Source organism: Lampetra fluviatilis, chromosome 28 (genome assembly GCF_964198595.1).
Source record: "Lampetra fluviatilis chromosome 28, kcLamFluv1.1, whole genome shotgun sequence".
Taxonomy (NCBI): Eukaryota; Metazoa; Chordata; class Hyperoartia; order Petromyzontiformes; family Petromyzontidae; genus Lampetra; species Lampetra fluviatilis.
This window is the reverse complement of record NC_136302.1, coordinates 11,071,116-11,143,204: the sequence shown is the minus strand read 5'-3', so window position 1 is coordinate 11,143,204 and position 72,089 is coordinate 11,071,116. Positions and strand designations below refer to the sequence as shown.

The 72,089-nt window shown below is 47.8% G+C and overlaps 2 protein-coding genes across 4 annotated transcripts in view; one reads left to right on the top strand and one right to left on the bottom strand.

The window, feature by feature from the left end:
• Positions 1 to 13,041, top strand: part of LOC144942771 (myeloid leukemia factor 2-like) — a 23,234-nt gene extending 10,193 nt beyond the window's left edge. The window contains exons 4-8 of one of the 3 annotated variants that reach the window (XM_078869679.1): positions 1,154 to 1,243; positions 2,114 to 2,242; positions 4,291 to 4,450; positions 5,641 to 5,786; positions 6,827 to 13,041. In XM_078869679.1, coding sequence (XP_078725805.1) covers positions 1,154 to 1,243; positions 2,114 to 2,242; positions 4,291 to 4,450; positions 5,641 to 5,786; positions 6,827 to 6,994 — 693 coding nt within the window. In that variant the 3' untranslated portion in view covers positions 6,995 to 13,041. Of the gene's footprint in view, positions 1 to 1,153; positions 1,244 to 2,095; positions 2,243 to 4,290; positions 4,451 to 5,640; positions 5,795 to 6,826 lie in introns of all 3 variants that reach the window. The other 2 variants (XM_078869678.1, XM_078869680.1) reach the window with 2 other exon arrangements.
• Positions 13,042 to 18,325: 5,284 nt separating this feature from the next.
• LOC144942773 (putative G-protein coupled receptor 162) lies at positions 18,326 to 59,484 on the bottom strand. Its single transcript, XM_078869684.1, has 5 exons — positions 58,937 to 59,484; positions 48,935 to 49,934; positions 27,912 to 28,101; positions 21,139 to 21,299; positions 18,326 to 19,865 (listed from the first exon to the last, which is right to left on the bottom strand). Exons 2-5 carry the CDS (start codon positions 49,733 to 49,735, stop codon positions 19,152 to 19,154), a joined length of 1,866 nt encoding a protein of 621 aa, XP_078725810.1. The 5' UTR covers positions 49,736 to 49,934; positions 58,937 to 59,484; the 3' UTR covers positions 18,326 to 19,151.
• Between the last annotated feature and the right edge of the window lie 12,605 nt (positions 59,485 to 72,089).

The window sequence follows — 72,089 nt, the reverse complement described above, 5'->3', positions numbered from 1 at the left end:
TCTCCTTCCAGAGGCGAATCTCTAGTGCGAGAGTTCCTAATGTAAATATCATCGCCTCGTGACATGGTGCTAATAAACGCAATTGGAATGTTAAGCGCGGAAAAAAAAAATACCAACTAAAAATATTCGAGGGTAAAAAAACCTCCCACGTAATCCTAAAAATAAGAAATCCTGCTGCGGAGGATCAGCCGTGCTCGCGAGACACGTGACGTGGGAGTGCCGAGGCTGGCCGAGGTGCCGTGAAGGAAGAATTAGTCGCTCCAAAAATAGCTCCCGCGAATGCTGATCGCATGTTGTCTAGCCAAAGTATGACTTAACACCAACGTTGGTCCCCTGAGCCGCCCCTGACACCTGTACTGCATGAGGGTTTTACATTTATTAGAAATCATGGAAATGCAGGCAACTCTTGGTTATCCGCAGTGGAATAGGGAAGGATCGCCCGGATATGAGAACAATGCAAACACGGATAATGCAAAACAAATACGTGGGGCAAAATTCTGTATTTATTACTTAACTACATAAGTTTAGGGGTGAAGATTTAAATTGTGTTTTTTTATTGCTTCTTAAAGTAATCCTTTTACTTGCCGACGTGTTTGAAGTCACGAGTGGCAGCTAGTAATTGAACCAGCGCGTGTGTAAATGACAAAAAAAATTCCGCACGCACGCACGCTTATATCGTAAACTCGAATGATACTCCGGTAAATAATCCAGAATTGGCTCTGGCTTAAAAAAGGTAATTGCTAACCAACATAACAAATACTCTTGTAGATTGGTACATGTAATTTTGAATGGCCATCATTGTGTGCTCCAGTGATGCTGTAAAGTGCGGTGCTTGCTGGTAGCCGGCACTACAATTGTGGCACTTAGCACAATGCATGTTGTGCTTAGTTCCTTCGGTTGTGTAACATGGACTCGGAGGAAAAATCTATTTTTTCCATTGTCAGCAGACAAAATATACTGGCGCTACTGTGAATTTGCGCTGCTATTGATGAATAAATTGCAACAATTGAACTTGTTTATTTGGGAGCTTCTTCATCCTTGAAGTGAAAATAAGACATGGCCGTCACGTGTGGGTGTCGCTCGCTGAGTTTTTTTTTGCCATGCTCCGTGTCGTCGCTCCTCCCTGTCTCTTCCTTCCGGTCGCCGTGTGCAGTCGGGTGTCATGATGAATCCGTTCCAGATGATGGACAGCATGATCAGCAACATGCACAGCATGATGTCGTCTGATATGCACGGAAATTATGTGAGTACCGGGTGAACACGCACTGCCGACTTCAGAGTCGCTTGTGCATCAGCAGTTGTTTTCAGCTTGTTCAATTGAAATGTTTTTTTTATGCGTTTAAACTAAGGTTGAAAGCATTACAGCGTTATGCATTAATTAACTCTGTAGATTGGATAACTTTCTAGAAACCCAAAAAAATTGAAAGCGTTGCTAAAAACTTGGCGGTAAAATACCAGCGTTAGATATGTCAGCCTTTTCGGCCAGTGCGTTGACATGACACACCCATTGTACATGCCTCGCTTCCCTATAATGTACTGCATTTTCACGAGGTCCATGCCTCATGCGTGGTATACGCATCATCTCGTTGTGCGGCTCGAAATGTAACGTTATCAGTGCCAATTTAAATATTACAGAGGACAAACGCAAGTTATAAATCGTGAAGAGAGTCCATGCGTATGCATGATTTAAAAAATTATTGTTCGAACAAGTGGCGGTCAACCGTAGATTTGGTTGAATAGTTTGTATTCTTACCTCCTGGTTTCTGGCATGGGGATTCTCGATGCAGTTTCAGGCGAAATGTTGTGTTTAAGTGCTTCATTTAGTTGCGAGAATTGTTCTTCGATTTACCAGTGAGCCGAGAAAACAATAATTGGCGCATAAAATACTTGTACGCACGACATTTTGTTTTGTTGGTCTGTCAGGTGGTGAAGGGTTACACGATAACAATTTGGCCAGATCATTACGTGGCCATTCCGAAAAATCTATTATGAATCTGTTTTCTAATTGTTTTTATATATATATATATATTTTTATGTCGGAGCGACGGCAAGCCCAGGGTGATTTTCAAGCGCCGCAGAGTTGATGCAGGCACAGTGCACGTTGTGTCCCCAGGAGACAATCAGCCCCAACCCGAACGGGCACTCCTTCTCGTCCACCACCGTCATGTCCTACAGCAACATGGGTGACGGGCCTCCCCGTGTTTACCAGGCGAGCAGCCAGACCCACCAAGTGCCCGGGGGGGTGAGTGTTGCACCGAATCGCACCGCCATGAGTCGCACCGCATCATGTGCCCCGCACGGCGGAAGCGGCACGCTCCACATCCTGCACGTCAAGGCGCGCGCTGTCAAAAGCCGTGCCAAATCCCGCGGCGGGATTCGCGCATCAACAAATATCCTTCACCTGGATAATGCACGCAACACAGACTCGGGATGCCTGGTTAAACTAAATAAATAGGAACACACGGCAGAGATAATACACAACACACCACAAATACGGAACACACCACGGGAAATTCCCTGCAGTGGAGGTACATGCCACAGTGAAGGTAAACACAACAGTGAATCCACACATCACGGATTATATGCAACCACGAAACACACCGTGACGTATATACACACCATTAGAACGCCACCAGATATACCATAGACACGGCATACATGAAAAAAGGAGTCTTGAGTTTTGAGGATTTCATGGAGGAGAAAAAGGGTATAAATTTTATGTAAGATCACACATCACAGCAAATACGCACAACATGGATAATACACGCAGAACACCTCATCACAATAAGAGCCTTGAGACTCGGTGAGGCTTTGTGGATGAATGAAGGGATTAGTATTATAAATACACTTACACCACAACAAATTGACAGCGTGGATAATGCACACTCGTGCACACGGTGGTCATGGAATAGACTTGTAAATATATGCATCACGACATTACTCACAGTATGCATAAAATACACACCAGAGTCAAAACGCAGTGCACAAAATATCCACGCTGTGGAGAATACACCACTACACACAGCATATGCATACACTATTTAAATACACAGAGCAGAAAAAACACACGTAATCAATTACACATACCACAACAATTAAAACACACTGTAGCAAACAAAAAACACCAAATGCACTCTCCAGAAAACACACAAACAAACACTTCATGGAATACACATACTACAGCAAATGCACACAACACACACTTGCGCTTTCACAGTCACTTCGTGCGCCGACCCCTTGGTTGCGGCTCTGCGATCTGCCATTAACTTGCTAATCTCTCTTTAACACCTGGCAGCCCTTTGATTGGTGGAAAACCAACCACCGTCGGGTTCGGCTGCCCACCACTTACATTATCATTGGCTGCTGACATTTGGGCTACGCCCATTTCAAACCCTTATAAACAGTTTGCCTTGGAAGCTAACCCCCCTTTTCTTGAAGACGACCGCTTGTGTTGCGATCGAAACTTCGTTTTTTAAAATTATTTTCTTTGAACCTATCTACGTGACTTTACCGAAAGACCCAAGAATATGAATGCCTGCAGTCAGGAAAGCTTTAAGTCAAGATACAACACACACTGTTGCAAATTCACAACATTTACACTCCACAGCAAACATGTACACACTTCGGCAAATTCACACACTACAGTGAAATACGAAATAAACACATAGCAAAAACATGCACCACTCAATTAACACGCAGTACACAATTATCATTCAGTGACATCCTACTACTCCGACACATGCCATCCGACGACCAAACGAGGAGACATGCCACAAAAGTATTGCTTAATGGGATCAATCCCTGATAAAAAAATCATCACAGGCAAATGTGGGTATGAAGCTTTGGCAGATTGCTCTTACTCAGTTTAACAAAAAAATCATATTTTTGTGATCTAACCCTATAGAGAGACCGGTCTCCACCATAGGAATCGCCAGCTCAGTGCCGCTAATGGAGGGTACCTGATGCCCGTTGGAGTGTAGAGATATGTTAATTCTTTAGAAAACTTAAAGCTATGAACAACTGTTGCTTTGTAAAATCGGTTAAGATGTGGCTTTTTCTACATGTCGGTTGGACTCCGGGGTTTAAACTGTGTTAGAGCATTGAGCAGGTACCACTGGTACTCAATATGAATTTTGGGGGAAAAAAACTAAATGAGAACCCACGGTTGCCCGCAAACCATGAGTGGGGTAATAAACGGCAGTTGGGCCATCGTCAGCTTGAGTCGAGGGTGGCGGTGAGCGATGCCGAGCTTGATGGTGGGGCGGGGTCCGCGGTGTCCGGCGTGAGCAGGTGCGAGAGGTGCGGCGGTCGGTGCGCGACTCGGAGAGCGGCCTTGAGAAGATGTCCATCGGCCACCACATTGGCGAGCGCGCCCACATCATTGAGCGCTCGCGCAACCATCGCACGGGCAACCGCGAGGAGAACCAGGACTTCATCAACCTGGAGGAGAGTGAGTAAAACTAAACTACGCAATTTGTTTTATCTCACCAGGTGAGACCCACTGAGGCTATATAGGTCTTTCTGAAGTGACCTGGTCACAAATGATAGCCCAAAAAAGTAGCTTATCATGTGGATATTTATAGCAATCAAATACTCTGAACGCACATTGAATTTGAATGTGGAGTGTCAAGGCCGTAGCCTATAAATTATCTGCAACCCTGTTGTAAACAAGTTTATCGCTGTCACTAAAGTATCTATGGTGACGCACACCCATTTTGTCGTTATAATTTGACAGAGTGCAAACTTAGTTTTGTTTACAAGTCATGTTATTTTAAGCTCAGGGACTTTGGAAGCCTTTGGCCAAGATGCTCACTCTGGTATCTGAGTTCTCGCCACTGGGTCTGGATGTCACAAACCCGACACCAGCCCCACTTACAGCCCCACTTACCAGCTGCTAAGCCTGGCCTGGCATGTTTGCACTATGCCCTTCATCTAGCGCTTCGGAGGCAAGAGTTGACAGATCATGGCAGATTTTGTAAAACTATCAAACCTGCTGGGCTGTGAAGGTAGCTGAGTAATGGCGATTCCAGCTAATTTTTCCTGTGACTCAACTCAGTGTTCTCTCTTCGAGTGTGGGTTTTCCCTGGGTATTTTGGGTTTCCTCCCACAAGCGAAACCCCTCCTCGAAAGGCAGGTGCCTCCTGATACATTGTCTTGAAACTTGAAGCTCTTCTGGACAAATGAATCGCCTAAATCTTACGGCCCTTTTGTCAGTTGACTGCTTCATGAGGGAGCCCTTGCCATACCAGGCATGAGTGTTATCTGACCATAACAATAATTAAAGCGATTTGTCAATCGACTGCTATATGAAGATTATTTGACCATACTTCACGCTGGTCAGTGTGGGTTGGTCAAGGTGGACCCAGGACCGGTTCAGATACCATTTGCTGCTATTGTTAGACCGGCAATCAGATTGATGTCACCAGTTTCACCGTGTGTGCAAACTACTGTGCCACTGCTCCACCAATTTGACCATTCTCCACCGCTTAAAATACGATTTGTTTCCCTCAGCCTGGCCGATCATTTTTCAGAAATTAATGCTCCAGATGTGGTGCCGTGAGGGCTGCTGGTTTGAAGTTGGCGCCAATTTATCCCATGCCCTAACCCTGGCTCCTCCCTCTGCCCCCCCCCCCCCTCTAGCTGAAGCACCGGCGTTTGACGCAGAGTTCCGCTCCCGCACCTCCCAGTACGCGGGTGGCGGAGGTGGGGACCGTCGCATTGACTACCGTCGCCGTGCCGACCGCACCCCTGCCATCATGCCGGCCGGGGCTAACAGTGAGGTGCCGGTGAGGAGGTACGACTGGTGAGGGCGGGGGGGGGGCGGTGGTGGCTGGGGTGGCCGGGGTGGGGGCTCACGCTTCCTCCTCCTCCTCATCCCCGCACCCCCCACCCCCGCTCCCTCCCTCGCCGTCGCCTCGGAGACGGAGCCGCGCACGATGCTGTATGGTACGTGGACAGAGCGGGTACTCGCCGTACTGCGGTACACTGCACCGCACAATGTTATGCAGTAAGGTCTCGAGAGTATGCGGGGGTTAGGTTCCGTCTACCCCCGCGTAAGCGCGAATTCACGTAAGCTGGGATTCGCCTTTACGTGTGTGGTATATAGCATGCGTATAAATGTACAGAAATGTACAGTACTGAAACAGTAAATGATTCACTAATCATCAGTAGCATCCAGGTCAGATAGAACACTAGATATTTTTTTGGACTCGTTTCTTGCGCGGGCGATACAATTATACGACCTCAAATCCATGTTCGTATGATGGCGGGGCGGAGCAAAAGTACGTGTCAGTGATTCGGGGTCGGTCGCGTATGAGTGGGTCCGCGTACTCTGAGACCTTACTGTACTGCACTGTGTTATACCACGCCTCGCTGCGGTACACCGAATAAGCACTGCAGTGCGGTATACTGCAGTGAACTGCACTGTGCTCCACATTGCATGGTCACTACACTGCACTGCTTTACACTGCTACACTACACTGCATCACACTGCTCCATGGCACTGCACTAGAGTACACCGCATTGCGCTGCGCTTTGATAAAACTCGCTGGACTGCGACACACCACTGCACTATTCCACACGATACCGCACTGTGCTGCATACCACTGCATTACGCTACTGAACGTTTCACTGCACTACACAGTGCTGCACTGCAGAATGTCATACCACACTGCACCCACAGTACACTACACTAGATGAACAAACCCATACTGCCCTTCACAACGCACCACACGGGTGCACTCCACTACACTGGACCACGCTGAACTGTCACTCGTTGCCTAGTTCTGAGGTTTCGCGTGTGCGTGTGTTTATTTTCTCTTTTCAGGGGTGTAAGTCACGTGTAGGCCTGGTCTCCAGTGAAAGTGTGACCTCTCAGCCCAGCTACGACCTCGCCTCACCTGACCTCCTCCCCCCCACCCTCACCCCACCCGACCCTGTGTGGGACGATGACGGTCGTTTGTGTTCACGAGCTCCGGAAACAAAAATGTCATAACATGTTACGCCAGCACAACGAAGGGGAAAGATCCAGCCCCATAGTGTCCGGGAGAGGGCGGGGAGGGGGTGGGGGGGGCTCGACAGGGCCCCCCCCACCGCACCGCCCCCCCCTCCTTCTAAATTCATACTCAAGTCTAAAAATATTGGTACAATATTTAACACCAATTGTGGTTTTCTTCAAAGTTTCTACACACGGGGCGAGAGCTAGGGCAGAATGCACGATAGGCAAGAGAAGATCATATCGTTGTTACCCTTGTTTAGCGTTTTCACGTTTTCTGAAAGTTTAATGTTCACCGTGTTATTCCCCCCTCCTGAGTTTTTGTATATCGCCTTCCACCCCACTATTTAAACAAGTCGCGCGGCAGGGGCTGGAGCGATCTTCGCGGGTGGTACAGCAGCCCTGGGGGGACATGTCGACCGTCCGTCCCTTTCTGTTCATCTTATTTTTGTTCTTTCTCCCCTCCCTCACTTGACCGTCTCTTTTTACCGTCACTCTCCTCCTTCCGTTGTTTGTTGTTTTTCGTCCACCGACGCCGCGGCTTAGACGGACGGCGGTTTTCCACGTGGTCGCCCGGCGTTGACGACGGGAGACCAGGAGGAGGGGGGGGCGGTCTGTGTGGGCTGCATGGGGGGCGGCGTACATCTTCCCGTGCGGCTCCGGGCCGCCACCTCGTGGTTTCACGTCGCTTTCGCACGGGGGGCTGCGGGGGATAGATTTGGGTCGTTAACGAATGAATATCGTTCAAGGTCATATAGACCTCGGAACACTTTGCCATGCGCTACACCTGCATTTGCGTCCAGAAGCGAGTTTCTCCGTTAAAGCAAAATGTGAAGCCGGATGTGGTGTGATGCTCACGCATGCTGTAAGTTCGTATGATAGGAAGGGCCTGATTGTCCACCGTTGATGAGGATCACCCTTTGTGGTGCTACTCATGAGGGCTATTTGACCATACTGCCCCACGCTGGTCATTCTGGACTGGTGACAGGACGGTATAGCACACACAACAGTGGCTGCATTGCCATCTGCTGCCCCAATGCCTATAACACCTGTTGTTATATGCATGGCGGTCACCCATCCACGCACTGTCGAGATTCAATGCTGCTTAGCTTGTGATTTGATCCGTAGGTTAGGAGCTGCAATTGCAGTGGGGGATGGTGCATTAAGAAGGGAAGAGCTCATTACTCCAATCCGATCAGCAAAATTGGTCGTGCAGGAATGCGAGGAATTGTACCTTGTGACTGCTAACAGCCACGACTCGAGATTGCAAATGGGTCAAGGATTCGGGACATCACGCCTGGCTGCTGCCTTTAGGCGTGGATCTGGTTCCTTGGTGATTGTGTAATGCAATTTCCTTGAACGAAGATGCTATATGAAACAAATTATTATGTGTTCTAGAATAAATAAAAGTTTTCAACTGCTAGAAATGAGCCTTGTGACGATTCACCAAATTGTAATTTAAAATCTCTTCCAATTGCAGCGCTCGCACCAATGTGTGCATGTGAGAATACATGATTTTCGATTCGTGCATACGTCATAGGATTTTTTTCCTTAAATTGTAATGGTTACGGTTCAAAACGAGATGGTACAAAACGCAAATGAGAATAATATCGCGTATCGAATTGTGACCTTCAATCTTAACTGGAACATCAAATTGAAGGGCAGCGGGGAGGTGGGTTGGTTGAATTGGCACTTGCCTATAAATAACACATTTTCATTGCAGGTGGCAAACGTGCTTCTGTACACAAATGCAGCTGACATGGCCAGCTTAGTGTTCTGCGGTCTTCATAAGGGTTGGGGAACACCCTTAACAGAGTTCTCTCTTAAAGGCCACGATCCCACTAGGGCAGTTGTCGTTGGCAACATGCTGCAGGCGTTTTCTCTTTTAAAAATGTAGTTGCCCAAAATGTGAACTTAACCTGGTCGCAGCTCCTATTAGTTGGCAAATCGAGATGGCAACTTCCAAAAAGGTGATTAGACGAGAGGTCACGTGACTTGCCTGAAGTCAAGCTAATGTCTTCGTTTGAGAGATGGTGGCTTCACGTTGACTGGGATCTGGATAGATGAAAGAAGAGAGCCTTGTGATTGCTTTTCCTTTTCATCAAAGCGTATTAACACAAGCGCCTTGGACTAATGTGCGATATAAATCTATGTAAGATAAGATGTATGCATCGACCAAGTGACTGATAAGAATGGATCGCATCAAGAATTGTCACTTCAATTGCCATAGTTGCTCATTCTTCAAGAGTTGCTGGTGACGGTTGCCGGCGTAGATTTATTCAAAACTGCCCCCGTGGATCATGGCCTTAAGGGGTCTCTGTTAATTCTTGCCAGAGATTCCTGTTTTAAATTCTGTCCCCGTGAGGCCCTGTCGGTGGTTAAGTGGCATTGGGAATGGCTTTACAGTTTTGTTTTTGTGAAGCCATTCTTCTTGGGGTTACAAGGCATAGCGCAGCCGTCGCTTATTTAACTTGTTATGGAAACTAACATAGTAATATCCTCCCTTAAGCAACTACGATTTCCCAGGTCTCCTTTTTGAAACGCAGATGGCTTGCGCCTGGTTTAATAAAGGACGATGAATCGAATCGGACTTGTCACTGTCCCTCTGCTGCAGTCTGTACCAATCACACACTTTTGTTTGGTGTACTGAATTTACAAAACAATAACTTGCCAACAAAGCACATTGTTGTATAGCGTCTAATTAACGAGGCTCTGTGAAAACTCTGTATAATGAAGTACTGAGCAAGTCAGTACAGTAATTCAAAATGTCAAAATTACTGGAAAAATGTTTGACCGAGGAATCGAAAAGACATTTTATGCAGGGCACTTCTCTGGAATGAAATGTTTTCTGTTGATGAATTCTTCCGAGCCATTGTATATTCATCTCATTTGCTAAAACGGGGTTAATTAAAATGTAACGACCCATAAAACTCGGTCTAGAAAGTAATATTTTGTTGAGAGAATACTCTGCATTTACTCAAACGACTAATTGAGGTGTACCCTGAAGCGACTTGGGTAACCCACAAAAACTCATGGTCCATTTGATAGAGGTTTGTAGAAAGTAGGGATGCAACAAGAATTTCCAAAATTGGGTTTTCATTTAATCAAGCTATTGTATCGGGTTGTATCTGCTGTACCTCCTTGATTGTGTAACCAGTTTTCACAGAGCCTCTGGCATTTGTTGAGCAGATGGTGCTGAATAGTAATTCATTGTAATGGTACAAGAGCCATCCATGAAAACAAGGGGTGCAAAAACAACAAGGAAGGGGCCCGGTCATGAGATGCCATACGTAATACAGGGTTTTCAGTTTAGATATTCACGGTGGAGTTTGTTGGCTGGCAGTGTGTTCAGGTGGGGAGCCGGTTAGTTCCAGGCTGCAGAGGAGCAGGAGTGACCTGCTTTATGTGGGTGCTCCGTGCCATCTACCCATGCTGTGTTGATGGGGAACGGAGCCACCCCACCCCACCCTGTCGGGGTTTTGGAATGAGCAGTAGGGTCGTGAGCAATCTGTTAACTGGGTGAAAATGTGACCCTGGTGGCCAATGCTGTGCTCGCCTCAAGAAAACTCCACAGCCAATGCCTCTGCTGTGTTCTTGTTTAAGAGTTTGTAACCGTGCACGTGACCTGCACCCGGAAGTCTCCCGTGTGTTGGTGAGACGTGTCGATTTTGCAGATTTATCAATTCAAATGGATGTGCTAATTTAAAAATCAAACAGCATATGTCAATTTTGAAGTCCGTAAAAAAAATATTTGCTCGGTTCTATGAAAGTGTCCAATTGAAGTTTAATGTCTACTTTAAGAGATACATTCCTTTATAAAATGTTCAAATATGCATGACATTTTGCAGTGGGAGAGGAGAGTGGAAGTTGTGTAGAATCCTGGTCGATGTGTTCACCCTCTAAGTGTAAAACAAGGGATTGAGCTCACATTTTGTATATTAAAGAAAAACTGTTCCCCTAGTAATCTGTAGTTAACACCATCTGTATGTAATTAAAATATGTAGCCAAAAGGATATGTAATTCATCCATCAGCCTATGCACCTTCTGAACCTTACAAATTAAAGAACACAAACGAGGTGATTCAAAGCCATTGGTCAAGATATTGACGATGTTTTGGCTAAATCCGCTTTCGCAACATCATTTGTTCCAAGGTAAATTTACATCGATTTTGACTTCGTTGAGGTTCATTGGAAATGTTTGACCGGTTGCCAATAGGCCGATGGATAACTTTGTTCCCCTTCTGTCCTTTAAACTGACTTCGTCCACGGTGTGGTTTGTGTTCACCCGGGATAATGATCTTCCATCAGCAACCATTCGGTCGCGCAAGGTGGCGCTGTGACAGCTTACCATCATTCACTTGGCCAGGTAAAAAAAACTTTGCCCGGGTCCAATGTTGCCAACTTAGCGATTTTGTTGCTAGATCTCGTCGCCCCTCTTTGGGTTGCCCTGCCAACAACTTGCTGTTCAAAGTAGCTAGCAACAACTCTGGCGACCTTCGCTGCATCGTAAATGGTACGGATTTAGGAACGATTCAATTTGTGTTTTAATGATTCTGTATCAAATTCTCTATCAGTTTACCGTTCAGTCTTTTGTAAATTGACTCGTGACACTTGGCAACTTTACACGGTCTATGGAGCAACTTCTTTGCGGCCTATTTGGCGACTTTCCGCTTTGAGGAGTTGGCAAGATTGGGGCTCGGGTGATTTACTCCCGAGTCTCAAGACTTCAGGAGCGTCCTGCCCTGGGGTTCTTGACAAATTTGTTTTATTAAAACTGGCACTTACAAAAGGCAAAGTTCACATTTAAATTCATTGTACATTTAGTCGATAGTTTGATACTTTGTTCAATACAGGGCCTATATTAGCAATATAACAACAACAGGATAACCCCCCTCCCTCCCAATTAACCTTTTGAAAATGTAAACCTCTCTGTGAAGTTGTAGATTATAGACGTTATAGACCATAGAATGTTGAATAATCTTCTTTCGTTTTCGGTTTTAACTTTGTTCACGAGTCATTTTGAATTGTAGTGTCCATGCGTAGTAGAGTGACATACTGTATGTAATGTTTGACAAGGCGCATTAAGGGTAATATTAAGAGGTGAGAATGTTGTAATCAGTGGTGGGGAACCTTTTACAAAGGGCCGAATACCTTTTAGTGGGCAACATACATTAGTTCACGCTAAAACTTGATGGACTAAACATATTTGCTATGAAGAACGTCCATTGCCCAAAACATCACCTATGATGTATATGTTTAATTCGAAGGCAGCGTTATTGACCAATTGTTAGTTTTTCTTGTTAATTGTGCTTTTCCATCACTGCCAACGCAGCAGAAACATCACCGACATGTTTTTAAATTAGGCTACGGCTGGATTGGCCTTGTTCTTACAACTGCTTTAAAGACGGCCAGTGTTTCTGAGCGTGATAAAATTGGAAGCCCAGTTCAGTCAGGTTGGAACATTCCCTCCCAGTGCCCAATGAGTGCAGCAGAGAAGCTGATGGAATATCGTTTTGCGGGCTGTTTGGAAGTTGGTAGCCCTGGTGTAAGCTACGCGTTTTAGGAAGTGAAGCCACGGGTCGTATCTGGCCCCGCTGGGCCCATGGGTTCCCCACTCCTGCCAGAAGTCATTTGCTGTATGTTGCGCGGAAATGTTAACAATAAAACCAAACGTTGATTACGATATGAAACAAGCCACTTGTCACTGGTATAATAAACTGTCGGCAGCAACCTGAGGCCACCCGTCACAAATTAGCACAGGGGGTGGGCTGGCAATCAGCCCCCTTGAGTCGTTGATGGAATTTCCACATTCCCTGTGGCCGGGAGTCGGTTTATCCACAGGACAGCTGTTGTTAATATTCGTGTATAAATGCTAATATTGTAGTGTCAAATATATAGTGCTGTCTAGTTATAACGTACCACGAACTCTTTTCGGGTTTTGCATAAAAAAGAGAGTGATTAGCAAATTTGATACGAAATAAATGAAACCTAAACGACAGTTAGGGCGTTTGTTGGCGTTGTATAATTTTTATTCCAATACAACCTTGCGTGGACTCTCTGTGCCTCGTCATTGTTATTGTTTGTGCTGTTCAATTGTTTATCCCAACTTTGTAAACCAGGGTCAATCGTAAGGCACAGAACATACGTACAAAAAGGTACACTCACAACACTACCTTTCTTTGTACGGCTGATGTAGATGCAGAGCAAGAACTACAATTTCACATTCAGATGGTCAAGACAGATTTCCGTGTCAGGAGCAGCGAAGTGTATCGCTGTGATGTCTTCGTTATTTGCGGGTCGGGCATTGTGTCATTATAGCCGCTAGAGGGAGCACTAGAGTAGAGGGCATTTGGGCGAAGGGGTCTTAACGTTATAGCCTGTCCGAGATTGACCCGAAAATACGTGAATTGGCATGTGTCCGCGTCTTATGGATTGATTTGTAACACGATTTGCTACCAGTATTGTGTTGTGCAGTGTTCTGACAGACGCAGGCTGATTTACAAATGTATGTCTAGCTGTGGAATAATATGGATACAAAACGACCTGTACGTGTCCAAAAGAGGTGGCTATAGGCCCCAAGGAAAATTTCACCACCTAAAAAATCATTACAGGCATATAATGCTGCCTGTTAACTCAAGCCAGCCCCACGAAAGATGGCGTTAAACGTTCAGCACTCAAGACGTCCCCACGTAAGATGGTCGTCAAATGTTCAACACGCTTAAGACAATCAAGGTTTTTTTGGGTTAGATCGCGTAAATATATAAATGTGTCGTTAAACCCGCCACCACCCGACACAGCCAACTAGTAAGGTTTGTCACGTAAACAGAACATGCCGATTCGTTACGAGTACAGCACATCGGTGTGATGGAGAGTAAATCCACAATATTTACAATCGGAGTACGATGTTTCGCCAGTACATTACAACAAGCTTCATCAGGCAACAGCTAGATTTGTGAAGAAATCCTCCTGTTTCGCTCCTGAAATAGAGGGGTAGATGTGACGTCGTCACTTGTAAGCCCACTCACGTGCGAAGTCCAGAGAGAGGAGGGGGGGTTAATGAATGTATATACATTACAATGCGTAGTCATTACCTGTTGGGATAGTCATATGGTAACCAACGTACATGATGCATGCAAATTGTTCCTGCACATCAGCAGCAAAATCAAACGAGCAGACAATTCGTCTGACTCGCATGTGCACTTGTTCTTCCACACAATAACTTATTCGAAGTCTTTTTTTTTTTACACATTCCATCAGCCAAACGGGCAATAATTGCATAATTTCGGCAGCATTTGTTTAACAACAACAACAAAACTCTGGTTCCGATTATTAAGTGGGGCTCATCAGCGAAGTCTCGCGTGAATATTTGTATTATATAAATAATTTTGTATTACTTTATTATTTCCCTTCTACGTGACTTTACCGAAAGAACCAAGAATATAGTGACGAATTGTCAAGTTCAGTTTACGTGACAACCCTTGCTCGTTGGCTGTGTCGGGTAGTGGCGGGTTTGAACGACACATTTCTATATTTACACGATCTAACCCCAAAATAAAAACTCTTAGGCATGTATTTGATGGCGAAGTCTGCTGCCCGACCCCAAAGCAAATTTCTTACGGTATATTCTTAGGTTTTTTCGGTAAAGTCACGTAGGTAAAAAAATTAAATTAATAAAAGTAAACTAAAAATAAAATACTTTTTATTAATTTTATTTTTTTACCTACGTGACTTTACTGAAAAACCTAAGAATATGAATCCTTGCAGTCACGAAAGCTTAAAATCTAGAATTCTTACGGTATCTATAATTAACAAAAAAAATAAACACATTGGTGACGGCGGCGTTGGGGGGTATATTTTACGCGCACGCTTTCACGACGACGATGCCGAATGCGTTAATTCCTGCTCAATTGCTGCTCGATCAGCCAGTGCACGTGTCGTCTTAGCGGGACACCTAGCAAGCGGCCAATCAGTGCCGTGCTTCATGAATGATTTTCGTCCGTCAGTTTTCGGTGGCTCGCCCCGCGTTTATTTTGTCTCTGTGCGGTAAGTAAACATTTAATCTTGGAGCGACGGCATCAGCGTGCGAGGCCAAACACGCCGCACGAATGCAAAGCCGCACATATTTGTTCCTGTGCAGCGTTTATCTTATTCTGCTTAACACAGAGAGACACGCATTACATAAATGAGCCACTGATTTGCCATGCAAAGTTTTAACAGGGTCATCATTGCAAAACTGGACTCGAGTAAGAACACAACGATTGATGCTGCTGAGAGCAGAAACGGGCATACTTTTTTTATTCGTTTGAAGGAGAGGGGGGGGAAATGTGTTTTCAAATATTGTTTTCTGCTGCAAAAAGAGACGAGCACGTTGACCCAATGTACAGTCATCCAACCCACGTTATAACAACAACAACAACAAAAACAACAAATTAAAATAACGACGATGATATTGATCATAATAGTAACGAATTTTTGAATCACAAGACAAGGCAGTTGTTGAGTTCAGAAGGGAAGATAGCGGAATTTTTTTTTTTCATTTCAAATTGGAAATTCACCAATACAATTAACACAATACGGGACGTCAACTTAAAGCACATAATGGTATTTAAAACGTTTATTATCAAAGCACACAACCTTCAGCTACAGAACACCTGAAACATCGGTAACATATCAATAGGACCAGTCACATCATTGTAACGGTCGCAGCCGCTTGCACGCATGCCCCCCACCCCCCCCCCCCCGGGACACGAGTCATCATCGCTTGAACCGACGCCCCGAAAAGCCAAACCCCAGCAAGCGCACAGGCGAAAGGGCGCGGGTATCGGGGCGAAAACACGAAACACGTGCGGAACGTTGTCGCAGGTGTGCACTTCCACGGGATAAGACACTGGATTTGGCGTCGGATCGTGAACCGAAAGGATTATCGTGGACCAATGGCGGAGCACTATCACAGAACTCGATCGTTCAAGGTCGCAAGAACAAATCACTGGGGGTTTTCATGGAGTGCACCGATGTTGTGAGCTCGACGTCACCATCTGTTGCGGGTTATATTTTTTGTCGCTTGGTATTTTTCTTCCTGCACGGCGTTGCTTAGCTGTGTCAGGAAGACGAGAGGAACGCCGCGGGGAACTGAAATGCATGCCTCGTGTGCGTCTTGTACGCTCGTGGGAAAACGAGGTCTCCAGTCTCTTTAGGTGGTGTTGTGTGACCCGAGTGTGGAAGAAAGAGAGCACAGAGGCAATGGTGCCTACACGAGTGGTCAGTGCGTGACCAAACTTCCTGGCCTTCCGAACCAAAATATTCACAAGACCCGATCGCCACAAAACAACAACGGTGGTCACAGCCAGTTCACTCGTGCGCTGGTTGGCTGCGGAGTTTTTCATTTAAAAAAAAATCTACATTAGCACCCCACAAAGAACTCATTATGTCTGGCTCGGCCGCCACAGGCACAAGTGCCTCGTGCTAGTCGCAATTCTGCAGATGTTTCCTGTTTCAAATGAAGTTAAAATTGAAAAGTAAAAAATATATATATACACATGAACGTCTCCATCGAGCAGCACTTGGAAGTGCCCAGCCGCGGTTTGGCCATCCCTGGACATGTGGAGATCTGACCCCTGGTCATAAGGTGCCAGTAACGTGGGCTTGTTAATGAACGTGTAACAATGAACTCTTAATGTAGATTCGGGATCATGATTTAACCAAATGAAGGTTTTTTTTGTCTCGTTTTTACTGCCCCGTTTGCATTATTTGAATTTTTGTCTTGTCTCCGTACAGTTTTGTTCACTCAGCCTTGATGTAACCGCATGTAGTATTACATAAATGGTCAACAATGGAGTCACACAAGTAGGAATCTATGCACGTGTTGTGAGCACAATGATACATTTAAAGTTATTGATGCATCGTTACGTTCCCAATCGTTAAGCTTTTATCAGAGCACTTCATTGCAGTGTTTAAACCATCTTTTTAAATTGCGCTCTTTTGTATGAGATAATACAATTGACTAACCACTTAAGTACAATTTATGTAATGTTTTTCTTGGCTGCAGTACTATGCAATTCATTCATGAATACGAGTAGATTTCCCATTGGATTATGTTTTAAGGTATCATATTTTAGAACCGCATGCCGACATGCCCATCTCCATATATTCATACCACATTTGTAAATAAATCCTGGCCTTTTTAGAATTAATATCGTAATAAAGTCATCGACAATAATGCTTTTCAGCTCTTTGTCAATCCACTGTTTCGATGAAGGCCTTCCCACACAGTGTTAGTCATGAGGGGTCGTTTGACCATACTTCACCACGTTGGTCAGTGCGGATTGGTGAAGGGGATGTTTGGTTAGCAGGGGAGGATTGCCACGTCTGCTTCAGATATTCAGATATAAATCACCACGATGTTATCTGTAGCTGGGAACTAAACCGGAGTACTCGAGTATCGGGATTTATCGCAGTACGCTGTGCTCACCACTGCAACCCTGGTCCCCCAGACAGGAAATTTAATACAGTACAAGGAGATGGAAATACTTTTTTCGTGGCATTTAAGCGTAGCTCGGGTTGCATTGCAGAGCTGCGCCTAAGGCTATGGCCACTATGAGCTTGCTTGCCAACCGTTTCAATATTTACAGTTAGTTAAAAAAACGGCAAAATGAACCCTTTCATAATACAAGATCAAAATCACCCTTTTAAATGTTTCCAATCATCAGATCTCAACAGCTAAGCAGGTCTGAGTCTGTGTTTAGTACTTGGGTGGACGGGAGACTGCCTTGGAATACCAAGTGTTGTATGCTGGTGTTGAGAGGTGGCCAGGAAATGGCAGTGCAGAAATGTATTCTTTAATCTGCGAGGTGTTACCCGATTCAAAAATATGCGTGGGGTTATTCTGGGGGAGTTGGGTTTCCTCCCACACGAAGCCAACCCCTCTCATGGAGTTGGCCAAACCATCTCAATGTAGCAGGACCCTCCCAAGAAGAGTCTTGAGACTCAGTGAGGCTCTCCTGGTGAAGTAAAGGGCATTGCTATTATTAATATCATAAACGTAACCCACAATTCGCTCTGCACTAAATCGACCAACGTGCTTCGCAATATTTCGCCTTTATGACATTTAACATCATGTCCATAGAGAAAGTGCTTCCTTCGGAAAATAAAATCAATTGACGATGTGCTTAAATAAAAAATCAAATGTGAATATCGGCAACCTTTGTGTGACAAATGGACAACTCTGTTTTAATGGACAATTAAAGTAAGGCTGTCATAGTGACCCTTCACCACCACTAGATGGAGACTCGCTTGTATCGGAGGAAACATCTGTCCTTTGTTTTTCCTTGCAAATCATCACGGCTCAACTATTAAATGGTTCCCTTCTTGATATTCAGCACATCAGCACCTGTGGCTGCAAAATACACGCAACATGCTTCATGCAAGTAAGAAAAGTCCTCGCAGCAACACGAGCCTTGTTACGCGTTCATCTCAAACCTCGAACCTCGCCGCTGTTGTACAAGAGGGCGCAAGACAACTGTGAAATTATTTTGCACTTCTCTTATCGGTCCCAACAGTGATCAAAAGATGGCTCATGCCTATAACACCAGTCAACCCGGGAACAGTTGTTATGCAGGCCACACGCTGCTAATGAGACTCAGCAAAGTCAAAACCAGTCCAGGATTATGCCCCTTCAAACAAATACTGCTGCAAAACGTTGGTCCTTTATGCCCATTGGTGATGGACTAACTAAGTGCGATTCTGTTTCGATGATGAAACAGACCCTTTCCTCTTCATGTGTTTGTTCTATTTGATTATTCTCTGCTGTTGAATGCGTCTTACTCTTTTTTTATTGTCCTGATCTGTATTCAGGGCTTTTTTTCTCTCATCACCATCCATGGTTTTTAATTACAGTCACAGTAGTAGTAGTATCGTGAGTACTGCAATCTTATCAATCGGCAAAGATACACATTTATTCAATGGCTTATGAATAAAACCCTCAAGACTGGGTTTTCCAAAAAAGCTGTTATGTTTCAACAGTCCAATCTGCCTCCACACTCACAATCTCGGTGGAAAATCTCACACGAGGCCATGGAGGGACCTCGGAGCTCCACCCCGAGAGCCTGATCTTGGAAAACCAAGTGCGTTTCTCAGTGCCCACGCAATTCCAACGCACATTGTCACTGAGTTACACCGTTCTGCGTGGAAATATTGATTCTTCTCATGGTCGAGCATTTGTCCCAGCAGCAGCTGTCTGCGGCACCGTGGTCTCCGCACTTCATCTGCGCTGCCGCCATCTCCGCGTCCTCCGCATCCCGATTACCACCGTCGCCGCCGATGTCAAAGGTCCCTCCAGACACGACAAACAGTTCGCAGTCGGGCAGGCCGCGCGCCCCCTTGGACGGCGTGCCGTGCCTTGGCACAGGCGTGCTGGTGCGCGGGCCGCCGCCTCTTGGCGTGGAGGAGTGGGCCGGGCTCGGGCAGGGGCTCACCATCGGCGTCTCGTCGATGTAGCTGATGATCTCGTCGAGCGTGAAGAAGCGGCTGCTGCCGCTGTCGCCATCGCCTTCGTCCAGGCTCATGGTCTTGACGACGACGGGACGCAGCGTGGCCGTCACGCCGCCCTCCGAGCGCCGCCTGCGCCCTGCGTAGTTGGCGGGGCGCCCGTCTGGAGCCGATCCCGAGGTCGAGATCTGCCCGGCGCTGCTGCTTACTCCGATGCTGCCGCCACCGCCGCCGCCGCCTAATCTCTTGCGGTAGTGCTTGGGCGAGGCGTGCTGCTGCAGCCCGGCGGAGGAGTCGTCTGTGGGCCCGCGAAGCTTGCTGCCGCTGGACGAGCCCACGGGCCAGCACATGTCCCCGTCGTCGTGCGAGCAGCGCCTCGTGTGCGGCAGCTGGAAGAGAAAATCGCACACGAGTTAGAAAACGAGGGATCGCACCCCTGAGCTGGTCCGTGTCAGCGATGGGCCGAGACGTCGAGCTAATAAAAAAAATATGTCAGATTAAATTTTTTTTACAGATGCTGGGCACATGTCCAAAAGTCCAAGTGCCAAGCAGCGAGCAGCGAGCAACATTCTTGCATGTGTAATAGTAACGGTTAATCCGCTTCTTGAATTGAGCAAGGTAACTGTAAGAGATTTGGAAGAGAGGCGATGGGAAGAAAGTCTAAAGTGGAGCCCTGCGAGGAAAGATGCAGGAATATGAGTGTCTGGACCTACAGTTTGGTGAGTGGGTGAGTGACTGAGTGGGTGAGTGAGTGTCTTGTTTTTTACCTGCAGTGTGGTGGTTAATCACAGTACAAATGAGACGAAATAGTCAGTGTGCTCGACCGATTCCACGTAATTGGGTGGAGGGAATCAATGAGTGAAGTTCATGGGAACGAGAAGTGATAACGAGGCGACTGATTTAATCGGTGAGTGCGGGATCGTTAATCAGCCTGACTGCTTGATGTTTAATTCGCATTGGAATTTTATCTGTTCCTTTGAGTGAGTAGGACATAAAAGTGGGTTAAGTACAGACGGGTTTGCTTGTTTGATATTTGCCCGGGTGATATATATTGTAGTGATGTCATCAAGGGAAACAGACATTTTCAATCTAGATTTGAAGTTTTATTTATTTTATTTTATACCTTACATGACTTTACCGAAAGATCCAAAGAATTTCGACATTTCCAGTGGGACGTTGATGAGTCAACACATTCTGTACCACCTTCTCCTTGGCAGACCAGGGGACAAGCACCACAACAGTGACTTGCGCACAAACACGTCCACGTCTCCGAGCACCTCGTGCCCTCTTTTAGCCCCGCCCCCCCCTCCCGATACGTTCCATTCATTGGCTACCACATTCTGATAAGCTCCCCCCCTCTCCTCCCCTCCCCCTTAATTTGTATTTAAGGGCTTGCATCTTGAATCCCTGCCTCACTTGATGCAGCAAATCTGGCTGTGACGGTCCCACCTGATGACGGAGACTTGTGTTGCCTCCGAAACGTCGTGATTTTAATTTTATTTTTATTAATTTAATTTTTTACCTACGTGACTTTACCGAAAGAACTAAGAGCATGGTAAGGGAGTTTCGCAACATTTGTGGTCATCCACCAGTGCTGCATTACAGGCGTACATAGCCACCCTTCTCCCGGCTATGAATGTTTCACGGCTCTGCCAGAGGTACCTGGAGGAAGTGCTTGCCTTCCACGAGCAACTGGTGCAGGTCACGCAGCTGGTACCCCTCCAGCGGTATGCGGTTGAGAGCGATGTTCTCTTTGCTGGGGCTCAGCTCGACATCGCCCTCGGCCGGCAAATCACGAACGCATCCCCCGTTGGTCTTCATGCCTGTCGATATACACACACACATCGATGCAACGGAGAGGCGAGCGTTGCCATCATGCAGCATAACGTCGCATATCCGTCCATCGCAAACCTGACCTGTAAACCAGCAACTGCGGAGGCGCGGGTTTGCTGGACCACACAAATGTCGTGACGCTCCTTTACTGTGGGCGTCAAGGTGCCATGCGCTGGTTTGACAGAAGGCAGTACAGAACAAAATACGGACCCCCACCGTTTCTACCTGTGTGGGATAGTGCGTTTCCCCCTTGCGCGCGTGCGTTTGCTCCGGGTGCTCCGTTTCCTTCCCACATGTAAACACTCGTGAATTGGCCGATAACACCTTCGTATGTTGGGGAACTGTAGAGCTTGGGCAACTGTTGGTATCGCCGGCTCACCCCGTGGATGTCGCTTTTTCTCCCCCGATTGCGATTCGTCGCGCCTCTTCGCCGTGCTCTCTCGTTGTCGAGAGTGAGCGCATCCTGTGCGGTGCCGCGCTCCGAGTTTAATTCATCATCATCATTAAAATATCCAACGCTGTGATTAGCAGGTCAGGCTACCTCCTGTGTGCAATCGGGCCGGGTTGTCAGCTGTTCATACGATGGAGCCTTCTGCGGATGCCACTGTGCAATAGAATTACGGTTGCGGCAGTCACATGGCTGTGAATGTGGCATTGTTATCGTACGGTACAACTTTGCATATACGCAACCATCACATATCTTGCCTGACCAATTAGCCGTCTATACCGAGTGTGGTATAGTATTTTTGTATGCCTGGTGTAATTAGTCTCTGTATGTAAAGGTGCAACCCTGCAGTTGCTTGCTTGTGGCACTGTTGGTGGAAGGACCTCCAATAGAGGGAGCTCTGGAGCGTATTTTTGGCCTACTCTTTCACTCTGGCCAGTCGACTGACTGGTGTTTCCATTGTTTGCATACTGCTGGATGGTCGGAGGAAAAATGGGGTGTTAATAAACTTGCATCGTCGATTCAACAACCTTGCCAGGAAATCGATCGGGCGACCTCGATTGCAAGTCCCATGCGCTCACCGTTACGTCATCGATGTGACCTTTTCAGACAGTAATGTATTCCTAATCATCCGCCTCGAAAGCACAGTGTAGCATGTTCCCATGTGTAAAGCAGCGTTAATTATTTATTTCCAGTACCTCATTTGTACGTGGCGTGTATCTGTAATTATCTACAGATGTTCACATTTCTGACCTTTCACATATCCGTCTCCGGCGAGTGGGTGCTGTGAGGTTGCATACATTAGTGCTCGACTATTACTGCTGTGTTCTCTGGGCGTACGCATGTTGAACCTCTAGTAAGCAGTGTATAGCCTGGATAGTTGAAAAGCATAAAACAAACTTAATGCTCATGTAATAAAATGGCTGATAACATGAAATATATATTTTTTCCCACCTTAGGTTTTGTGCAGTCATTGTTTATGGACAACACAAAGTGTTAATTCCCCATCGTTGTGGAGAAAGTTCATAACAATACTTTATTGCTGTTGCCAAGTTTCTGTTGTGTAACCAGATCTAAACAAAAGGTGTGGGTGTTTACCCTTGCCAAAATAAACTCACAAAATGCATAATGTCACCTTACCATTCTTTCATCAGCCATATGGTCTTATTTAATATATATACTTTAGCTCCTTAGTATTAGTTAGACTTGTACCTTTAGTATAGTTTGACTTGTAAACCACTTATTTAAGATTTAAGATTCCTAAATGGTGAATGTATGCACCTTCCGGCCAAAGTTAATTCCTTGTCTGTGCGAACTTTCATGGCGAATAAAACCCTTTCTGATTCTGATTTTGATTCTGAGTGTATTTTGGCAGTATTGGTTCGATGTAATCAAACCCTGATACGGATTTTGACAGTGTCTCCATCAGCAGAGTCAGGCTTGTGGTGAACCAATGCTGGTGAACTGGCTGATGTTTATAGGCAAGGACCCTTTCTGTTAGATATGGGTCCTAGTTTGATTGAAAGGTTTTGTGACTGCAGGGATTCATATTCTTGGTTCTGTCGGTAAAGTCACGTAGAAGGGAAACAATAAAATAAATAAATATTATCTATAAAACAAAATTATCACGACGTTTCGATTGCAACACAAGCAATCATCATCAGGTGTTTTCAAATCTTCTTGCTGTGGTTTTCACACCTGATGATGATTGCTTGTGTTGCAATCGAAACGTCGTGAGAATGTTATTGTTTTATATTTTAATTGTATTGTTTCCCTTCTACGTGACTTTACCGAAAGAACCAAGAATATATATGGGTCCTAGTTTGAGGGATGTGAGCTTAGATGGAAAGCACACCTCGGTCGATCGATACATTGTGACGGGCCAGACTTTGAAGGCAGCCTTTGTGATGAATATTGTTTGTTTGGTGGCTGAAGGGACATCCTCTGGATTCTAGATTTGAAGTTTTCGTGACGCCAAGGATCCATACTCTTTGGTTCTTTCGGTAAAGTCACGTCGGTGAAAAATAAAAAAAAATCGTTCATCGCTCGTCCCTCACTGCTCCGTGTTTAGCCGCCTTCTTCAAAGCCGGGATGCATGAGAAATGATGAAGACCAATTTATTTATTTTTTGTTAAAGACAAACTGGCATTGTTAGACGACGCGGCCAACCCAGTAACGCTGAGTATCACTGTCCTTCGTGCAGAATTATGCCCGTAGACCGGCCTGAGGATCCTCTGTCCTCCGCTGGTCTCTTTCTCTGTTCGCCCCTTCCTTGTTGGACATCGCCTAGCATCGCTGTTCTTTGCCTTCCGCTGGGCCTTTCCCAAAGAATCTCCTATCGATCACCTCCTTCCACTCATTCCCTCTCACCACCACATGTCTAATCACCTCCTTCAGGTCATTCCCTCTTACTATTACCGCCTAATTACATCATTCAGCTTATTCCCTTTCACTGCTGCCTGCCCAATCCAGCTTTCCTTCCTCCTCCTGATCGATTGAGTGAGTCCACATTCTCCCACCTGATGCAGAATCTTCAGATCCCGGAGCTAAGCTGGTAGAGCCTGGGTAGTGATTGGATGAAGCAGATGTTGCAGACTGTGCAGCTACCTTTTGAGCAGCAGAAGCAGAAGGCAGTAAGTACAACACATTTCATCGTTGTGCTAGTCTTCTACACTTCCACATCTGCTCCCCACCTTCACCAATCCGCACTGACCAACGTGGAGAAGTATGGTCAAGTAACACCCACCCCTCCCCCCCATTACTTGCACCACATGGGGAAGTCTTCATGCAGCAGTGGATTGACGAAGGCCTGTTGCACGTACGTGGGTCAACAAACCCACTTGCTGCACTGACTTTCACTCAGTGGTGGCTCGATGTGAGCGGTCAGTAGGGCCGGGCACTGCTCGACAAAATGCATAATAATACTAATACTTATTCTTGGTTCTTTCGGTACAGTCACGTAGAAGGGAAATAATAAAATAAAATAAAAATATTACTTTATTATTTCCCTTCTACGTGACTTTACCGAAAGAACAAAGAATATGAATCCCTGCAGTCACGAAAGCTTTAAATCAAAATTGAATACTAATACTTGCTTGCTCATGAAGATTAAAAACTGCGTATGCCATCTCCCACCCCATGCTTCCCTTGCCGACCCTCACCGCAGGGATCTGTGCCTCCACCAATATATTTACCCACCAACCATCACTGCAGCTGCAGGAACCACCTTATCTTGCGTGCGTGCACAATGCGCGCACACACAGCCGAAGCGACTCCCAACAACATCTAAGTCTCAGGCTTTACACGCGTGAGTCACTGGCAATGTGCAGCCACGCGCGCCACGTGACGCCGAGCTGACACCCGCTCGCTCGTCTCTATTGAAGGACGTGTCTGGGTCAAAGTGCGGCCACCGGCCACTGCAGACGCAGCGTATCGATCGAGCGGCTGAGCAGCAGTCTAGACACGCAGTCAGCCCCCAGGGCACCACTCTGTGGACCCATTTGCCAGCGGGGGGCTGGGGGGGGGGGGGCGGAGGGGGGCGAGGGGACCGACGGGGGGCGGACGAACTTGCAATCCAGAGCTTTTGTGCGTGCAATGCGCACATGTCTGTGTGTTGTTTAATCTTGTCCAGAAGCCAGAGAATGCTCGTGCTGTTCGATCTGCTGGGTGGCACGTGGCTCGCCACCTTGCAAGCCGGGCCTCTCTCACACGCGCGATCTCCACGCCACCCACAGACTCGCAGTGTGGGGATCATACGCCAAGACGGCACCACGTAGCGACGTGCCTCCTCCCACGCCAACCCCTTGGGTCCCTCTTGAAAAAAAACCTCTCAAACGGGGGTCTTTTCCAAGGGGGTCCCTCCTAGCAAAGCCCCCAAGCACGCAGCCCCCCCTCCTCTTCTATCCCCAAATGTCGACAGTAAAATTCGATCTGATAGAGCTGCCGTGGTGTCATGGTCAGCTCAGCTGGACGTGCAATCCAAGGGATGCCAGTTCTCAGCGCTCTCTTGGCGTGGCAGTTGAGAACAACGGGGACAGTCTTCTTAAACCGCCTCACTTCTGATAATTGTAAAAAAAACAATTATCATATTTTTTACTGGCAAATGAGGTTCCAATGGCGCCTCACTTCTGTTCACGCTTACGGTGACTTTCAGACCGCATTCCATTCTCCTTCTCTCCCCCCTCCTCTGCTCCGAGCATAGATGGACTCGTCCGTCTGAACAACCGCCAGTCGCTGTCCGTGGTGCTGACGATAAGAAAAAAACGCCACTTTTTAAAAAACAATTCTTGCTGTGGTTTTCACACCTGACGATGATTGCTTGTGTTGCAATCGAAACGTCGTGAGAATGTTATAATGTTTAATTTTTATTATTGTATTATTTCCCTTCTACGTGACTTTAGCAAAAGAATACGCCTCACTTCTGTCCACCGAGCACTATGAATGGGTACACCATGTGTAAGTTGATTGGCAGGTCACTCGTGATGGGAGGCATTGTGGGTACTCCCACCTTGTCCACGATGTCTGGCCAACATTTGAAGAGTAGGCCAAATACCCTTCCATCAGCAGTTCCCTGGGCAAGTAATTGGATAGGCTATAGCTTTCACAGTCAATTGCCATATTTGTTATTCAGTGTACTGCTGACTCTAATGACGTTACAAAATTAACTTAGTCTGCCCCTTCAATCGGGCTAATTAATTTTGTCTCAATCAGCCGAGCTTTGTACTTTGGAGAGCAGTTCTCGTCCCCATCACTCATGATGATTCTCATCCAATCGGTGAATATTGACTGCCATAAAAACAAATAAAACACTCGCTGCTGAACAATTTTTCATTACTCATTTCGTTAACAACATTGGCGCTGCTATGTTACGTTTGCGTTTAATTACTGATGAGCCCGTACCCTTAGCGAGAACACCCCCCCCCCCCTCCCCGCTGCTCTTTAACGCGATCGACTGTGAGTGAAACCCACGCTGTACTCGTGGCTAGGCCTCGGCAAGGTAAGGTAGAAGTGTAAAAACAACGAGCCTACCTTTACCCTACCTTTTACCTTACCACAATACAATCACTCTACCCTACCTTTTACCCTTTAGCAGGTAAGGTAAAAGGTAAAAAGCAACGAGCCTACCTTTTACTCTACCCTTTACCCTTACCCCTTGGCATGGCGACACCTTTACCCTTTACCTTTACCCTTCTACCCGGTAAAAAGGGTACAATTACCTTACCTTGCCGAGGCCTACTCGTAGCTTTGGCGGTCGGGCCATTTGCTCGAGGTGCCTGCGACCCCACGGGGGCAGACGTCACTCGCAGCGAGCCGCCGGTGTTGTTTCTAATCCGGGAGGATGCGGCAACCGGTTGGCCAAATTCGTACACGCGAGCATCGCTGCTCGGATAAACCCTGGCGCCTTCTGCACTTTTAACCAGCCGTGGTGACATTCCAACTGGCGCCTACGTTCCCAATTGGCGGTGTTGACCCAACATCCTCCGATGCTGAAAAGTGTACCTGCGAATTACTCGGCTGGGATTACACGTGGCAACGTCGCCACCCCCCCCCACCCCCCAACTGCAAAAACTTGTCAGGACCCTGCTGAAAAAGCGTCTTTGACTCAATGAACAATAATAGCAAAAAACACAATGTGAAGTCACAAAACCACTGGCAGATGTCCATGCACGTTTTTTTGTTCTACACTTCCACCTGACCGCCTTCTCTGCAACCGTGCAAACGAACGAGTGGTTTAGCAAATGTCTAATGGGTGAAGCCATATCAGCTGGCTAGACTGATTTAACTGTGTCTTAGGCTGGCCATTTATTACCATTAAGAGCCTATAGACATTATACTCTGCTTAAATATTTGACGGGAATCTTGCGTTTATCCCTGCAGTCACGAAAGCTTTAAATCAAAATCTTGTGTTTGTCACTGGTGTCACCAGCGGCGTAGCATGGTTGCCATAGGTCCTGGCGCAAGGAATGAAATGGGGCCCCTTGTCTAAATTTGCCCACTCGTTGTAGCCCAGAAACTCGGCTACGATTGCCCCCTATCCTGATTTTACCAGGATCGCCCGCTGTTTGTGGTAACTGCCATCGATCCATTGATGAGTGGATGGATAGATATCTGAATGGATCGATGTATGACCCACGGATAGCCACCGTCACCCACCCACCGTCATCGAGATCCTCGGCAGCCATGAGGGTGGCACAGTGCTCCCAGATGGTGGGGCAGTCGGCACGGTAGCGCTCGCATGCGCACAGGAACAGCGGCAGCAGCAGCGTCTGCACCACGGAGCACCAGAGCAGCGCCAGCACCATCCAGAAGGACTGCGCGTCGTAGCGCAGGCTCACGAAGCTGATCACCTGCGTGTGTGTGTGTCAGAGGGGAGAGGAGCGCACGGGTTGTTAGCGGGGACGCTATCACATTTCTGGGATATTCATCTTCTTGGTTCTTTCGGTAAAGTCACGTAGAAGGGAAATAATAAAATAATAAAAATTAAACATAATAAAATAATTTATCACGACGTTTCGGCTACAACGCAAGCAGCCGTCCTCAGGTGAAGAATGAAACACCACCAAGCTTGGAGCGTATATTTAAGCTGGGTTGGAGGGGGAAGAAGAGCGCCTTGACAAAATCGAAATTTCTTGGAGACTCAACCGGGACCTCTGGTCGATGAACTGGCTGCACCGCCCACTTCACAGGTCACGGGCCGCCCCCTGCCTGCGTAATGAGTCGAGCGTGACGCTCGGCAATTTTAAACCGGGGACAAAATGGGATATTCACAAATAGGAGCAGAGATGACCGTTCTGACACCGGGATTGTCTCAGCCAAACCAGGACATTTGGGAGCTTTGACCTTAAGTTGAGCCCTGTACAAATGAGGGGAGGGATGCCCTAGATACAGAGGAGGGAGACAGAGAGAGAGAGACAGGCTTTCACGTTAGCCCAGATGGGCATGGTGGTTATACACACAAAAACTAAGACAAAGATCCCCCCCCCCACTCTTGCACATGGTATTGGTGTACACACAGAATAAAGATAAGATAAGGCGCAGGTGCTGTTGTGTTGGGGGGTCCAAGCTCTGTGCATTCACGAGGCTGGGATGACCTTTTCACACAGAGCCCCACCGTGCCACCCAATGGGATGCTTGGAGCTGTCGGCATTCGCTGAAAACAAATCTCCTTGCTCGGAAAGCTCCTGGCCAGAAGCCAGGGCCACTACGAGCGACGAAGTCACAGTCTGTTGTGTCACAATGCACAGAGCAGACAGAGAGGGCAGTGGCTGAGAAACACCGTAAACCAATAACAATGAAAACAAACAATTCGCCCAGAGTAACTGGTAACATTTACACGGAAATGTATCAGGATTATCTGATTTTTATTTTATTTAAACGCTGTTACACAGGTAATTGAGGAAATGTTCCTCTGAAATATGTTTTTATTTCAAACACAACATTTCCCAAACTCGATTTCAAGCTTTCGTGACTGCAGGAATTACTCTTTGGTTCTTTCGGTAAAGTCACGTAGAAAGGAAATAAATTAAATAACAGAATACGACGTTTCGATTGCAACACAAGCAGTCGTCATCATAAGGCGTTGCGTCTCTGTGTGTCTGTGTTGTGTGTCTCTCTCTGTGTCTCTGTGTTGTCTCTCTCTGATTGTGTCTCTCTGTGTGTCTCTCTCTGTGTGTCTCTGTGTTGTCTCTCTCTGCTTGTGTGTCTGTCTGTTTGTCTCTCTCTGTGTCTGTGTTGTCTCTATCTGCTTGTCTCTCTCTGTGTGTCTCTCTCTGTGTGTCTCTGTGTTGTCTCTCTCTGCTTGTGTGTCTGTCTGCGTGTCTCCGTGTCTGTGTTTTGTCTCTCTCTCAAATTTAACAATCTTTGGAAGAACGTAATCAACCAGATAGGGTGCTGACTGTTGTGTTAGCCGACTCTCTGTGTTGTATTGCATTATATTTCTAAGTTCACTAGGTTTGTTTTCTACCTGATGACGATTGCTTGTGTTGCAATCGAAACGTCGTATTCTATTATTTAATTTATTTTCTTTCTACGCGACTTTACCAAAAGAACCAAAGAGTAATACCATTTCCCCTTCACTTTATTCCAATTGTGCTCTCGGTGTTACGCCACGAGATGAAGAATCTCTTCAGGTGTCTCGAGGAGCAGCGCATCCCTTCGTTTTGGAGACGTGGATATCCCAGAGCTAACACTTCAGACCTGTTCAAGTTACGAATGGTTCACGCAGCAATGGCCAGCACGTGTCCCCAATGGCCCTGCATAACGAGAGTAATGTTCATCACGTTCTGATTGTGCTCATGATGGAACATTTAAATTACACGCTAACTCACGAGCAGTGAGTCGGTGGCCAATAGCTCCGTAGATTGATGATTAAACGAACGCTAAATATGGCTTGTCAGTACTACACGTAGCGTGGCAACAGTAATTAATGATCACATTACCAAATAATTGGTCACTTTTGCATTCGTGATACAACTAATAACCACCAGCCACCATTCGCTCCCAGGACACCTCCAATTTTCTCAGCGTGACTCTGCCCCTGCATAGAGATCTGTAGGCCAAAGCGGCCTCAACTCACTCCCATAAGAGATGCCGTAGCTCAAGCGAGCTCGTTCAATCTCACAGAGATCACGTGGCTCGCACAAACTCATTCACACTCGTAGAAATGCGCGTTAGCGTGAGAAAATAACTGGCCAGCGCGCATCTGCAATCTAAGCGCTAACGACTGGGGATGCACCTTTCTCAGTACGGCTGGCAGCTGCTTGCATACACATGCTTGTGTACACGCCGTGCACAAGACGTGTCCACACCGTCAAGCGACGTGTACAAGCGACGTGTACGCGGACGGCGCACGCGGATTGCACGCGCAGATGTTTGCCCGCGTCCCATCGTTCCCGAGAGGAAGACAAAGCCTGGATTGTCTGGAAGGATTAATGAGGCGAGTTGTGAATCCACACGACGCCTCTGGATTTTGGCACTCCCGTGTAAACACACACACGCGCGCACCCCTAAAAAAAAAATTTTGGGTTAGGCCACGTGGTAGCTTTATGCCTGTCATTAACCCTTGACCACCCGAAAAGATTGTCACGCTTACAAGATTGTCACGGTTATTTACACAATGCCAATGTATCGATCAAATTCTGGCCGATGAAGCTCCTCCCCACCGGTGGCTTAAGATAAAACAATTGGCCAGGGAAACACATGTTCTAATTATACGCACGCTTGGCAAACATCATCTGTGAGCGTTGACGCAGGTATACCGGCAAAGCGCGCGATATTTGTCGATGCCGACGCCGGATTGATTGAATTTGCCACTTTGAGATGCATTTTTTATTTAACATGCCTTATCTGAGCATACTGGGTGGAGTGGGAATGGTGGGGGGGGGGTAAGTTGTCGGACTACCCTGGTGACCTGTGACCTGGTGACTTCGTGACCTGGTGACTTGGTGACCTGGTGACTTGGTGACCTGGTGACCCGGTGACCTGGTGACTTGGTGACCTCGTGACTTGGTGACCTCGTGACCTGGTGACTTGGTGACCTGGTGACCTGGTGACCTGGTGACTTGGTGACCTGGTGACCTGGTCATGGCTCGCATTAGCTTCGAGTGATCTCTGAACCGGCCCCCACCTCTGCCAGCCCACACTGGCCAGCGTAATGAAGTGGACAAAAAGGTATGTTTATGATTATCCAAGCCCACTCGGACAACGAGTTTCTCTTGCGTTCCATTCCAATAGGCTCTTATCGCGTTTTAGTCAGAATCGGAAGTAGAATATGTATTCATACTGGAGGAATGCAATGAGCTATAAAGCTCGTTCTCACAGATGTCCAGTCATCACCGACACACGAGAGGTTTGTATCTTGCTCGCGATGTGTGGCCAGTTGTTACGCGATGAGTTTGGAGCGCCTGGATAAAAACGCCACACACAGCCCACTAGAAGAACTGTCTCTCAAGCTGTGCACGCGTGGGGAGTCAGAAAACACCCTACATGCACTGCTTCCGGCAGGCAGCTCACCACCTTACAAGCGGGCCTCTCGTGAACACAATCTCTGCGCCATCCACAGGCCGCTTGGAGGTCAAGGGGGAACTGTGTGCGCTTTTTTTACACGCTTTTATTTAACTCACTCTGTCTGTTGTTGTCGTTGTTGTTTTCGTAGTTGTATCCTCAAATCTTGTAACTCAATTTTAACCCACTTCCCAATGTGGTATCGACTGCAAACTTGGTATACTTACGTCATACTTATGACAATACAATATTCTGTCATAAAAAAAGGTTTTTAAAACATTCATTTTTACATGTTATGTCCACGCTCAACTGACGTTGGCTGTAAATCACCACGGCCCCTTACGTTATGGCAAGCTTTGCGACCACTTCCTGGAGTCTTGGAGTTCTGCCATTACGAGTAGGGTACATTTAATTAAAGTGTGTTTAAATAAACTGTATTTTTAAATAGTCCCTTTGTTTGACACAGCGAGATGACTGGAGGTCCAAATTTTTTTTACAAGGATGGGCATTAAAAGTCGTTTCTTTTTAATAGAGCCAAAAAGATTGGTATCGATGGACTCGATAGACCACGTGTTTTATGGTTTCATTAAACGTGAAAACACGACGTGAAATAAGATTTAATTGCAGGCGTGTGTCACCGCAGGCCAAGTTCAGTGTGGGAGCGTAAGACACTTTACAGCATATTCCCTTTGGCATCAACCCCGAGTGTACCTCCTGGCAAATCCCTTCCTCGGGGTCCCTGCAGGCAAAGACCCAAGCGAGACCCCCTTCCTACCCCCCACGTCTCGACAGTAACAGTCGATCTGATGTATATATATGGGATGCTGCCACTGTAGTGTAATGGTTAGCACACCGGACTCGCAATCCAGAGGTCACCGGTTCAAATTCATCTCCCAGCGTGCCAGCTGAAACAATGGGCGGGTTTCTAAAACATCCCCCCCCCCACCACCACAACCACTCCTGTCCACCCAACAGCATAAATGTATTACTCTACAGTTGCTAGACGGGTTGCTTTCAATGGGATAAAGTGTGGTTACAGTACTTCCACCCCTTCCAAGGCACCTGGCCAACGTTTCGAAGTAGGCCAAAACGCACTACAGTGATCCCTCGTTTATCGCGGTTAATGGGGACCGGAGCCCCTCACGATAGGTGAAAATCCGCGAAGTAGGATTGGCCCCCTAGGAATTTCCGTATATGTGTGTGTGGGTACCAGAATGTTTAAAATATGTATATTTATACTTTATATATATTTTTTACTTAAATCTATTTAATTATACAACCTTAATATTATACATTCTCTCTCTCTCTCATACGATACGTATTATGGTGTTTTACACTCACCAATGACAGTAGTATCTTGAGACTTGACTCCAGTAATGACGACGACGACGACAATGACGATGACAATGACGACGATGACAGACCTGTGCAGTTCGATGAATGTGATGATGAATGATGATGATGATGGTGTTACTGCACAGGTATAATGAGGCCTTTAAATCAGTTCGAAAAATCCGCGATGCACTGAGGCCGCGAAACTTGAACCGCGAAGTGGCGAGGGATTACTGTATACATTTGGGGGCTCTCTACATTGTACGCTGACCTCCTCTTTCACAAGCAATGGTATGAGCAGGATATTTAAGGGCTACACTTTTAGCTGATAGAGCCACGAGGCCTGTGGCTGACCCCATGGTCATGCCTCATCCTCCTCCTCCTCCACCCACGAGATTCTCTCTAGCACAGAGGACCAGGGTGTGCCACTGCATGTGGCGGATAAATAATTGATGTGTACCCATGGCTGTGTGAGTGCAGTTACGTGGTGTGGGACGGGGGGGGAATTGCCTCTTTGCTAGGTGCAGAAGCGACACGTAAAATCAAATCCCAGTCGCTCCCCACGAGATTGCTATGAAGTCTGCCAGTGTAGTGTGCCCCAGTATCTATCCAATTAATCTGCCTTCCGTGTTCATTTCAAGGCAATTGATTGGGCACATCGCATCTGTTTTGCAATGAATAGCTCAAGCGGGGACTGTGTACTTTCCAAAAAAGATTATGGTTAAATTACTTGATAGAGTGAGATGACAGCAGGGGAAAAAATGTGCAATGGGCGAATATGGAGTGTGTTGTTTTAATAGAGTCACGAGGATTGATATCGGATCAATATGCGTCTCGCGGTTTATAACACGTCTCGCGGTTTAATTAAACATTGGACGTAAAATGTGAAATGGAATGTAAGTAATATTCGCTCTAAAAACAAAGCGCACGGAGTAGAATATTAAAATGCTGGCTACTACCCTCCTGCCCAACCACCCGTTCACCCACCGTCATTATTCAAATGCAAGTGGTGTCCTAGGATGTGGCGCCACACTCTCCCATACACCAGCACGCGGATGACGTCCACGTGTGATGGTGAGCACATTGACCTTGCGATCCAGAGGTCGCCGGTTGGATTCGAGCTCCCGGCGCTGCAGCTAAAACCAACGGTGCAACTTTCTCAACCTCCCCACACCTCCTCCAGCCCATAGCCTCTATCCACTCAGCAGTGTAAACAACGACTCAGTAAAATTTTGATTAAAAGCTTTCGTGACTGCAGGGATTCATATTCTTGGTTCTTTCGGTAAAGTCACGTAGAAGGGAAATAATCAAATAATATAAATATTAAACAATAAAAATTCTCACGACGTTTCGACTGAAACACAAGCAACCATCATCAGGTGTGAAATCCACAGCAAGAAAATTTGAAAAAAATTCCGCGTAATCACACCTGATGATGATTGCTTGTGTTGCAGTCAAAACGTCGTGAGAATTTTTATTGTTTATTATTTTTATTATTTTATTATTTCCCTTCTACGTGACTTTACCGAAAGAACCAATAATATAACGACGCAGTTAGTTTACGATTTGCACGTGGTGTGTGTGTGTGTGCTGGGTACAGTGTAGGTACCTCCCCCTTTTCCAAGAGGTTCTGGCCAAGGTGAAATAAGTAGACGAAATGCACTTCAGAGGGTCTGTCTGGAGTGGCCTCTATTGGAAATCTGTGAAAAAGAGCTTTTATAGCTCATTGCAAGGCCGTAGCCATGGAGTCCACATTGGGGGGGGGGGGACCAAATCTTACAGGAGGTCCGGGGTCCCCCCCCCCAGAAAAAAAATGTCTAATTTTGAAAACTCATTTCTTGGCATTTCCTGCCTAAAATAAAAAAAATGCACTAACACATAGGATAGACTTTTTTTTTTACAATAATGTCTAATAGTGTATTGTATTACATTGCTCTGTTTTTTCTTTTTTTACCTTTTCTTGTTTCATTGTATGTAATGGTAGAGATTAGGGATTAATAAAGCACAACAATAACCACAATCATATACAAATAAATGTATTTTATAGCAATATATTGGGGGGGGGGACATTTTGAGCATATTTGAATATTGGTATCTGTCCCCCGCCCCCCCATATATTATAATTATAGCCTTAGCTGATTGGATTCCTCCAGTATAAATAGATATTCTGATTCTGGAAGGCCTTCTCACGAGCAGTGGCGTCAGTTAGCAATTGCAGGGCTGCACCTTCTACGCACAAGTCTCGGTGCGTCCCTCTGCTCGTGGCGTACCTCGATGCTGCAGATGTCAGCGTTCACTTTCTTTGCCACTCAACTAACAGTCGCGATACGATTCGACAGTCGGTTCACGTCTTAAAACCGTGCGGTGGAATGTTGCGACATCTCGCGGTTGGAGGGGCTCGCATTAAACACCGTTACAACATGCGAATACAACCACGTGCATTGATCCACACGGATGTCGTTGAACGGTAACCGGAAACCGTTTAGAAAATTCCGCGTAATCGTTTTCAGTGGAATTTCAGCAGGAAGAGGCGTGCATACCCGAACTGTACCCCACCACATGCGAACTGCCGATCCAATTGCCGTGGCGTTATCCATTTATACTACTGGGCGGATAGAGTCCTGGGGGAATTGTCTGCATGTTGAACTTCTTTCGCACCAGCGTACGTAGCCAGTCGCGCTTATGGACAACAAACTAAAAACAAAACGCAGTTCTACTATGAGACCTCCTTCACCAGTGGCAAAATATAGTAGTAGGTTTTTACCCTTTAAACTGGTACAAAAACCTACTACTATATTTTGCCACTGGTAAAGGAGGTCTCATAGTGTAAATGATTACCCCGAGCTCTCAATAGTCTGATAGTGCGCTGTTTTTGAGTTGTACGCCTTTTGGCGTCATCTGGTCCAACACCAATGGAGACTAGGCTCTAAGGTAAGCTGTCTCGGGTGTGGACCAATCAACTTCAAGGACAGTGCATATCATTACCATTATCAGAGTTGTTTCTTTTTGTTTGCATTTTGACTGCTTGTGTTGCGGTTATTGCAAACATGATGCCTTGCATAAAGGTGTCAGTTTTGTACCAGTTTAAAGGGTAAAAACCTACTCCTATAAAACGCAGTTCTGTTAGAAATTAGTTTTTTCCCGTATAGATTTAAGAAACTTTCCCCATTGTTTGACCTGCAGTGCCCAAAAGATGGGATGGAACGCCTGACCTTTGGATTGTATGTCCATTGTGCAGATAACCATTACACCACTGTGGCAGCATCCTTTTTTGTTCCATCTCAGTAAAAAAAACGTGATGTTCATCACTCTCGGCATGTCTGTGTGTCTACGCTCAACTCAGCGGATGGATTTACAGACCGATAACATTGAAAAAAACCCCCACCACAGCCGTTCAATGTGAATCGCACACCGAGAGCGGACAACTGTCCTTGAGAAGAGGACGAGGGTACCCTATTAACTAATTCATATATCCAATTAGTGGGAGAGAACAATTGATACGGGCTGAATTATACGACTGCAGCGAAACGTAAACACGGGGAGACAGAGAGAGACACAGACGTCAGGCTTTTGTGTTGGTACCTTTTACCGCTGAAATAGGGATATGAAAATCGTACCCGAATATCATATTTCTGAATGTGCGTGATTAAAAATTTAAAAGGGAGAAACAGAAGGACACGAGTGAAAAAGTGAAACCACTTCTTTTCAGGGTTAGTGATTTGAAACGCTAAACTCCCAGGATGCTCTGCCGGTGTATTTTCGGGTTGTACCGCATGTTGTTGTTTTGCCCGTTGTCCAACGTTTTGCATCCACATGTTGCGAGCTTCTGCAGGAACTGAATTAAATCAAATTTCAGCACCACACGACGGCGCGTTGTTCGTCACGACGTCCGATGTTTCAGGAACTGATTTGAATTGATGACATTTGTTCAGTTTTTGAAGGAGCTCCCGGCACACTGAGCGAAACTTCGGACACCGTGCCGAACCTCGCGCGGTAACCCCTAAAACACATCGGAGAGCTAAAGGATGGAGGCAGCTTGAACCAGGGACCTACCCTCTGCGGGTAGATAACTTTCAGAAGAGAAGTAGATAATTCAATGTACACGTGTTGGTTCAAGGAAGCCCCACTCACCCCGTCTCTCTTACCACTCAGCAGTGGTAACATTTGTCGATGTGAGGAGCGAGCCGCGCATTTGGAGAGAGGAATGATTGCAAACCACGCGGCGGGTTGGGAAGACGTTGTCTGTATCAGAGCCGCTGCTAGAGGTTGGGGCAACGTGCCAACCTCCGACTATATTCTGATATTCATTCTTCTGTGGCTGGTAAAAGCTCACTTTATTGGAGGTGCCGGCCATGGAACGTCTATTTGTCTGAAGCATGCGCTGTGGATGACTTTGGCAGGGGCTGTCCACTGCTGGACATATGTACCCCATGCAGGGAAACCCTTTGGCTGTGGGGCCAGGATATGAGAAGAGGAGTGATTAATTGCATTCTTCTCGGATGGTTTTGAGTGGATTTGTTGTTTGTGTCATTTGCCTCTGTGATGACCTCTTGACCTTTGCCGTGAACGCTAACGATCCTCAATGTAACACTCTCACGAAACATAATACCGGTGAACTCTCGTCGATTGAGTATTTAATCACCGCATCGCAAGACGTGCGGTCCAATCTCGCGAGACTTCGTGCGGACTGCGCGCCGCGGTTTTGCGTTTCACGGGGGGGGGGGGGGGGGGCCTTGAGCCATGGACGTTGACTTCAGGCACAGAACTTGACAACAAAGAGAGAGAGAACACGAAAGGTCTGTCAGGATAGCTGCTGCAATAAATTCGGTGGATTTTCCATTGCACCATGAAAAGCTGAAGTTTGGACAGGTTTCATGAAATGCAGCACCTAAAATAACTCAAGGCGGGCGGTGATCAAAATGAACGTGGTGGTGGTGGTGCCGCTGAATGTTTATTTTATTATGAATCCAGAGTGCGCGCAGGAAACGTGTTTGAAAGGACATTTCAAAGACTGCGGGTGACTGCCGTGGCACTTGCATCTCCGTAAGCCACGGGGACATTCAACAATAACAAAATGGCTCGTTTGTGAGCGGGCTTGAACAGTCGCCACAAAGACGCCGTCCCCGCCGTGGAAGTTCCTCGCTTTGAAATGAGGCCGCCCAGAAACCAAACTGCAATCTGTAAAGTGGCTCAGCGCTCCTTCAGCTTAACGCACATCTCCGCGAGCTGAATATAAGCGGAAATACTGCGTAGGTGTAATGGTTAGCAAATTGGACTCTCCAGTGGTCCTAGATTTTAAGCTTTCGTGACTGCAAGGATTCATACTCTTAGGTTTTTTCGATTCGATTCTACTTATCGGAGCAGCAGATGAAACAATGGGGCAAATTTATGCAGGTCCAAACACATCAATTTATGCTTCTTCGCTCGCACGAATGGACTCTGGAATTTGGTCCCGTCGTCTCTTTTCTCAGCTAATACCAGCTTCCTATCACCGTGCTTAATTCAAGACGAGCGTTTATCTATCGAATATTCTACAACTTTAAGGACGCTGTTTGTTGCTGGACGCTTGGCGTTGTGGTGTGGGGTAGAGTGTGGCTACTCGCACATTTTAGACGACGTCTGGCCAGCATTGAAGAGTAGGCCAACACGCCCTTAGAAGTGAGGGGTTCTCTAGAGCTCCCTCTAGCGGAAGGTTCATCTACCAGCAGTGGCTTGGGCAAGTAATTTTAGGGCTACACTTGTATATTACAATATATTTTTTTGCTGCTGCTGCTGCATAATACAAGCATCCGTTGTGTTTTTGGAGGTTAAAAAAAACTAATTTCAGGAATGACAGTCCAATTAGCCTTGCATCCACAGAGAGCAAATCATGGGAGTCTATTTTAGTCGATAATGTTGAGTTCAGCTCGGCTGGAGGTGAGAGGCAGCAGCAGTCAAGTAAAGGGCTTCACGGTGCCATGCTCATACGGTCCGCTGACCTGCCGTGTGGCCAATTCTAAAACGTTTGGCGACGAAAATCATCCGTTAGCGCTGCCTGCCGGCACCGTGCTATTTGCATGAAGACGTTTAACAAACGCTTCGGAGAGGATGCCGCACGAAAAGGTCGGGGACCCTACGATGCGTCACCACTGGCCGGGACATGTTAGGAACGGTGACGAAGGCCGGCGATCAGCGTAAGACACTCCAAGTGGGAGTTACACTTCACCAGTAGCAATAATTATGAAAGTTAAAGGTGCAGCCTTCGCACTTTCTTGCTCATGCCACTGCTGGTGGAAGGACCTCCATTCGTGGGAGCTACAAGGAACCCTTCTAGAGGATATTTTTGCCTTCTTATGCCACTGCTAGCCACTCGTCTCAGAAGAAGTGGTCGTACCCACACTTTATACCACCGCACGTGGCCTGCCGATTGACTGACTGTGGCCTACCCCATATATGCCGCTGCTTGGTCGGAGGAGTAGGCATTTTAGAAACTTGCGTATTGTTTCAACTGCAGCGCCGGCAGATGAAACCAGCACATCGTGTTGATTTGTTTGCTCAAAAGCAAACCGTCTATTTGTTGAACTTTTTAAAAATGCACATTGGCGGGCACATTAAGGTTAATTCACGAAGGCATGCGTAAGCACGGCCACAACAGAGGCTGCACCTCCCATGCGGAGCAAAGCCACATCAACAGGTGTGCACTTTTGCATAGAATCAATATCGAAAATGTCTCGCGGCCTTTCAGCGTGATTAACGTCCTTTCAGCCGATGAACTCCTCCTGTCTCCCCCCTTGCCGTCATTTGTCACCAGGCAATAAAGGTACTGTCCTCGTATGCACGTACGTTAAATATATTTTGAACGTCGGCGAGTGGATTTTACCGACCGTGCTCTGCATCGTACTCGAGGCTGGCGAGCGTACATCACCAGCGCAAGCAGATTTATCCCCACATCTCGCGGCTACGAATCTCGGTGTGCGTACAGCTCAAGGCGCGGTGACATCTGCTCTGCCAAATTTACACTCGGCCACAGGTTTCGCGATAGACACGAAACAAAGCTGGTAAATCATCCTGATTCTTTTTTTGGCAAAAAAAACACGTCCAACGGTGATTACATTACATCACATGGAAAAAGCTGGCACGATGCGAATGACTTTTAATATTAGTCTAATTGTTCGGTACGGTGGCAGGGCACTGTGATGAGTATGCAGTTTTCAGAACTGCAATAAAATTTTCCGTAGTGATTACATTTCCCTCCCGCCCACCCTCCTCCCAGCTGTGGACTATTGCTGAAATGTCATCTGTCACATTTTGATGACACGGTCGAAGCACTCATCATCTTGGCAATGCATCGCATTGCTTGTAATTGACACTTTCCCATCGGATTTCATGGCAAGACACGCTGTGCGATGCTCAAGTCTGGAAGAGAACATGGCAGGTAAGGGTTTTTAGCTCTCAGTTGGCAAAAATAAATGTCGCACTGGGTTGCACACGTGCGCAGGACAGAGGGAGGTCCAGGTTGCCGTGACGGTGGCATTTGGCGTGTTCTCCACGAGTCTGGCGACCAAAGGGGAAGAGATGACCTCAGAGCAGATGGCGTTAAACTGTTCGGGCAGATCGTGGAAGTCGGGTATCTACTGTGCAGCAGCTGTTGGATTTTGGCAGAGGGAAGAAAGGGTGGTCGCATCAGCGGTTTTATTCTTGAAGATGTCTTTGATCTTGATATTTTAAAATGTTCGCCAAGAAATTAATGGAATCCTAGAGAGTGACGTCGTGGATCTCTGTGCGCGGGTCGATGCTCACAAAGTAAAACCTCTCCCGCGCCACTTGGAGTGACATTTACCGTCGCTTGACGACTGTCACACGCGGTTGTGAGGTGTGTGTGACCAGGGGATGGCAGTGCTGAGTATCGCCGCTCTCATGTGCGGCGGGGTTTTCTCCGGGCACTCTGGTTTCTTCCCACACGAAGCCAAGCACTCAATAATAGTATTGGGCAGACATCCCAATTGCAGCACTCTCTTGTCAAGAGAATCCTGAGATTCGGCGAGGCTTTCCTGGGTAAATACTTGGTAATGTTATTATTATTATTACACTGGTCAACAAATAAAACATGTCTGGCCTGGACTTTTGCAGCTGCTTTAGACTAATTTCAGGGTGCTGATTCCAAATGTGATCTCAAGTTTTCTCTATCACATCTCATTTTTATGCTATCGGCATACCCCATTTTCATTAATTTTACCCGAAATTAACTCTGTCACTTATGATTGCAAGTTGTTGCGAGTCAGTGACTGCTTTAGTGTTAAAATATGGTGCTGTATTTTTATGATAGTGTGTTTATAATATCATTTTATGTAGATATCCACATTTATTTAATATTTTTCTTCTGCAGTTTTTATTTAAAATGCAATATTTTATATCTCAAAAACCTGATGTGATGGACAAAAAATGATGCCAGATTTGGAATCAGCACCCCAAAATTACCTTATAACCGTTGGAATATCTTATGCCAAAAAAAGTGTGTTGACCAGTGTTATCAGAACTGATGATGGTGGTAGTGGTGGCACTGCTTGCCTGTAATCCAACACTGCGAAGGCAAGGTTTGGTGTAACTTACAAATATTGCGAGACTCCATTCCCACGGGCGTCGAGAAGCCATGCCTTGGCGTGCCATCAGCAGCCGGTGCAGCAAGTTTGGACAAATCTCCATCAAATCAGGATTGAAATCTCCATCTGTTCCATCTGGTATCGCATGTTGCCCCCTCGCATGCGCGGGGGTTTCTCCCGGTGCTCCAGTCTCCTCCCACGTGTATAAACACTCATTAATTGGCTGAGAACCTCTGAATGTATTTTTTTACATGAATGCACTTGCGTCTTGTTTAATGTGCAGCGGCAGTGTGAGATGCAGTTTGCATTAATGACGCTACTGAATAAAAACGTAATATTATTACGATTAATCGACCGAAAGTTGTAATCAACTACATTTTGTGGTCGGTTACTCAGATCCCTTTAATCCTGACACCTGCCCCTAAAATACAGGCTTAGCTTGATGCGACTGATAATGCAGATAATATCAACAAGGCCCGTATATCACCTCCCGTCCAGCAGCACACATGGGAACAACGCAGTTGGGACGATTTCCCCCCAAATATATTTTCGTTGTATCCACTTAGTCAAGTTAATTGGACGATAATCGGTAGAGCGATCGATTACTGAAATAAACATATCCCGGTTGTAATTATTCCTCCATATGGCTTTAGTCTTCCAGTAGCCAGCTGGCATGCCTGTCGATGTAAATTGCACTGGATGAACATCGTGTAATGTATTTGAAAGGCGATGAAAAAGAAATGAAGTGTGCTTTGGCTTGTAGATGGTAGACGCCATCATAATAACAACACATACACGTGAGCCGTTGCATGTTCGTGCCAGCGTAAACACGACTCGGCCATTATAAGTCCAGGGGTTATACATCTCTCTCATTGTCCTCGTGTTGACGGTGTTCTCTGTATGAGCCGTATCGCAATACAACACAGCACCACCACAGCACTACGATATCTCAGTGGTGCATCTAGTGGGACGGGGAGTGGGGGTGGGGGGTCTCGTGATAACGCTCGTCAAAATAATCCATTACACTGGTCAACAAAAAAATGACATTTTTTTCTGGCCTGGACTTTTGCAGCTAGACTAATTTCAGGGTGCTGATTCCAAATCTGATCTCAGATTTGCTCTATCACATCTCATTTTTATGCTATCGGCATACCCCATTTTCATTGATTTTACCCGAAATTAACTCTGTCACTTATGATTGCAAGTTGTTGCGAGTCAGTGACTGCTTTAGTGTTAAAATATGGTGATGTATTTTTAGGATAGTGTGTTTATAATATCATTTTATGTAGATATCCACATTTATTTAATATTTTTCTTCTGCAATTTTTATTGAAAATGCAATATTTGATATCTCAAAAACCTCATGTGATAGACAAAAACTGATGCCAGATTTGGAATCAGCACCCTTATGCCAGAAAAAGTGTGTTGACCAGTGTTATGAACGAAACTGTGGTGTGAAGTTGTGTCACTATTTGGGAGTTGCTCGATTTGAAAACAGGCCACGTTGATGAGACGGTTGCCAGCGTATATCGCCCGTTTTGCCCGGGGTCGCCTTTCAAAAAGCGCTTCCCATCTCAACGGGCCTCCCTCACAATAAACTGACCACAGCCGAAGAAAGGACCGTTGCAGAATATGCAAATTAATTTGGCCCTGACAGCTTCCCGTCGGTTTACCCGACCGTTAATTAAAGACAAACCGCGGGTTGGAAAGCGCTGCATAAGCAAGCCGGCCATGCATAAGCGCGATTTTTAAATCCTTTATATTAAGTTCACTTGCTTGCTTGCGCGCTTACGACCGTGCAAATCTTTCGGTCGTTTTTTAACCCACTTCCCGTGATCAAATCGAGCTGACATTTTGCACACAGACTCGTTGTGCGTGACAATGTATTTTCGTGAAAAATGTTTTCCAAAATGTTACAATTTTTAGGAAAAAAAAAATACGATTTAATTACCAATTGCTTAATGGTGGCAGGCAATCATCTGACCCATAGGTGGCAGCCATCTCAAGCCAGAGGACGAGATGACTCTAGCCGCCACGCATATAAAGGATTTATAGTGAAAAACTTTGTTTTTACGGGTTAATTTTTTCACGACTTGTTTGTTTATCTCTCTTTTATGAGTCTCACAAGGCTCATGATTATTAGTATTGCCAACAGCCGCTCACAGTCATTTCTGCCCTTCCTGTCTGCACTGCTGACTGGCCTTGCACACTCATCCTTGCATCATAGCGGTGCACTTCAACTCAATGACTCTTGACGAATGCGCCTGTTTTACGACACATTCGTGGAAGCCGTATGCCCTGACCTGCAGCGTCAGCGCAATGTTTATACTCGTGTTTTAACGAAGGGAGCGTAAAAGTGCGGTCCAACGGTGCATCTCTGCTGCGCTGTCCTCCGCTGTGCCACCCCACGTGGCCCCACAGTCTGTTGGCACATGTTCAATGCACGGTGGATCACCCATCGAAGCAACTGCCCAGGTCTTCTTGGTTCTTTCGGTAAAGTCACGTAGAAGGGAAATAATAAAATAAAATAAAAACATAATAAAATACAATTCTCACGACGTGTCCAGGCTTAAAATCAGCTCGAGATTCTGGGTGATTTGGTCGCGATAATAATATTATTTTACACCCCATTGCAAATCCACTGCTGGATAAAGGCCTCTCCATGCCTTATAATAATGTTTTTTTTTTCAACCATACTTTACCACACAGGTCAATGTCGGTTGGTGGAAGCAAGGGCCCACAATTGGGTTGGGCCATCGCATGCATTTTGAGACTAGCCACTCAATACGGGTATAAGGGCATGTGCTCGGTCACAAAGCTATTACTGTGTGTGTGTGAGAGCAATGTCTGCTCTTGGCAGGCAAAGGCACATGCTTGATAATGGCACGAGTGCTCATCGCTGTGTGTGTATGTATACATGGGTATGTATGGCACGAAAGCACATGCCTAACCTTAACGAAACGTGTTGGAGCAAGAGGGCATTTACTGGAGCATAAAGCCACCTTTCGTAGTTGAAGGCGTGGGGGGGGGGGTTGCGGCAAATATCAGCGAGCGGCACTAATGCCCTTTAGAATGCGTGACACCCGCACAGGTTTCGGAAGAAACGAGCTGAGATTTAATGGCTTTGGTGACTCAGTCCTCTGTGTGAAAGCCAACTCCGCAATTTCACGATTCTCTGCGGCGTAACGGATTTGTTGTCACGGAGGCAACTTTCCGCTTCTTTCGCGCCCGCTGAATGCGGTGCACGTGGGGCGCCGTGGATTGTGATCAGCCCTTCGTGCCGCACAAGCTCGAAACGCCGTCCCAGTGGCGGAATGCGTCTCGTTTAAAAAGTCAGCCCCATGGCGTGCGCGCCACGTGACCCCCGGTCACGGAGCACATCACGGCATCGTTAAAACATTCCGTGGCAAGGCTTGCTGGATCGCGGCCAGATGTGGTTAAGGCCCCGCGGAATTGCGTCTCGCTGCATCGTTGACGGGAGCGGCCAAAACGGAGAGCTATTCGTATTCGGGAAATGCCGTGAATATTCATCTTGTGCGTTTAAAAAATGGAATCAAATGAATGTATCTAGCTAATTGAGAGAGTTTCTACTGCGTGGGCTTATTGCGGTCGTGCCGGAAGGCTCTCCGACGCGTTTTCAGATTTTATCGAGCGCGGCTCGGCATCCCACTGCACTGAATGGAATGATTCTTTTCAGAGAAGTTCCCAGCAGTTGGAGCGAAACGTCGGACACGATGCCGAAAAACACGCTGTGCAATCACGAAACGCACGTCGGAGAGCTACGCGAGATCTCACTGCGGTTACCCGCGTTGCACTTTGTGAGACTCTCTTAGTCGGGGGGGGGTGGGGGGCTCTCCAACGCACCATCTCGTAGAGGCCCTTCCGACAGCAGTGGCCTGAAGCAAGAGAGGGCAGGGCTGAACTCTTTCCCTGTAACTTTATTTGTTACAATTGAATCGCGCGCAGTAGTTTTTTTTTAACGGTGCTTCTGCCCCGCGCGGCGCACCGGACGAAGCGACTCGTGGTCCACCCCTCACGCCGGCATCGACGGCATCCGCGTCACGTCAACTTGACCGACGGCCCTCGTTTCCCCGGGCGGTCGTCCGCACGCGACTCATCGAGCTTGCCCCGCGGTTGGTCGCTCGCGCCGCGCCGGGGAGGCTCCACGAGGTAGGCCACTCCCCGGACAACGCCGCGACTCGCGGCGCGTGGAATAGACCTGCGTCCTCAGAGCAACGTGCTTGGTGGAGGTGATGGGCTCCGGGGTGTGGTGAAGGTGCATCCCTGCAATTCCTTGCTCACGCTACTGCTGGTCGAAGGGCCTCTAAGCTCTGTTCAGCCGCTGTCATGGACGATGGCATTTTGGGATGCTCAACTATGCCGGCCGGATATCTTGGAAGAGTTTGGTACGCGCACACTTTTTCCCGCCGCGCGCGACATGCCGATGGCTTAATTGGGTAGGTGGAAGCTATCCCTAATACATTTGCAGCAGAAGGCAGCAGCCCGCGTACTTCATTACGACTTGCGCACAGCCAAATGTGCACCGCTGCTTCGTCATTTTAATTTGGGAGCCCATTAGAAGCCATTGTGTGGTAAGCGCCTTCCAGCGGCGCGCCGATAATATCGTCCCGAGTTGAATTCCTTTTGTGCTCGCCATTGGAATCTTGCGGGGAGTTCACGTTTCGTGGTGCTTGCCAAATGAAAAAGAAACAAAGACAGAGATCCCCCCCCCCCGCCGTGTAGCCTTCACAAGCCGTTGGGGCAAGTGCTCTTCGGGAGCCAGTTTTCTAGTTTAAGGCGTCGTGATAGTGATCGACCGAGGGGAGGCTCAGGACCGGTTCAGACATTCTCCACTGATGTTGGCCGTCAGCGGGAATCGAATCCGGGTTCTCGTGTTTGTCACGTGGCACGCGAACCCCTTCACCGCAGCTCCCTACATGACAAAATAGGCTGCATAGATGCACGCGTAGCCTCGGCAAAACAGAGAGTCATCCTAATTCAGTGCATGTGCTCGGCACTTGAGGCCCGCGCAGGGGGTAATGTCAAAGCAGTGATCTGCTTCTGAGAATAACATAAACAAATAATCGCGTGCTCTGCTGAACGCGATTTTACAATTATCTCTCCGATGCGTTTTCGGGTTTTGCCGCATGTTGTTTGCCACGACGTCCGACGTTTCTGTCAATGGGTCGGGAACTTCGTCGGAAACGGCATTGTTGTCCGGATGGAGTTTTCGGTGCAATTCCTAAAGATGCTGTCGGCGCTGGCAGCGAAACGTCGGACATGGTGCCAGACGACAGGCCAGGCGACCCAAAAAAACCACATGGGGCAGCCGTGCAGCAGCAGGATCGCGCAAACCCTCCGCAGTGGATTCTACGATTTCTGCGTGAGATTTGATGCAGGATGAATGCAACGAACATACTTTAGATGTTGAACTCTGTTGGAGTCCCCAGTGAATGGATGCACATTGGGTTTCTGTGGATGTAAGACGGTTTGAGCTGCAGTGGCAATTAAGCGCCAAATAAATGCAAATCCCTATTTTATACGCCCGCAGGCATAGCCTTGATTATTCCGTAAAAAAAAAAACTCGCAAAGCCTGCAGAGGAGCATTTTGGGTAATTGGTAGGAAGGTAAAGGTGCAGCCCTGTAATTGCTTGCTCACGCCACTGCTGGCAGTATGGCCTCAATTCGAGGGAGGTCGAGAGAGAGAGAGAGCTCCACTCGGACGCTCTTCTTGGCCGACTTCCACGCGGGCCACGTGTGTGGAAGCACCAACACTTCACCCCACCGTGACGCGGCCTGCCCATCGACTACACGGTGGGTTTGCACGTGAAAACCGCTGAGGTGGTTGATGGGGGCGATTAAAGAAACTTGCGTCATCGTGATAATTGTTTTTTTACCCTTCTATCTGGCAACAAAACTGACACCTTTTTTTTACAAGGAGTCATGTTTACATAGACCACAATACCTGCAGTCATAATGCAAAAAAACCATAACTCTGATAATATATGCACTGTCCTTGAAGTTGATTGGTCCACACCCGAGACAGCTTTCCTCGGGTGTGGACCAATCAACTTCAAGGACAGTGCACATTATCAGAGTTATGTTTTTTGTTTGCATTATGACTGCAGGTATTGTGGTCTATGTAAACATGACTCCTTGTAAAAAAAGGTGTCAGTTTTGTTGCCAGATAGAAGGGTAAAAAAACAATTATCATATTTTTTACTGGCAAATGAGGTTCCAATGGTTTCGTCATCGTTTCAACTGCCGTGCCGGGAGATCGAATCGGACCTGGCGACCTCTCGTTTAACACGTCCAGTGTGCTGACCGTTCACCGTGGCGGGCACCCTGAAACATGTTGGGTAAGACAATCAAATAGATTCATCTGTATCGTCGTAATGATCCAGTGCCGTCTCGTTCTGAGACTCAGCCCGACTGAGAGCAAAAACGCCAGCAGTAGGTCGCATGAAATATCTTAGGTGAGATTATATATTCTATGTGACTTTACCGAAAGAACCAAGAATATGCATCCCTGCAGTCATGAAAGCATTAAATTGAGATTATATATTTTAAACCCCAAATGTAAATTGTTGCGATCTACGATATAAAAAAAAAGATTCACATCGAATACAGCGAGTGGCCAGTTGCGTTAAATCCCTCTATGGGAAAATTAAAATTCATTATGAAACTGTTAACACAATTCACCACCTCCTGTCCACGCAATGGAAGAGTCGCGTGAACTCATCAGTAACTCGTGCAGGCCGTCTCAATGACAAACGACTATTGATTCTGGTGATAACGTATCATGCTGTGCCAGAGGCTATGCATATGGCCCCCTTTACAAGTCGCCTGTCTTCACGTCCACACGGAAGCCACGTGATTTACAGGAGGCTCGAGTTGATTGCGATGTGGAGATGGAGCGATATATCGATGAGCGGGGAGGGATTCAGAGTGGTGGGGTGCACACAGAATGAGGAGGCTTGAGCTGCCTTAGATGTGGGATCTTTTCGCTAGTATAAAAAATTATGAAAATATAAGAAGACGTTTTACCCTTTCTGGCAAATAAAACAGGAGGTGTTAAGATATTCAAACACCAAATAAAAACCTTTTGCAAGGCATTTATTGACCGCATACACACAAATACCCATTCAACAAGAGGGAGGGCGACTTTGGGAATAATTTAGGACGGGTGGTAAACGTACCACCTCCTCTGCCCCCATCGCCACCACCACCACTACCACCAACCGCCACCTCGACCGCCCACACTCACCAGCGTGGGGATGCCGGTGAGGCAGTCGTAGAAGAAGACGATGACGCTAATCAGGTAGGTGGTCTTGAGCGACGTCTGCACCGGCTCGGAGCCGTCGATGGACGACTTGCGCTTGCCCGTGGTGTCCTCAACCACGATGGTGGGCACCGTGATGGTGGCCTTCTCGGGCGCGCGGCGGGCCTGGTGTACGCGGCACGCGGTCTGGTAGAGGGTGATGCCCGTACACGCGATGCCCATGGCCAGGCTGCCGCCCTGCAGCGTGAGGAAGCAGGCGCCGAAGCCGAGGCCGATCTTGGTGATGAGGAAGTGGCACTCGCGCGCGTAGTAGCGCTCGGTCGTGTCGTGCCAGCCGACCGCGGGCAGCGTGGACAGGATGAAGGACACGGTCCAGATGCCCATGATGGCCTGCACCGCCTGCTTGCGCGTGTTGCTCAGCCGGTAGTTGACGGGCCAGCGCACCATCCACATGCGGTGGTAGGCGAGCGACGACACGGTGAAGCACGTGGCCAGAGCCAGGGTGTAGAAGCTGGACACGAACACCTTGCAGAGGCCCTCGGTCCACTCGTAGTCGGAGGAGCCGCGTCGCATGTTCACCACGGCGTACATGAGCAGGGGGATGGTGGCGGTGAGGGCGTGCGTGCCGGCCAGGGTGCACAGCAGGAACTCGAGCGCCTTCCATTTCTGCTGCTTGGCCGACACGCTGAGGATGCCCCACACGTTGGCGACGAGGGCCGTCAGCGAGCACACGAGCCACGCCAGGGAGTTCTCGCGCAGGAAGAGCGCCTCGCCATCGCCGCTCATCGTTCACGCGCCGCCCGCTGCGTGCGGAGCCCGGACCCTCGTGCCACCGCGCCACGCGCTCGGGCGGTCGTTGGGCGGGAGGTGCTGCCGGGCCCCCGGCCGCATGGTCCACGGGCGACGCCGGATCAACGGCCCCCCCCCCTCCCCCCCACCGCCTGCCTGCCGGGTCGAGGAGCGGAGCGGTGCGTCCTCTGGCGAGCTGCGGGCGGGACACATTTCACGCGGCTCAGCGGTCAAAGTTCATTTGAATTCACGGTTGATTTTAAGGGGTTCGCGGCCACGTTCTACGTTATGTCCGCGTGCTGGGAGCTGTGTTGGGTTTCAGTTCCCCGATTAGGTTCCCTAAGCGGCTCCGCGCAAACGGGAGCGAAGCCGAGCTTTGTCAGAAATGGAATGTGGCTCCGGGCGCGTGGAGCGAAACGTCGGACGTCGTGCCGAGCAACACGTGGTCACGATCAGAAAACACATCGGAGAGCTGATAGGCACGACCGGGCATCTCTATGCAGATTTAGAATTGTCGTATTTAGTGTTAGACTGGAGGAACCCGATGTTTATTTGTTCACAAAAGCCTCAAGGAGTCTCGAGACTGGACCAGGCGGGTCCTGGCATGTTGGGATGTTGGCCTATTCTATTGAAGAGTGTGAAATGTTACAGAAAGCGTTTGCTTTTATAAACAAAACACTTTATCGCGAATAAAATAAAGTGTTTGGCTTCCTGTGGGAGGAAACTGGGGAAACCGGAGAAAACCCAATGCATTCAAAGAGGTGACGATAGTACGTCAAACTCAAAAGCCCCCCACACCCATCGATTTAAGAATCAATTTCGTGTACCACCATCTCCTGGTCACATGGTATCCTCGATCTTACACAAGCTGGTAATAACCAGGCAGTCTCCCATCCAAAGCACTAACCAGGCTCAACACACCAGCTGACCTTTCACGCCGATCTGCTGAGATCAGGTGCATTCACGGTGCTCCGGTCACATGTAATATTTATGTTTATTATCATTATCAGAGCACGTCTCCATACTTACATTCTCAACGCAGCACTTATGGTAAAGTAACTCGTCGTTTATATCTTTCGAAGACTCTGAACGCCATGCACATGGAGTATGTAAATTACTCTGTAGGGGCACATCGAGCGGCGAGGCTCGCGTTGTTTTACAATCGCGCTTGACCCGACCTCCGACGGCCGGCTCCGTTATCTGACAGAGACTCACTCACTCCTAATGGCGGCGACATTATAATGGTGATGATGCCGCCAAGGAGGATGAGGAGGCTAAAAGACATTTTGATTGCCCTCGTGGCAGAAGAGTGCTACGAGCGTGTTGCGTGTGCTGCAACAGGCGATTCCGGCGAGGGGTTGGGCGATTCGGGGTTCCGTTAGCGCGTGGGCCCCAGCAGATGCCACGAATAGACGGCGCACGGATGTGTTTTTTTGCTTTTACGAGTGACCCCATTGCGAAGCCCTTTTGTGCGATGCCGAGACTGAGCCGAGAATGGGGGTAAAAACAACATGGGCATTTTCGTTCTCTTCTATCATGTGCACCAACAGGGGCTTGCGCACAAACACGTCCACGTCTACGTACACCTCGTGCTCTCTTTTAGCCCCACCCCTCCAAATACGTTCCATTCATTGGCTACCACATTCTTATGAGCTCCCCCCCTCTCCTCCCCCTTAACTTGTATTTAAGAACTTGCATCTTGGAATCCCTGCCTCACTTGATACAGCAAATCTGGCTGTGACGGTCCCACCTGATGACGGAGACTTGTGTTGCCTCCGAAAAGTCGTGATTTTTATTATTTTATTTTTTATTACTTTTAATTTCATTTTTTACCTACATGGTGACTTTACCGAAACAACTAAGAGTATGAATCCTTGCAGTCACGAAAGCTTCAAATCTAGAATTCGTTCATCGTGCAAGAATTATCGTCAGTCAGTCATGTTCGATCTACTGCTGAGTTGACCCCGATCTCCGCCCCCCCTGCCCCCACCCCCCTCCCGAAGTCGCCGTTATTTCTCGCGGTCTTGCCGCAAAGAGTTACGGAGGCTGATGTCACGATAGCTCCATCCCTGCGGTAAACTTCCTGCCCTGGACGCCTTCGTCAAACCTTGGCTGCCCGCCCGGCCTCATGCTTCACCATCGGCCGTCATTCTTTCGAGCCGCGACGCGTCCTGCCCAATCCCAGTTTTATTTTTTTGGAGCCAGCCACCACGATGTGTTTCACGCCTGCGTACGGCCTCAAAATTCTGCTTCACCGAGATTATAAATGAAAGTGTGGCGCGACACGTGTGGGACTGCATTCTGAACACAGCGATGCTTTTCACTTTGAAAAAGAATCAACCAGCGTGGAGAAGTATGGTCAGATAAATGGACATGCCGTGGGGAGACCTTCACCCTGCAGACCACTTACACAAGCCTGTACATTATTGCGTTATTATTTCAATCTCGCAGCACCTACGCAGTCCAGTTTCTACCTTACCGTGTGTCTGTGTGGACCAAATCGCTCATAATGCGTGCAATCTCATCACATGATAATGGAGTTTTTCCCATTTTTTTCTGGCAACAAAACAGGTGTTAAGATGTTAAAACACCAAACTGAAACCTTTTACAAGGAATTATGTCTGCATTAACCACAATGCTTGTGGTCAGAATGCAAACAAAAAAACTAACTCTGGTGATATATGAATTGTCCTTTCAAACTGATTGCTCCACACCGGAGACAGCTTTCTTTGTTGCCAGAAAAAAAGGGGGAAACCCCCTATTATCATATTGTGGTACTGGCAAAGGAGGTCCCATGATGTAGATCTCATTACATCTCGTGCAATTGTGCAGCTAAAGTGTGGGTAGTGCTTGGATGGCCGACCACCGTGCAGAAACAGGGTTTCCATCGCCTCTTGCTCTGCGGTGGGCAGCAGATGCTCAGTTGTGGTCAAATCCATTGTTATGTTGTACTGTACTTCTCTGCACCTGCGTCTATTTTCTTCGCCTTCACCAACTCGCGCCGACCAGTGTGGTGAAGTATGATCACTCGACTGGCACGGGGCGTGAAAGGGGCCTTCATCCAGCAGTGCAATAATACCAGGGATGTGCGTCACGTGTTAGATATGCATGATTGATAACGCAGCGTGCACTGCACCCACAGCCCAGGGATATGTGGAAGCGTGATGATGATGAGAGAAGGTTTTGTTCCATCTTGGATAATTATTGAGTCGAGCGGCCACCGTCAGCCAAATTACCCGCCTTTCAGATTGCCATTATAGAAACATTTTCCGAAGTGCCCTTGAGAACATTAACGATGGTTATTAATTGGAGAATTATAAAAACGGCGAAACAAATCAAGGTGATGTTGAGGGCCAGGAGACGTCACGAGAATCACCCAACGACGAGAGACGGAATGAACTCCCTTGGAGTGGAGACTGAGAGAGGGGGAGCGGAGAGACGGTGGAGAGAGACAGAGAGACACAGAGACAGAGACAGAGAGACACAGAGGCACAGAGACAGAGACACAGAGACAGAGAGACAGACACAAAGACACAGAGACAGAGACAGAGAGACACAGAGGCACAGAGACAGAGACACAGAGACAGAGAGACAGAGACACAAAGACAGAGACACAGAGACAGAGATACAGAGACAGAGAGACAGAGAGACAGAGACAGAGAGTCAGATAGACATAGAGACACAGAGAGTCAGATAGACAGAGAGACACAGAGACAGAGAGACACAGAGACACAGAGTCAGAGAGACAGAGAGACAGAGACGAGGTCACGGAGGTCACGGCTGGATAGGTGCGTCTCGCCCGAGGAGGAAATGGAATCGAATTGCATTGGGGGTAGAGGCGTTTTGTGCCCTTCCGGCAGTTGGAAATGAAAGGCCGACGGTAACAGCGAGAGGTCGTTAATTAATCATCATTATTGTTGTTGTTATTATGTACAGCTTTGTTGTCAGTCCACGGCTGGATCGAGGGCCTCCTGCGCACGCCGTTTCTGTCTCCTCGGGGCTCGTTGAGCGGCAGCCGCCGCGCTGCTCAGTGGCGGTCGGCGAGAGGAGATCGGCTCGGATCCCACCGCTGGTAGCTGCGGCAGTGCATCTTCCTGGGGTTCACCCCCGGGTTCATATTGCAGCGCGCTAACCACTGCACCACCGCTCCACCAACCCCCCCACCCCCCCCCCCCCCAAGTCATTACTGTTTTTTTTTACGTATTCGATTCAACTAATACGCAGTACACGCTGATGATATGGATGTTGGGAATGTCTCTAAGGAGATGGGGCATGAATGAAGAGGATCGAGTTTTCAGCGGGGATTGCTGATCTTCTCAAGTTTGGGGAGGCGAGGCTCGGATGGTCCTGGCACGTGTTGACGAGAGAACAAGGAGATGCAGTTATCGAAGGCTTTGGAGATTAGAGACCCGTAGACGAACACAGAGACCCATAGACTCGCATAGAGATCCGTAGACTCGACAAAAGACCATGGACTCACGCAGCGACCCATGGACTCACGCAGAGAACCATAGACTCACACAGAGTCCCATAGATTCAAGAGAGCCATAGACTCACGCAGAGATGCATAGACTCACGCAGAGACCCATAAACTCACGCAGAGAGCCATAGACTCACACAGAGTCCCATAGATTCATGAGAGCCATAGACTCACGCAGAGATGCATAGACTCACGCAGAGACCCATAAACTCACGAAGAGACCCATGAACTCACGCAGAGATTCGTAGATTAGAAGGGCTGTGGAGGCGCCACTCGTGCAACGCACAAAGGAGTGGAGGGTGACCGAGGGGGGTGGGGGGGGGGATGATGTGGAACGAGGTGCGAGGATCGTCGTGGATGTCACGAGGGAAGAGGCACCGAAATGAAGCTGGTGGAGAAATAAAATCTAAGACGCCGAACCCACGAGGCATTCATGGGACTTTTGAATAATAACAACAATAACCAGAGGTGTGGACTCGAGTCATGTGACTTGGACTCGAGTCAGACTCGAGTCATGAATTTGATGACTTGCGACTCGACTTGGACTTGCATAACAATGACTTTGTCCCACCTATGAGATGTGGACTCGAGTCATGTGACTTGGACTCGAGTCAGACTCGAGTCATGAATTTGATGACTTGCGACTCGACTTGGACTTGCATAACAATGACTTTGTCCCACCTCTGACAATAACCATAGTACTGTGCGCGTGCTGCGCCATGGTGAACATTGATTGTACTGCGGTGACTACGTGCACGGGCTCCGCTATCTCTCTCTCGAGTGTCCTCAGCATTGGCTGCGAGACGCTCCCTATTGACATGCAGCGCTCTCGGCCAGAAACGCTGTCTTGTCAGTGTGCTGTGTGTGTGTCTGTGTGTGTGTATGTGTGTGTGTCTGTGCGTGTGTGTGTGTGTGTCTGTGTGCTGTGTGTGTGTGTGTCTGTGTGTGTGTTTGTGCGTGTGTGTGTCTGTGCGTGTGTGTGTGTCTGTGTGCTATGTGTGTTTCTGTGCGTGTGTGTGTGTCTGTGTGTGTCTGTGCGTGTGTGTGTCTGTGCGTCTGTGAGTGTGTGTGTCTGTGCGTGTGCGTGTGTGTCTGTGAGGGCGTGTGTGTCTGTGCGGTGGTGTAGCGTTTAGCGCTACGCTGCGCTATGAACCTGGCGACCCGGGTTCGATTCCCACTCACGGCCAACACCAATGACGATTATCTGAACCGGTCCTGGACCTCCCCATAGGTCGACTCAGCCTCAAATGAGTATCTGGTGCGGTGTGTAAACATCGCCACTGGGGAGACAAAGGCGGTCGGGCGTGGTCCTGGCTACCCACGCCCTCGTGTGCCGTTCCGGCCTTCATAGGTGCTCGCTAACAGCACTTGCCCCCTACATTCTGTTACAGGCTGTCCTGGGGATATTTGTCTTTGTTACAGGGTGAGGAGCGGTAGTGTAGCGGTTAGCGCGCTGCGCTACGAACTCGGCAGAGACCCGAGTTTGATTCCCACTCAAGGCCACCAACACCAGTGACGAGTATCTGAATCGGTCCTGGGCCTCCCCTAGATCGACTCGGCCTCAAATTAGTATCTGGAGCGCTTTGGAAACATCGGCACTGGGGAGATAAAGGCGGCTGGGCGTGGTGCTGGCCACCCAACCCCTCGTGTGCCGTGCCGGCCTTCATAGGTGCTCGCTAGCTAACAGCACTGGCTCCAAAAGCCCGTTAAGGCTATAGGGGGATCTTTGTCTTTGTGTGTTACAGGAGGTGTCGTGGTTATCACACTCAACCCGGCGAACCGAGTTCGATTTCCGCACACAACCAACAACAGTGGCGAATGTTTGGACCGATCTTGGGCCCTCCCCTAGGTCGACTCGGCCTCAAATGGGTAGTTGGGTGTGGTGAGATCTATAAAACGCCGGGACTGAGGAGACAGCACTTGCCCAAAAGCCTTTTAAATGCCATGGGGGGGAGGAGAGGGGGGGTGTTTGTCTACGTGGCGTGTGCAGGTTCGGAGGTCGCTGAATTCATCAGGTGCAGCAACAGCTGCTCGTTTGAGTTCCGCTCGCAGTGTTTACCCACGACGGATATTTTTAGCTTCGCATTATTCAGTGCGGGCGAACGGTGGTGATGGTTTAGCTCCGTAACGCTGGACGCACTCGCAGCTTGTTGTCCACCCAGCAGCATAGATGGATAAAGCGCAGTCGAACGGTGCGATGGGGGGTGAAACGTGTGTGCTTTCACCCCCGTACCCGGCCGGGTACCCGTACCCGGCCGGTTACGGGTACCCGTTTGCGACCCTGGTGCGGCCGGGTACGGGTAGGCCGTGAGTCACTGGTGAGTAACTGTTTGTCACTCATTTCCCAACGTCTTGTCTCTTCTCACAATTCAAGTTCCTAGAATCAACCCACCCGCGCCTGCAACATGGCTTCATCCCAGAGGTCGCAATCAGGTACCCGATACCCGTTCAAGTTCCTAGAATCAACCCACCCGCGCCTGCAACATGGCTTCATCCCAGAGGTCGCAATCAGGTACCCGATACCCGTACCCTACCCCCGTACCCGGCCGGGTACGGGGGTAGGGTTCGGCCGGGTACGGGTACCCGTTTGCGACCCTGGTGCGGCCGGGTACGGGTAAGGAATCAAAACCCGTTTGCGACCTCTGCCGTGAGCAAGTCATTGCCGGGCTGAACCTTTGACTTCCACAGCACTCGCCGCGCATTTCGGATGTGCACCACTGCTCAACACGCGCAACCCGCGAGTGTGCGCTCGGTTATGCAGCACGCGACTGGACATGAGACGTCTCAGCCGGGTCTGTCTGGGTCGGTGACCGTCCAGGTGTCGCTCACCGACTACTCCCTCGGCACACCACGTTCAGGATACCCCTCGCTCTGGCCGCGTGCTCACCACTGCAGTGGACGAGCGACCCTGATAATAAAGGAGCAATAGCCTTGAATGTCGCTAGCACGTGTGATGTACTAGTTTGTAATATGTAAAGTACTGTATTGTAGTGTGTGTTGTCATCTCAAACGTAGCATATACACATGCACAATTATAATTATTCAATTATTTTAATTAGGGATTCAATTACGACGACTTACCTCTGGCCTATGTGCTGTAAAGGAGGGCCATTGCCCGAAACGTCGCCTGTTATATATTTTTTTCAAATTTTTAAACCACGGTGTTATTGACGAATGTGTTGAGGTTGTGTTAGTTGTAAAGTACAAATGTATACTCTACATTATTGCAATGCATGATATTACGGTATACATTATCTGCAGATGTGTGAACATCTGCAGATGTGTGAACATCTGCACTAGGGATACAAAGGCGGCCAGCCACTCCCTCGTGTGCCGTGCCAGAATTCAGAGGTACTCGCTAACAGCACTTGGCCCAACAGTCTGTTGAGGCGCAACAAGCGGGATCTTTGCCTTTGTCTGCGATGCTGCACGTGAGATGCCCCATAGCCCGCAAGAATGGTTATCAGTGTAACCATGACAGCCAATGTGATGTGATTATTCCACAGAGATGTGTGTGTGTGGTCATGCGCGTATATACTGCGAGGATGTCTCACTCCCACAGTTTCACATGCGCGCGCGTGTGTGTGTGTATACTCCGCAAGAATGGTGAGCGTTATCATCGCAGCATTGCCATGTGATTCTTTATTGTACAGAGGCGTGCATGGTTGCCGACGTGCAGCTGTGAAGCGAGACGCCGCTCGGTGGCTTCCACTGTTCAATCTGTATAGCACTGCGTGCATGTACAGAATGTGTGTATAGAATGCACATTAACGCATTGCACGCACACACACATACACAGTATAAATACGTGTGTGTGTGTGCATGCCTCAAATGAATACATTATATGGGTGCAAGAATCCACAAGAATGGTCACAATGCATCGCTTCCACGTGCATGCAAAGACACAGATCTCCCATACAGCCTGTAACAGACTGTTGGGGCAAGTGCTGTTAGCGAGTACCTCTATGAGTTGCTGTTAGTTTACACATCTGCACTAGGTTCTCAATTGGGGCTGAGTCGACCTAGGGGAGGCGCAGGAGCGGTTCAGACAATCGTCGCTAGTGTTGGCCGTGAGCGGGAATCGAACTCGGGCAGGCGGGGTTCTTAGCGCACCGTTGCGCACATCGCAAGACACACAGACGCCGATGAACAGAGCAACAGGAAATCCTTGTAATTTGAATTCCACCACTCATCATCTCCTTGGCTACGATGCAGCGGGTACTATTAATACACCAACCCAGTGCAACAAAGGTGCGAACTGCTTGGCAGCAATAAGCCACACACACACACCGCCCCCTATTACGAACAGCGACGTTGCACTGCAAAAGCAAAGATCACCCGTATAGCCTACAAAGGCGGTCGGGGGGCAAGTGCTGTTAGCGGATAGCATCTAAGAAAGCCGGACCGGCGCACGACAAGCGATTTGGCGTGGATCAGTAGTGCCACAACCAGGCTGCCTTTGGCTTCCCAGTGCCGATGTTCACGCACATAGCACTGAGGTGTTCGTTTTAGGCTGAGTCGACCCGGGGGAGGCCCAGGACCGTTTCAGATAGAATCATCACCGATGTTGACCGTGAGCGGGAATCGAACTAGCGTCGCCGGTTTCGTACGGGCAGCGCGCTAACCGCTGCGCCACCGCTCCCCACGCTCGCCACGTGCACGGTGATTGAGACCAGGCTTCTCGCCTGCTTAGGCTCGTGGTGACCGTATCACCTTACCTTCAGCAGGAGCGGTCCTGCGCCTCCTGTTGTCCCTCTTTGCTGAACCTTCCACGAGACAGAGGCATCTGCCGGGAACTGTCACTGACAGGAAACCCCACGACGAAGCGCCGATGCTGCTGCTACTGCTGCTATTCTAGCTGCTGCTGCTGGACATATCGATGATAATGATTGTTTTAACTGCTGATTATGATGATGTTGTTGCTGATGGTTGCTGCTACTGCTGCTGATGATACAACCTGCTTCTTCAATTGCCGCCGCTGCTGCTGCTGCTGCCGATGGCGTTGATGATATCACTGCTGCAACAGCTTCTGCTGATATTGCTGCGGCTGCTGCTGATGAAAGCAGTGATAACTGCTGCTGCTGCTACTGCTTCTACAGCTGATCAGTGTGGATCAATGCATTAGGCTTCACTCGAGTGTGCGTGTATATTTGCGTGTGTGAGAGAGAGAGAGCGCTGCAAGAAGCCTCCATCAGTAGAGGCGTCTGGGTTCTTCTCCCGCACATCACAACGAGCTCGTGTGTGTTTCTCTCTCTCGCTCGCTCGCTCTCTCTCTCGCTCTCCCCCCTCCCACTCTCTCTCTCGCTCTCATTCCCCTTCTTATTTTTATTCTGACGCTGCCTCCATCTCTTACTACAGGGGGCAGCGTAGTCATGTCTACGATCGCGCGATCCCAGGCGCGGTGGTTTAAAGCCGATGCACATCGGAACCAGGAGCTGCCCGGGACTGAGGACCAGAAAAATTAACCCGTAAAGACAAAGTTTTTCACTATAAATCCTTTATATGCGTGGCGGCTAGAGTCCTCTCGTCCTCTGGCTTGAGATGGCTGCCACCTATGGGTCAGATGATTGTCTGCCACCATTAAGCAATTGGTAATTAAATATTTTAAAAAAATTCCCTAAAAAGTGTAAAATTTTGGAGAAAAAAATTCACAAAAATGTATTGTCACGCACAACGAGTCTGTGTGCAAAATGTCAGCTCGATTGGATCACGGGAAGTGGGTTAAAAAACGACCGAAAGATTTGCACGGTCGTAAGCAAGCACGCAAGCACGCAAGCACGCAAGCAAGTGATCTTAATATAAAGGATTTAAAAATACTCCGCCCCAGCTGTTTTTGGTTTGGCCATGTTTGTTTGTTGTAGTACAGAGTTAGACTGATGGCTTTAATCTAAGTTGTCTTGTGGTTTTTGTTGTTGTTGTTTGACTTGCATCCCACTGGGATATTTGCACAGGGTTGGTGTACGGTGATTTTTCTGCAATATTTTGCTGTCTTTTCTTGGATTTTCTGTTTGCACATAGTCACTTTAAGATGTTTTCTTGTTCATGTGTTTTTGTTTGTTGCGGTTGCACTCGATTCCAGAGCCGAATGGCTCACAGGGCTATACCTAATAAATGAACTTTGAACTAATAAATGAACTTTGAACTTAAGGAGGAGATAAGGTCACGGTTGGTTTTTTGGTCACCCCGGAAAATATTCCACGAGGAATTCAAACTCTCCCGACGGTTATGATAGTCACGTATGCGCTTGTATTTATTCTATATGTTAACCGTGTCAAACTCCGCTTCAAATCGTTACTGCTCTAGCTTTGTCCATCTGACTATAAAGAGGGGGGGGGGCGAAAGGGGGGGTCACGTTAACTCGTAAAGATAACCCAGTTTAAATTGATTTTAATACGACGTGTTGCTGCTATTAGGGACTTTGCCCAATACAAATCCGATTATTTAGTGATGCTGCTGCTGCGTTGGCAGCGGTGCACAAAGCAGAATTAACAATTTATCTCATTCGTAAATAACGACGCTGTGTGTGGTCTTAAAAGGGAAACAATGGATATATGTGACCTGACGTTTTGGCTCATGAGACGTGACGAAATCAGATCTGACGCATCCATCTAAAGTGTGGATGTTGTGATGTACTGCGTATATAGAACAAATATATATCAGTTCGTCAATGAATACATTCAAAAATTCAAAACGGATGCACACAATAATATTTGAATATTTTTACGGAAAATTTTGCTGCAGAAACAAATAACTCCCAATTTACAAAAAAAAACAACAGCTTTGACCGTGGCGCCTTGTGGGAGCCGCTTTACTTGAAGCGCGCGGCTCCTTCTCCGCGTTTCGCTCTCGTGCCGCGAATTCCTTCCCTCCCTCCCCACCCTCCGTAAAGAAGAAAAACACGAGATACGTGCCATGCCGTGCCACGCCGTTTCATGCCGTGTCATGCCTAGATTTGAAGCTTTCGTGACTGCAAGGATTCATATTCTTAGGTTTTTTTGGTAAAGTCACGTAGGTAAAAAATAAAAATTGATAAAAGTAAAATAAAATAAAAAATAAAATAAAAATCACGACGTTTCGGAGGCAACACTCATTTACTTGATAGAGCAAGCATGCTGTGACGGTTCCACCTGAAGACGGAAGCTGGTGTTGCCTCCGAAACGTCGTGATTTTTATTTTTTTATTTTATTTTTATTTTATTTAACTTTCATTAATTTTATTTTTTTACCTACGTGACATTACCGGAAAAAAAACTAAGAATACCGTGTCATGCCGTTCCGTGCCATGCCGTGCCGGCTGAACGATGACTCAGAGCTACGGCGGTGACAATGCAAGTGGCACAACAAGTGGGCTCTAATTTTAGCGACGATGTGTAATCATCATTATACGCGCCCACTTTTTTTTAAAATAAAAAAATGGCCGCCTAATTTTTATACACATTAGAAGAAAATAACCAAAAAGTTGGCGTGGATAATTATTTGTATACATTTCAACATAAATACGTACAGTGTCACAATTAACCAGAACCGTACGGGGCCTTCATGATATCAGCATGCCACAAGCGAAAAAACATCGCTTATGCGACAACTTTGGAACATTGCCGGCAATTTTTTCTACTCGCATCGTTCGTCATTTCATTCAGCATCGTTTTTGTCTGTACAAGTCAGAGGTCGCAAACAGGTTTTGATTCCTTACCCGTACCCGTACCCGGCCGCACCAGGGTCGCAAACGGGTACTCGTACCCGGCCGTACCCGTACCCTACCCGTATCCGGCCGGGTACGGGTAGGGTACGGGTATCGGGTACCTGATTGCGACCTCTGGGATGAAGCCATGTTGCAGGCGCGGGTGGGTTGATTCTAGGAACTTGAATTGTGAGAAGAGACAAGACGTTGGGAAATGAGTGACAAATAGTTACTCACCAGTGACTCACGGTCTACCCGTACCCTTACCCGGCCGCACCAGGGTCGCAAACGGGTACCCGTACCCGGCCGGGTACGGGTAGCCGGGTATCGGGTAGGGTACGGGTATCGGGTACCCGGTTGCGACCTCTGGTACAAGTAGGGTAAAGGTGCGACCCTGCAACCGCGTGCTGCTCGCCACTACAGGAGGAAGGGATGACGTTATAGAGCCCTCTCCTCCAAGATTGCATTTTGGCCTCCTTCTGGAACATCACGATAATGGACATCGGTTCTTCACGGCCGGTCGTGTGCGTGTTAAACGTAATGCAGTGATCCGGATTAACTGTTGGGACATTTTTAGTAATTCACCATCCAGTTTTAACACGATACGAGTCAAAATAAAGTATTTCGAGGGGATAAGAAAAAACATCCCACACAAATTCAGAAAATTCCTGAATAATTTCGATAAACATTGTGCGACTCTTTAATGCCAACTTAACGTGAGTACGCATTCATAGCTCCACTCTCCATATTTTAGCCGCAGTGTTACTTTGAACTTACTGTCGTGGCGAACTCAAGCTCTGCACCTATATTGATACGCCTATTATTCCGCATAATATTTAAACGTAATGCGTAATTCATGTCGAATGCGTATAATGCCCGGTTGTCAGCTTATCTCTCGGGCCGTATGTGTGCCAGGATTAGTCACATGGCAGTCAGTAAGAGTACTGCAATCTTCTTGGTTCTTTCGGTAAAGTCACGTAGAAGGAAAATAATAAACTAATAAAAATAAAACATAATAAAACAATTTTATTTTATTATGGTTTATTTGAAATTTTCATTATTTTATTATTTTCCTTCTACGTGACTTTACCGAAAGAACCAAGAAGATGAATCCCTGCAGTCACGAAAGCTTCAAATCGAGAAGCACTGCAATCCTTTTTTTTTAAATCAAGGTTGCTGAGCCACAGGCCCAACAATGTCAAGCAGCCAGCAACCATCAGCACTGTCGAAGCTGTAGTAGGTAAGAGTCATTGTAGTAGCTATCTGGATTTGAGCAAGGTTATTGTGGGGGGCAGGGGGGAGAGAGACGATGGGATGGGATTCTACAGTCGAGCAGTGCGAGGGAGGAAGTATAAAGAATAGTTTTATTTGATTTCATACCTACGTGACTTTACGGAAAGAATCAAAGAGTATAAAGAATAGTGTTGAGACCTGTGGTGTGGTGAGTGGGCGGGTGGCTGAGTGAGTGGCTGAGTGAGTGGGTGTGTGAGTGGCTGAGTGAGTGGCTGAGTGAGTGGCTGAGTGAGTGGCTGAGTGAGTGGGTGTGTGAGTGGGTGAGTTCGTGAGCAGTTGTGATCTGCAGCGTGGTCAATCTTCATGCGTTTGGCTGATGTAGATGCAGAGCAACAACTGCGGTCTGTTCTGGATGATCACAGTAGCACAATGGAGAGTTTTTAATCTTCCATTTGTGCATCAGGCATCTACTGCCATGGTTTCTACGGACGCAGTTTAGGGTGGCCCCTTTATAATAATAAATATAATGCAATTTATTACGAGCGCAATTTTGCGGACGTAACGGCCGCAACTCAGAGGCGCGGAGCCAAGCTCAGATTAGCTCGAAAGCACGTGGTTGTAGAGGTGAGTCTTTAAGTCTCTCTTGAAGGAGGCGATTGAGGTGATGCTACGAATGTGCAGAGGGATAGTGTTCCAGACTGTTGGGGCTGCCACCGAGAAGCGGCGCATAGACGTGACCATCCTGGATCTTGGTATCAAGAGGAGGTCGTGAGTCGCGCTGCGCAGGCATCGTGGAAGATCAAACCCCTTCGCCAACGTTTCGCGCCGAGATCCAGCGAGCCTTTTGCAGGATTAATGAAGGGCGCGCGTGCAGGTGTAATGCAGATAAGGCCACGACTGATTTACATTCTCTCTGTTGCGATTTTAGAACACCTCACGCTTGGATAATAATTTACTTTTCGCTGTCAACCCTAAAACAGAACCCACGCATATGCATGCTTTTTCTTCCTTATTCATCGCAGCACCGCCGGATGGGGGGGGGGGGGGTGTTCTTCATCCAGCAGTGGATCGACCATGGCTGCTGACAATGTCGACGACATTCCGATAGACCGAGTCCTCGACGTGGGTGGAGGAATCTGTAACGTTGACGGGAATAGCAACGAGTGAGATGGCGGTGGGCGATCGGTTGCCAGCGAGCCAACTTCTGGCGTAAATCGGTAAGCGCTGGAACCACCGAGGGGTAGGTAAAGTGCGCGCACTCTCAGCAATTCAAAGACATGCTGGCACGTTTGGAAGAGTAGGCCAAAGTCCCTCTGTAGCACTCGAGCAGCTTCCGCCAGCAGTCGCGTGAGCAAGTGATTGCAGGACCGCGCCTTTGCCACCGAGTGAACGAGCATCCCTTTGGCAAGAGTTAAATAAACAAATCAACGCTCTGAGAATAGATTCACTTCGAATGATCACGGCTGGTAAGACCCTCCCCCCTCCTCCCCCAATCATTTGAAGGAGGAGGTGAGGCTCGATGCGAGCCGAGCATTTCTCAGCTGTGAGCTTCACAATTTACAGAGGCGCGTTGACTTTATTACTGCCGGAGGAGACCCGGTGAGCTATGGAGCTATAAATGTGGGTTTCCTACGTTTAACAGTCGATGTTACATCAAGCAAACATCGTTTCAAAGCGTTGTTTGCTTGACGTTCCACCGGTTCCGTCAACCAACGTGTAGTACTTACGGCTCAGGCTACGATTTGTGTCTCGGTCATTTTTTTTGGGGGGGGGGGGAGTAAATTTCACAGTTGAGGTGCGTAGGACAAAAAAAACCCAACTCACCAGCAATTCACGGGAAAGACCACCACACCCGGCCGCCTTTGTCTCCCCTAGTGGTAATGTTTACAGACCGCACCAGGTCCTCATTTGAGGCTGAGTCCACCTAGGGCAGACACAGCACCCGTTCAGATAATCGTCACCGGTGTTTGCCGTGAGCGGAAATCGAACCCGGGGCGCCGGATTGGCAGCGCTAACCACTGCGCCACCGCTCCCCGCGCCACCGCACACAGCACACACGCAGACAAGACCGCTTATCTCACTGTACCTGGACACGGCTGTTGCTAATAATATAAAACCGTGCCACGGTTCTTTTCCCCCACCACAACCGCCCCCCATTTCATTTTTTCACCGTCGCTCAAGCGCGGACAAAATGAATCCGAGAAGCGTCCGGGCGATAAGAGGTGGGGGGGATGGGGGATTGGGTGGTGGTGGTGGGTGTCTTTTTTGTTGTTGAGCCTCTAATGAACTCGTCACGTGCTATAGCTCGCGCCGCGTGTGCCCAGGCATCGTATTTTGGAAGCGCCTCTGCGTGCGTGGAATCGCAAGCTGGGGGGAGGGGGGGGGTGGCGGTGGTGGCCACATCGCCCTGCGGATTAAAACTCCTTCCGCTGATATTTGCCCGCGAGAAACGGCGGAGGGGCGATTTTCAATTTGTTTTAATTTCCCCTTTTCGTGGGAAATCGTCACCGTCGTCGTTGACATTGTCAGCAGCCATGGTCGATCCACTGCTCTATGAAGAACACCCCCCCACCCCGCGGTGCTGCGATGAATAAGGAAGAAAAAGCATGCATATGCGTGGGTTCTGTTTTAGGGTTGACAGCGTGCGTTTGTGTACAGAAGTCGGTAAGCCGATGGGCCGGCGATAAATGGATTATTATCCAAGCGTGAGGTGTTTTTAAATCGCAACAGAGAACATGGAAATCCGTCGTGGCCTTATCTGCATTACACCTGCACACGCCGCTCTCCATTAATCCTGCAAAAGGCTCGCTAAACCTCGGCGCGAAACGTTGGCGAAGGATGTCGAGAGAGGAGGGGCAGGGCCGATTCTGACATCACTCGCACTGATGTTAGCCGTGGCCGGGGTTCGTAGCACAGTGCGATAACAACTCCACCACCACCACAACCGAGACGACCAGGATGTCATTCCGCTTGGAGTAGGTCTTCTGAAAAACTTGGCCTCCCTGCGTTGTTCGAGGAATGCGTGATCGCCACGGTGGTGACGTGTTTACTACCTGCCCTGGTACACAGCAGGGATGTGCGGTGAGGTTGATGGTTGGGGAGGCACTGGCTTGTGTCAGAGCCAGATTCACACACACATGAGCCCGATAGAGGTAACTTAAATTCAACATTCAATTGGCAGGTTGCACAATGACTATTGGTTAGACGGCCGTATGTTTCATATTTAATATCAGTATTCTTTACAACACACGCATATGGGTAAGTAACGTATTCGATTCACGTTTTATAGGCGAATGCAGTTCCACTATTCATACTCAATCAACACAAATGACAATATATATTGCATGGTCTTACCTTTACTTGTAAATGAAGTCCATTCGCCTATCCTTCTGGACAAATATGTCAGTGACTTTGTTGTAGATGTCCGCTTTATTCTCTTTTAGTTTTTAAAGTTTCTCCGTCTCAATAAAGATTATTGCCAGGGATGAAAGTCATCCTTGGTCAGTCCGATTGCGACTGTATGTTTTGAGTCGTTTCAAAGCAGAGAGCAACATTTCAACGGACGCTGTTGTAGCTGGCATAGCGAGCACCACCAGCTGGAGTAACTTTGTCGCCTCGGGAACCGTCGGCATCAGATAGTGCTGGGCCAAAAAGCTGAGGAGCTGTCCGGGTGATTGTATTCGTTCCTCACCATTTGTGAACTATACAATCCAATAAGGCCAGCCTTTAGTCTAACAAAGTCAAAGTACCTTGCATATTTCCATAGGCTCTGCAGTTTGGTGCCATCGGAATGTTGTGACATTTCATAAAATTTCGTGCAATCAACCAAACCGAGGAAAGTTAGCTCACCGAAATGATCAAACCAAAGCTTTCATTTGAACACTGATATTGTCCGGAATGTTATAAATATTATTTTCCTCTCATCTCTGATCGGCTGTCGACTTCGGGCATTGTCTGTCAGGCCAAGCGTGACGCATTTCTGCTCGAATCGATCATAGAAACTGTCCAACTCTTGTCTGTGGCGTTCCACAACTCCCATCGTGTCGCGGATTCGCGCACAGCAGAATCCAATGTCCATTACTTTATTCTGCAGCGCAGAATAAAGTAATGGTTCATTGAGGATGCCCTCATATGCCATTATGAAGAAGCAGGTTAATGCTTTTGACAGCCAGAGATCATATCCGGCGGCCATCATCAGGGTGTCATTGTCCCAACCATCGGGATTTTCGCTCATAATCCGGAACACAGCACGCAGATCAGATTGGTACATGCTGATCGTCTGAACTAGTCTAGAATTTGAGCTCCATCTCGTGGGCGCTGCTCTTGGTAAACTTCGCTTCACAACATCGTCCAGTAGGTGGGTGCGCTTGGTCGACTTATTGAAAAACGTCGCAAGTCCCTCAACTGTTTAAAAAAAAACGTTTCACACTCAGCATTTTGTTGAATGCGTTTACATTCTACGTTCCTTGACGTCGTAACCCCCCCACCCTCCTCACAACATCGCCTCAATCTTGTGTGACGTCGCTTCTCTTCCTCACCCCAACAGCCCAGTGCCTCTGAGGTCATCAGCCACTTTCCCCTCCACATCACCAGCGTGACGTCATAGCCCCCCCCTCCCTAACCCTCCCCACCCGGGCAGAGTTACAGACAGACAAACAAGCGTAGCGTTATACTGGTAGGAACGAAGTGAACCAGCCTACAATAGATTATATCGTCCGTCCGTCCGTCCGATGTCCGATTAGGTGTAGCAGCATCGCCCCCTACTGCAAACACTTGGCAGGACCCTACAAAAACCTTTACACTCAGTGAGGCTTTCCTGGCTAAACAAGTGTAATAATACATTATGTTTATATTATTTGGTTATTCGTTCCTACCAGCCCACCCCGCAGGGACCTGTTTATTATTATTATATAGATGAATACTGAGCTTAGTAATGGACGGGCATTCTGAATTTGAGACACCTTGAGGTTAGGAGGCTTAATGTGTTTTTTTATATTTTAGTTTTTTTTAGCCCTGGCAGGGTCACTTTTTAATGGAGCTGCGGTGATCTGTGGGTTTTTTTTTTGTTGCCATCAAAAAGGAGCGAATTGCAGTCCTAATTACAGCCTCGCAGTTAAAATGATCTGAAGCAGAAACACCCAGGGATATGGAACCACGTTCACTTTTGTTCAAACCTTTTTTTTTTTTTGCGCGTGTGGTAAATTCTTGAACAAAGACCGGGCCCGATTTTACAGCTCGCGCACGCAATGCGAATGCCCCTTGAAGAAAACAAAACGTGAATTCAATCTTTTATGGCATTTCATTTTCATGCGGTAACCTTGGCGATGCGGATTTGTGATACAAATGTGTCACGTGGCAAGCACATTTCAAACGAGCCCCGCCGATTGCGTCGTCACCGCCTTCCTCCGCTCGCCGCAAGTCCGCAAAATGAGATGCCGCGCGTTTATCGATACATAATCAACAAACAACAACAACAACAACCCATGCGGCGCAAATCTTTAGCCCGCAGTGGAATCTTGGGGCACGGTTACGAGTTGCGCTGCTGTCCTTAGCACAGCACGGCGCTAACCGCTGCACCACCGCTCCCCGCAGCGCGTGACATTGCTCGCACAGCACGCACGTGGCCAAAACGATCGCTTTGCCTCTCGCGAGCCGCCTTGTGACCCCCCCCCCTCCCCAACGGGTAACGAACAAAAGTTATTCCTCGTTCAACGCGGCTTGATGCCTCCCTCGAGTGAACGCGACGAAACGGCCCCTTCCGATGTTGAACTCTAGCGTCGGTCGGTTGTGCCCCAGGTGAATGGGGGGGGGGGTTCACATTTCGTTTCTGCGGATGTAAGGCGCTTAAGAGATGCCGTGGCGTTATAAGCGCCATATAAATGCAAATTATTATCCTTATTTTTACACGCCTGCAGACGTAGCCTTCATTATTCCGTGGAAAAAAAACACCTCCCAACTCACCAAGCCGGTGGAGGAGCGTTGTGGGTAATGTGTAGGGGAAGGTGCACGCCACCAATTGCTCGCTCACGCCACTGCTGTCAGACGGGTCTCAATTCGAGGGCGCTCTAAACAAGAAGAAGCTATTCGTGGCCTACTCTTCCACGCTGGCTAAACGTCTCGGAGGAGGTGGGAGTAACCCACACTCTACGCACCACCCCAGCACCCCGATAATGACTGTGCTTGTGCCACTTTGAAGGCACACGGGAAATTCAGCGCGGCGGCGTGTGTAGTTACAGGCACTTAAGCGACGCACGCGTGAGAGTTTGCGCTCAGTGGTTCTGCCGTAAATCACACGTTTGAGCTGTCGCTTGTACTTCTCGTACTCCCGGGCCTACGCTGGCTGCCCTCCCTCGCTTGCTCGTGTTGGAATCTCCGCTCAGGTGGCTGGGGAGTCGGAGCGACGATCTGTCGTGGCGGAGAGCCGGGGCTCGTGATTGAACCGGGCTGTCAAGTGCAGGGAGGTGATGGTCTCAGTCTGCTCACCAATGGCTCCACACATTGTTTTAAAAAAATTATTGTGGGTTTTTTTGCTTGAATTATTTTCAATTTATTATTTTTAATAATAATTTTATTTTCATTATTTTAATTTTATTTTATTGTTTGTTTTTTTTGTTTTCTATTTATATGAACTCACCCCATGTGGAAATAGGTGCTGTATTTAACGTGGTCAAATATCAGCATCCTGAGGATTAAAATGTCGATTTAGCTGTTTATGCGATGAAAAGTCTTCTCACGAGCGTGAGATGGCTCTCAGAGGTACCTCTGCGATATTTAACACATATCCCCTGCTATTTTAGCTATAAAATGTTCCTTTCAAAACACATACATACCTATAAACACATCTAGGAGAATTCTGTGTGCCCTTTTAAGATACATTGGACAGGAGTATCCGGACGGCAATTGACTGGACATCTGTGAAAAATTGCTTCATAACTCATCAGACTCCTCCAGTCTAAATACATATTCTGATGCTGACTTCCTTACAAAGTGGTCATAATTGTATCGGCCCCAAAGGGATGATTGGATTCGGTCAACCCGCCCCCCCCCCCACCTCAACCAGGATTTGAACTCCCAACCTTCCGCTCGCTCTACCGCTGATCCACGTGGCTGGTAAAACAACAACCAAAATACACAAATTAGGCAAGGATTATCCAAAATCTTTGGAAGGAAAAAAAAGAGCATCCTAATAAATTCCTCGTAAGGTGAATAAGGATCGGGTCAGTAAACTTTGTTTGCGAATGGCTGTAAATAACGCGATCCCATTGTCGTTATTGCCTTCCGCGCATCTTAACTGCTGGCAAATTTAAAAAGGCAAGTGGGGTGAAGGGGGGGGGGAAATGGATTGGCCTTTTAAAACGACAAGCCCGCAGTTCATTAAACCTTCGCCAGATTTGAGACGCGTTGTTGTGCCGCGTACATTGATTAAATTCCACACGGGAGTAAATATGTTCGTTTGAATCTATCTGCAACACGATGGCATGGAAACAGACTCAACTAAAACGATGTTTTGGGGTATTTTACCAGGTAAGACCCACAGAGCTGCATAGCTCTTTTTTTCAGATGCGACCTGGCCACAAACAATAGCTGAACGAAGTGGTTTATCATCACGTGTTAATTGAAAGCAGTAGCAAAAGTTCTCTAAACGCGTGATTTTGATTGTAAATGCAGAGGGGGAAATACCGGAAAACCTGGATAATAACACTGGTCAACAAGAAAAAAAAAATTCTGGCCTGGACTTTTGCAGCTGTTTTAGACTAATTTCAGGGTGCTGATTCCAAATCTGATCTCAGATTTGCTCTATCACATCTCATTTTTATGCTATCGGCATACCCCATTTTAATATTTTTTACCCGAAATTAACTGTCACTTATGATTGCAAGTCGTTGCGAGTCAGTGACTGCTTTAGTGTTAAAATATGGTGCTGTATTTTTAGGATAGTGTGTTTATATTATAATTTTATGTAGATATCCACATTTATTTAATATTTTTCTTCTGCAGTTTTTATTGAAAATGCAATATTTGATATCTCAAAAACCTGATGTGATAGACAAACACTGATGCCAGATTTGGAATCAGCACCCCAAAATTACATTAGAAACCGTGGGAATACCCTATGCCAAAAAAAGTGTGTTGACCAGTGTAATCCACGCGACCACGGGGAGAGAGACGCGAACTCCAAATATACAGCAGCAGGCGTCAGGGTCGGGATCGAGCCCACGATCTCCTGTAGACCAGGCGAGGTAGTTAACATCTCCTAGCCACCGTGATGATGATGATGATAAGAGAGAGATGCAAACTCCAAATATACAGCAGGCGTCAGGGTCGGGATCGAGCCCACGATCTCCTGTAGACCAGGCGAGGTAGTTAACATCTCCTAGCCACCGTGATGATGATGATGATAAGAGAGAGATGCAAACTTCAAATATACAGCAGGCGTCAGGGTCGGGATCGAGCCCACGATCTCCTGTAGACTAGGCGAGGTAGTTAACATCTCCTAGCCACCGTGATGATGATGATGATGATAAGAGAGAGATGCAAACTCCAAATATACAGCAGGCGGCAGGGTCGGGATCGAGCCCACGATCTCCTGTAGACCAGGCGAGGTAGTTAACATCTCCTAGTCACCGTTATGATGATAAGAGAGAGACACGCGAACTCCAAATATACAGCAGGCGTCAGGGCCGGGATCGAGCCCGCGAACCTCCTGTCCACCAGGCGAGAGAATTCACATCTCGCCACCTTGACACACGGCGGACGATGGTAGCAGAGAGAGCGAAAGAGGCAAATTTTGCCCCGGGGTGCCTCGCAAAAAGGAGGGCCCCACAACGATTCGGCTGGGCCACATTTGGCATTTTGTGCCAGGCCTCCCAGTCCCGGAGACCTGAATTCTCCGTGCAAGCCCTGGATGGAGGCCCTAAGATGGGAAGCGAAACACGCAGGACACCGGATAACATTTTT

What these genes read in the sequence shown, in the direction of transcription:
- LOC144942773 (XM_078869684.1), bottom strand. Translation starts at nt 49,735, where the DNA reads ATGAGCGGCGATGGCGAGGCGCTCTTCCTGCGCGAGAACTCCCTGGCG. An exon ending in TGCCGAGGATCTCGATGACG is followed by an intron (nt 21,300 to 27,911) that starts GTGGGTGGGTGA and finishes GTATATCGACAG; the next exon opens with GCATGAAGACCAACGGGGGA. An exon ending in AAGGCAAGCACTTCCTCCAG is followed by an intron (nt 19,866 to 21,138) that starts GTACCTCTGGCA and finishes TTTCTCTTCCAG; the next exon opens with CTGCCGCACACGAGGCGCTG.